The following is a 72,089-nucleotide window of genomic DNA, read 5'->3' on the forward strand; positions in this document are numbered from 1 at the left end:
GTCCATTTGACTTTTATCTTTGGGGGTTTCTTTACTTCAATATCCTCCTCTGAGGATGAATCCCAGTCATCTCTATTCTTTTAATAGATTTCTATGGTTGAATTCTTTCTCCTTTGCCTATGCATTTTTTTGTGGTAATAGCTTGATTTTTGCAATTGCCTCTAGCTCTGGGGTATGGGAAATGATGCCTCTTGCCCCAGATCTTCAGCTCTCCCCACTACACTGGAACCAAAGCCAAACCTCCAACCTCCTGTAAGTGTCCACAACCCGAGGCTTTCTGTCCTACTGCTTCTGCACTCACCGACTGTGTGCTGGTTCCTTGTTGCCCCCACTGCTCTTTGCAGCACAGCTGGGTTTGGCATTCCTCATCAGCAGATGTTCCCTCAGTCTTCCTGGGCTCAAACACCCAATTCCCCCTCACTATCTAGGGGTGAAAAATTCCAACTAACCAACTAATTCCTGGACTTGCTGCTTGTTTTTAAAATGGAACCTAGCCTGGAGGTGTTTACTCTTCACAGGGACCAAATCTCATCCTGGGATTTTACTTCAGATCTTCTCAAACTGCCCCAGGAAGATCCTGGTTGTGCCCTTATTCTTCTTTGTCTCCACTCACACTTTGTTTGCCCTAAGGTGCTATTTTGACTCTTTTTGTGGGGGAAAATCTTGAGAGCTTGGAATTTTCCGACCTACTCCTCCATCTTCCCAGAATCCTCTCCTCCCATCACAGAGTTTCTAAAGAATCTTAAGTCTTTAAATGACTGAGTGGGATGGTGTATTTTAACTCTCTTTAATGGAGAGAATCCTTACCTTGAGGGGGGAATTAATGAATTGATTAGGCATGGGAGTGGTATAGACTAATATATAGACTAAATTTCAGGGGATCTGTGAATTTGGATGTGAAAAATTACATCCTTATTTTCATTAACCTTTAATTGAGATTTAGTATTTCCTTCATTTATGAATATAGTCAATAAACTACAACTATTTTAGCAGCAACTGAGACTGCATCAGTAGATATCATAGATATTTTGTGATACTTTATATTGTTGGTAATTTGAAATATCCTTATTCTGTGGACAGGAGCTGATCTGTCCTTGGGGCTTTGTAGAAGTGGGTCCTAGGAGTGCTTGGGAGAAAACTCAAAACTTTCGCAGAGAAAGTGATTGGTCATAGAATCTCAACCTTAATTGTCTAACCCATACCTGACCAGAAATCCTCTTACATCATCTTTGTCATATGAGCACTTTGTCATATGGTTATCTAGTCTTCAATTGATCATTAGTATCACTGATGAAGAAATCATGAAATAATGGAATATAGCTCATTCCACTTTGGGCCATTTATAATAATTTTTTGCTTGTATTGAGTTCTCTCCAGGACTTAGCAAAGCAAATACATTCCCTCTTTCACACAATAGCCTTTTCAATATTCAAGATAACTTTTCAAATATTAATGTTTCCTTCTAAGTCTTTTCTTCTCCAAGCTAAACTACTTCAACTAATCCTTACAGAGTAGCATTTTAAGTTCTTTAAGTCTTCTGGGTACTGTTACTTGATGATGATTCAATGTGTCAAAATCCTTCCTAAAATATAATATCTAGAACTAAAAATAGTAGGCCAGATGTGGCATGACTGGGACAGTGTACAGAGACTATCACTTCTCTTATTCTTGATGCTATGCTTATGTTAGAATTAATAATAGGCAGCAATTATAGAATCCTTTTAGATCCCAAGTCTTCATTCAATTTCATTAGCTTTCCTTTCTAATTTTACATCATTTAAAAACTTGATAAGCATGACATATATGTTTTCAGTCATTTATGTTTGTCATTCATAAAACTACTGCATTAAACTGGGCCAGAGACAGATTCTTGATACATTCCTCTAGAGATCTTTCCCTCAGATTAACTTAGAATCTTTAATTACCACTTTTTGAGTCTAAGCATTTAACCTGTTCCGAAATCCCCCAAACGTACTATTATGCAGATTCCATTCTCTTCATCTTGTTATTAGAGATATCATGAAAGACTTGGCCAAATGCCTCACAGAAATCTAGTTATGCTATATCTATCATATTCCTCTAATGTATCTAAAAACCCTATCTAAAAAGCAATAAGGCTGATCTGGCATGATTTGTTCTTTTAAAGAATTTTAAGTAAGTTTTTATTGATCTTTTGTTTTTTCACATCATCATGGTTTTCCCCAGTATTCCTTCCCCTTCCTCTCCCAGAGAATTATCCCACATAACAAACAGTATTTTTTTAAACATTAAAAAAAGACAACAGGGAGGAAGGAAAGGGAATAAGTATTTAAATAGCGCCTGCTACATGCCAGATACTGGGATAAGCTGTTTATAAATATCTCATTTGATCCTCATGACAACTCTATGAAGTAGGTGCTTTTATTATGCCCATTTTAGAGATGAAAAAACTGAGACAGGTATATGGTTAAATAACTTACCTCAGGTCACAAAACTAATAAATTGTCTTAGGCCACATTTGAACTCAGATCAAAAGAAGAGGAAAAACCATCATATTAGATCAATACATTGAAAAAAATCTGAAAATGTGAGGACCTTCCATCTCTACAAAGGAATAGGTTGGGAAAGTTCTCTTATAGTACTTCTTTTGATCCATGCTTGTTTTCTCCTCAATTTCACAACATTTACTTTGGATTTTTTGTGCTTATGTGATTGTCCTTTCCATTTATATTTCATAGTTGTTGTGTATATTATTTTCTTGTCCCTGTTTACCTTGTTCTGCATCAGTTAAGGTATATCTTTCCATGTTTCTTTGTATGCATCACTCTTGTAATTTCTTAGAGCACAATAATATTCTATTATATCCATTCAATCCAATTCAATTAATATTTATTAAGCACCTACTACATGCCAGGGGGTGTAGGGTGTGTTTAGGCAAGACTAGTACCTCTGCGTGTAGTGTGAGGGTGTGCCGAGGGTGTGAAGGCTGCTGAGCATTTTCAGTACTGCTTTCCACCTTTGGTGCCCACCTGATGCACCTAATTCTCACCTGTGGCTCCAAGAAGCTGAAGCATGCACAGTGGCCATACCCTGGTGAACTGTTTTGGTAGATGTGCTAAATCAGGTTGAAGGTAACTGAGGGATCTCTCATCCATTGATGAGTTAGAGAGGTGTTTACCCCAAGCATGTGAAGACTTCCCCTGGCAGAATAGGAGAATGAGAACAATTTGTTCTATTGGCCATGAAGGCAGCTAAGCAGGTGCTATGGAGCACTTAGATCTTGGTTAGACATTGAAGATGCCAAGGTCATCCATTACATCTTGAACCATCACCCGTCATCTTGGTTTCATCCTGTCACTGGACTGTAATGATTCCGGAAGAGAGAGTGAAGCTGATGACTTCATGCAACTCTGCCTCACTTAAGTCCAATTTATACGTGAATCAAAAGACATCACCCATTACCATTTTACCATTTTTACCTATCTCAAAGTCCTGTGGTGACAGGCAATGTTGAAGCAGCAGATGCTGATACACTAAGAACTGTAGTCACAACTCTGCACACAGGTGGCCTAGGCCACAGGGTCCTCTTCTCATAGGAAGCATCAGTGGGATTTGGCAGCCCTCTGGGTGTCCAAATAACCATTTAAGGATAACACTGCTCACTTCCTGTTGTGAAGAAGGGGCTAGAAAAGGTGCCCTAAAAATTGTCTGCTTAAGTAACCCTGGCCTGATTATCGCAGCAGGTGGGAATTCCATCCTGCGGCTGAAATACAGAAAATAAATGTACAGAAACTTCTGTACAGATGATTCCACTCACTATTGGTACATGGAATGTGCACACACATATAAACAACACAAAATCCAGTAGACCTGAAAGACAAATAGCTCTTGTGAGAGAACTCAGCAGGTATTGCATCTAAATAGCAGCCTTGAGTGAAACAAAGTTGGCAAATGAAGGTCAGTTTACTGAAGTAGGAATTGGATACATATTTTCTGGAGTAGCTGCAGTGAAAGAGACTGCCATGAAGTTGGTTTTGAAATCAGAACTAATATAGTCAACAAGTTTGTATGCCTATCAAAAAGAGTGAACGACAGATTCATGGCAATGCAATTGCCACTTGCTGGAAAATGTCACTATAATCAGTGCCTATGCTCCCACCATAATGAACCCTGATGAGGTCAAAAAAAATTTTATAAAGATCTGGAGACTCTTATCATCAATGCACCAAAAGAAGAAGAACTTATAATTCTGGGAGACTTTAATGCTAGAGTAGGTTCAGACTTCCAGACATGGCAGGGAGTCCTTGAGTGGAATGGAATTGGAAACTCTTGAACACTTACTACTGAAGACTTGTGGATCTCATGACCTTCTGATCACCAACGCTGTCTCCCATTTACCTAAACTCAATCAAACTTCATGGATGCACCCTCACAACAAACATTGGTGTTTAATAGACTATGTGACTGTAAAGAGAAGAGACAGAAAGGATGTGAGAGTAACAAGGGCAATGTGTGGTGCAGAGTGCTGGACTGATCATAGACTTATCCTATCCAAGCTAAATATTAACATTCAACAAAAGTGGCAGACCCAAGGCAAAATGACTTACAGAAGAGCAAAATTTAACAGATTAAAGTGCTTCTCTGAGTGGGAGCAGTGTGTTGCTAACTTGGAGGGAAAGTTGAGCCAATACACAGTTGACAACGGTGGAGCAGAAAATCAGCGGGCAGCTCTCAGAGATTTGGTGTAAAGCACTACATTTGCTCATCTAGGTCAGAACGCTTGCAAACATCAAGACTGGTTTGACAAAAATAATGAAGAAATTTGGAAGCTGCTAAATAAAAGCAAGAAGTCTACAGGGTTTACCAGTAGAATAGTTCACCCATCTCCAAGAAGGAAGCATTTAATTCTGTCAAAAGTTAAGTTACATGCAAATCTTAGAGAGATGCAGGATTCTTGGCTCAATGAGAAAGAAGATGAAATTCAGTTTTATGCTGATAGTAACAATCCAAAGCACTTTTATGATGCCCTGAAGACTATGGGCCAAAGACCTAAGGTGTACCTCAACTCCTCAGTACTGAGGGAACCACATTGATTAGAGATAAGGACATGATCCTAGAGAGATGGGCTGAAGACTTTGATAGTGTTCTTAACAGACCATCATCAATCAATGTTGAAGCCATTGACTGTTCACCTCAGGTTGAAGTTAATCCCTTCCTAGCTGAATTTCCAACTGAAGAAGTTATGAATGCTATTAGGCTCCTTTTGTGTGGCAAATCACCTGGTGCTGACTCTATTCCAGTTGAGAGTCACAAGGTGAGGAGTCCATTGCTCATAGAAAAGTTGACTGAAACGTTCTAGGTTATACGGCAAGAGGAAATTATCTCCAGGAATTCAGAGATGCCTCCTCCCTTGTCCATCTCAGTAAAGGAAATCAATTGTCCTGTGACAATCACAGGGAGGTCTCCCTCTTAGTCAATTCCTTCCAGAGTCCTCCTTAATAGGCTGACATGGAAGATGGTCATCTACCTGAGAGCCAGTATGGCTTCAGAAAAGGCCAAAGAATGGTCGATATGGTGCTTGCTGTGTGACAGCTCCAGGAGAAATGATAAGAGCAGAACAGAGGTCTGTACACAGCATTTGTAGATCTGACCAAGGCCTTTGATACAGTCAGTCATGAGAGCTTATAGAAGTTATATAAAAATTTGTTTGCCTAGAGAAGTTCTTCAGTGTTGTCTGTCAATTTTATGATGGAATGCTTTCCTGGGTTCTGGATAAGGGACAATGCTCTTGTGCTTTCACAGTCACCAATGGAGTGAAACAAGGCTGTGTACTTGCTCCTGTGCTTTTTAGCATGATATTTTCAGCCATGTTGTTATATGATTTCAATGAGGATGAATGTGGCATCAAAGCCAGTTACCGCATTAATGGTAAATTCTTCAACTTGAAAAGGCTGCAAGCCAAAACAAAACTGGAGGGAGTGTTCATGCATGATTTTCTTATCAGCAGATGATTGTGCATTCAATGTGGCCTCTGAAGCTGAGAAGCAATAAAGTGTGGATCGATTCTCTACTGCTTGTCCTAATTTTGACCTAACCAAGAAAACACAGGTACTCCATCAGCCAGCACCACATCAGCCAGGATTCCACATCCATCTGTGGAATCGTTAGTATAGCAAATGGAGAAGTTTTGAATGCTGTGGATCAGTTCACTTGTCTTGGCAGTATACTTTCCAGGGATGTACACATGGATAACAAGGTTGGTGCACACATTGCCAGAGCTAACTCAGTGTTTGGGAGGCTCCGATGTAAAGTGTGGGAAAGAAGAGATATTAGACGGACTACCAAACTGAAGGTCTACAGAACTGTTGCACTGACCTCAATGTTCTATGCCTGTGAAACCTGGACAGTCTACCAGCACCATGCCAGGAAATTAAATCACTTCCATTTGAATTGTCTTAAGAAGATTCTGAAGATCACCTGGTAGGATAAGGTACCAGGCACTGAGGTCCTTTCTCTAACTAAACTACCAAGCACTCAGACTGTACTGCAGAGAGTGCAATTACAATGGGATAGCCATGTTGTTCAAATGCCAAACGTATGCTTGCCTAATTTTATGGAGAACTTATACATGGCAAGTGCTCATGTGGTAGTCCAAAGAAGTGGTACAAGGACACTCTCAAGGTTTCTCTTAAGAACCTTGGAAATGATTGTGTGATGTGGGAGACACTGGCACAGGACTGTCCAGTATGGCATGCCTTTATCAGAAAAGGTGCTGTGCTCTATGAGCAAAGCAGAATTGAAGTAGCTCAAAAGAAACTCAAGATGCACAAATTTAGAGAATCCACCCCAAATGTTCACATGGACTATTTGTACCTAACTTGTGGTAGAGCATTCTGAGCTCATATTGATCTGAGCAGCCACAGCTGGATGCATTGTAACTTGACTCTAACATTGTGATGTCACTTTGGTCCTCTTTGAGAATGAAGGAACTATGTGCCAGGCACTGTGCTAAGTACTGGGGATATAACTAATAAAAACAAAGATTGTCCCTGTCCTCAAGGAGTTTACAATCTAATGCAAAAGGAGACAGAAAAATGTGAGGGGGATGAAAGGGATACCTGGCACAGAGGAATCTTGTTCCATGAGGTTGAAAACAAGCACGGCACTAGATATAGTGTATTACAATGTACCACATGTTACCACAATTTCTTTAGCTATTCCCCAATTGATAAACATCTAATTTATTTCCAGTTCTTTGCTATCACAAAAAATGTTGCTCTGAATATTTTGGTATATATGGAAATGTTATCAATGGCTTTCTTTAGTAACTTTATTAACATCATTCCAAATTGTTTACCAAAATGGTCATACCCATTCACAACTTGACCAGCGATGCACTAGCATGTCTATTTTTCCACAACCCCTCTAACGCTGACTATTGGCAGCATAATTTTTTTCTTTATGGAAGCATACAGGGTGGTAGTGAGTGCTGCTTGCCTTAAAGCTCTTAAAATGTCCTTTTATTAAAAACCCTAAAATTTCCTCAGAAAAGGCTGTTAAGCTCACTGTTCTATAGTCTGTCCTATAATTTCAGTCTTTTAAAAATCATTTACCTATCTTTAGGCTTGTAATATCTTTCTTGTTCTCTCTTTCCCCAAAAGTCATTGAATTGCCACAAAAGTAGGGCAAAAGTACCTAGAAACTACTTTAAAATACCAACAAACACTTGATCCCTTTTCCAGGCAGAGATACATGACAGACAAGGCAGCATGGGGTTTGGATATCAATTAGCAAAATCTCACGGGGGGAAAATGACAGAAAAATTTGAGCAGTATCTGCTCATAAAACAGTAAGAAGCTATGAAGGGAAAAATAAGTTTACAGAACGCTTGGTGTGAAACTCAATTAAGCCTGATCATCTTGAGAGCATTTAAGCACAAAACTGGGAGGACCAATACAAACAGATGAAAAATTCAAAAGATATGTCATGATTCCTATAACAATTTTTCTCTATCAATGACAGTTCATCACATCTAAACCCTTAATATCATAGCTCTAGGTGTGTGGTATGAAGAAGTTGAAATGGCACAAAAATAGTAAAGATATGAAGAGCAGTTGGACTAGATCACACATAGACAAGAGAGGTCCAACATGGTTTTGAGGAGGCCAAATGATCAAGTCTCAAGATGTCCAATAGAGTAGAAAATACTGAATGCTTATAAAAAAATCATAAACATTATTACTTTAAGAAATTAAGAGAATAACCTGTACTTGTATCAAGAACAACCTTTATGAAAATACCAGTAGGAACCAGGCAGGTCTATTTTTTCCAAATCATGCTCTAAGTAGAACACTTCTTCATGTTCATGCAATTGACTGAAAGGTGCAGGGAATATAATATTCTGCTGTACTTATTATCTGTTGACAATAAAAAAATGATTGAATTCCAGAGAGCAAAATGTCACCTGTGTTCAGTTATCTCCAATTATGTAGCACTGATCTAATCAGGTATGGGTTCATACTTAGTCTGGGGAGGGGTGTGGCTAAGATGTGTCCACTTGAGGCTCTTAGAGTTATATTTTAAAACAACATTTATTACAAGGTTACAGATCATTACGGAGATGATCATATCAACTGTTCAGTCACCATGGGTCCTGAGATTCCTGATTTTAGAAGAATAATAGGATAGTATTAACTGTGAGCTTTTAGCATCGCTCAGGGCAATAATCCAGAGCTGATGAACCTATACTCTCCTACACTCTCCCATACTCTCCCAATAACTAAAAATTTTTTCAACATTAAGAGAAGTACTAGATCTCTCTATCTTGTGGAGTTGGTATAATTGGTCTAAATAGTCAAACTTTACTGTGAAGGAACTTTCTAGAAATGGATCGAGAACTCAGGGTCTGTCATGAGCCTGTTACACTGGTAGGTATAGAGTCACTACAGTCTACTTTTCTCTCATTGTACTCCCCTCCTACTCCCTAACTCTCTTGTCACTGCCACTATAACTGGATTCCTACATTAAGTGCTCATTTTCCAGACCATAAGAATGGGTTTTATAGGATATATTTAAAAGGGAGAAGAGGCCATAGAAATTCAGCAATAATATGCCAGACTAAAGTAATTAAACATGTGGATAAAAGGATGCTATTTAGTTCCAGATTTGATGATACTTGACTAACTTCTCAACTATTATATTAAGCCACAATTTCCAGGCTGTAGCTTGCCTAATGATTCTATACAGTGATAAACTACCAAGGTCCTTTCTTGCTCCCAAAGAGAATCTACCCCAGAACATATCCATGACAATTTGGGATTTGCCCATCTGCGTGCTTCGGGTAGACCTCATGATTATATTACAGGTTCCCATTCCAATCCCAGGTTCACTTTCAGCCAATCAGGCAACCTTGTAATTCCATGGTATATTTGTGGGTTTTTCTACTAACAGTAGTATTCTTCCTTCAGTCCCCCTTTTCTTTCTTCATCCTAGGGAATAAAACAAAGAAACAGAATGCATACAATGTTCTAATCATATAAAAATTGAATATACAACCCTTCGAAAGTACAAAGGGACAAACATATCTGTGATAAGCCCTGGCTTTGGAATCATGATAAAGAAAACCAATTTCTGTACACCTAAGTTTAGTGAACATCATCTACGTCATGACTAATAGTAATGTGAGGCTAGCAATTATACAATGCTTTAAGAACTGAAAAGTGCTATACATATGTCACCTCTTTTGATCTTAAGTCTATGATCTTATCCTATAAAAACTGATAGATCCAGACTCAGATCTAGGAGAGGCTTCTGCCTGAAATGAAACTTAATTAAATTGTAATCAAAAGATATGCAAATGACTATTATTGTTTTTATTCTTTAATTATTTTTATACTGAACTTAGCAAAAACCAAATAAAACGGGCATTTCCATTGCTGGACTTTGCCAATGTGGGCAATCACACTTAATAAGGTATCCAATTAAAGGCCTTAGCCTCTACATTGTCCTTCAAGTTCAACCATTTATGGTACATAGTCAAAGGAAGCCATAGCTAGAATATAGGGTTTGAGGGCTCACGCTTTGTACTCTAGTCTACCTGAGCTATTCTTTATTCCTGGAATATATTGCTTGTTCTCATCAGTCTGTGTCTTTACTCATGCCATTCCCTTCTCAACTTGCTATTTCCAAATCTCAAAATTCTATTCACCCACCAGGGCCTAATTCACATGTTCAACATACTTGTTGAGCTGCTATCTAATGTAGAGGCTAAGGCCTTTAATTGGAAACCTTGTTAGTCTGCCCTCCCTCCCTACGCATGATTCCTTGCCCTAATTATATCTCTACCTTCTGAATTGAGATATTGCTCTCCTTGTACCTCTAGTGCTTATATCTTCTTGCTTTGTATTACAATTATCTGTGCTCTTATCCCTCTAAATACTGACACTGCATTTTCCTCGGGTGTTTATTATACATCACACAGTAGGTGTTCTCCAAACATTTGTTGAATGGAATCATACCAATTTTGCTTACAAAAATAAAGTGGGTCAGAAAATTCAGATATAACATCATTGTTAATGCAATGATGGGAAATAACAAGCAATTGCCTGATAAATGGCAGATGTTTAAACAGCAGGATACCAAACTGGTATCTTAGCAGGGGTGTCATTATCTGGAGGCCATTAAAAGTTTGTTTTCTTATTATTTCATTTTTATTGACTTAGGCTTAAAAAAGGAAGAAAAAGAAAATCTCCAACTAAAAGTTTTTTTAAGTTTTTTTTTTAACAAGAAATGCTACTTTGTAAGTGAACACAATGCTTTTCAGTTTTCATTCATATTTTGATGGACCCATGACCTCATAGATGCAGGTGTTCTTTCATTAACACAGATTTTAATCTATGCCAGGCTAAAGTAATTAAACATGTGGATAAAAGGATACCATGTAGTTCCAGATTTAATGGTACCAGAATAACGCATAAATATCCTGTATTCTTTCTGCAAGACTGGTCCTCCTTTACTGGGGATACACACACACACACACACACATAGGTATAAATACATATATATATATGTACATATATATATATATATATTTATACTTGTGTGTATGTATACACACATATAATATGTATATATACCTATATGTGTGTATATATACATATATATGTATAATCGTTTACATCGCCTCACTCCATTACCCTTTGGGTGACCTGTCGCTTTTTATTTTTTAAGGAGATTTTTGTTTTTTTATGATTCACACTCATATAGAATTAATGGAGAATGTTCATTATGAAGACAAAACAAAACAAAAACAAATGACCTTTTCTTATCAGGGAATGTCTTGGGATGACTATGTCACTGTGTAGTTCCCAAAATAAAATTTAATCTTCTCTTTTATTTGGTTCTATATCCAGCACATGGTCCCTCTGTGATATTAGGCTAAGAGATCTGTACTGATGTCATAAACTGTGCAATAGGCATTCTTCATTTCACTTATTTTTCCTGTGTGGATTGTTTGGCATATCTCTTTTGAATGACCCTGGATAAAATCAAGGAGGTCCTGTAATATTCTGAATCATAATGTATTCAGCACAGTGCTATTCACAAATGTATAGAACATATATCATCTTATTATTTCATCTGATTAATCTTCCTAAAATGATAACCTCAAATTTGCTATTATTAGTATTTACATGTGCCCTGACACTTTCATTAATGAATTCTCTGGAAACAATCCTTTATAACAAAGCTTACTGTTTTAAAACAAACAAACAAACAAAAAAAAAAAAACAACTCTTCATGAATCACCAAGCAATGTTTTCCCCACTTTGGGCATGAGCTGGTTCTTGGAAAACAACAGATTTTATAGACAATTTTCATTTGTCCACATTTAATTTAAGAGAAATGGGTCTAACTATGGACAAGATTGTCATGTCTCATTTTGGTATTTCTTGGCTTAATTTTCTATTTTTTCCCCTTTCAAGTATCTCTTCTTTACTCTTTCGTGCCCCACTTTATCTTTGAAATCATCCTTTTTTTAAACTTCTATCCCTTTTCATGTCTCCTTTTCCACTCCTTTTTATATTTTCACTTCTAGCCCATTTGTTGACAACAGTTCTTCAATGACCAGTAGATATCAAACCAGAAGACATGGGTTTAAATCATGGCTTTTCAAGGTGACAAAGATAGTAATTATTGGAGCAGAAACTGAACACAGGTCTTCTGACATCAATCCAATGCTATTTCCACAATTCTACATGTAAGAAATGATAAACTTTTTAGGAAATGTGGGTCCTGTCAAACTTTAAAATCAAGTCATATTTATTTTTGAGGGATTTTTCTAGACTTAAACCCTTGGATTTTCATCTAATTTTGAACTCTTAATTGGTAAACATGGTGTCTCAAATTTCTTATGTGTTCCCTGTGGAGCCTAGCAGAGAGCTGAGGACACAGTAGGCACATGGAAATTATCTAAGGAACCCTAACAGTAGTGCAGTACGTTTCTGCATCCTGTCCTCTTGACATATACCACTGCTGAACTATAGTGTCTCCTTATGGAGTTTAAATTTTAATTTCCTCTTAGCTCTGTTTTCCTCTTATAGCTTTGCAGGAGACACCAAACCTCTGCCTAGAGCTGCAGTGGAGAAAAACCTCCATATTTGTTTCTGCTGGCAGGGAGAAGATGAACTCTCTTCATTCTCTATGTAAATGTCACTTTGGCTGCTGATTCATTGGTTAGAGAATAGGACTGCCTACTGTCTACATTCTTAGGTCTTTTGGTAAAAATAAATAAGCATTGAAAATTCTATCAGGTAATATATTCATGAATAATTGGATGGATATAAAAACCAATTAAAAGAATATGTTCTCCATGTCTGGAATGATCAATGTGCACATTTAGAGAATAGTGGACTAGGTGACCTCTCAGATGCAATTCTTAAATTAGCAAAGACTTCCAAAGTGTAGCTCTGACAATGCTGTTCCCCTGCTCAGGACAAACATAAATTCCCCTATTTGTCTTGTAAAACCCTTCACAACCCAGTTCCAATCTACTTTTCTAGCCTTGTGATACATAACTACCTTTCCTATTCTTATCCCCATTTTACAGATTAAGAAACTGAGTCTGAAGGAGGTTGCTTAGAGTGACTTCCTGAGGGTCACACAGCTAATAAATGATGGAAGCAGGATTTGATCACAGGTCTTATTAACTCGAAGTCGAACTCTATTCACTATTACTCTTGGATGGATGTTGATCGGGAACAATATGAGAAACAATATGAGAACAAAGGAACAATATGAGAAAGAGTGGACTTTCTGGCCCAGCTAAGATCCCCTTGTTGTTTTGCTCACATGATGCTTCATATCCTACCTTCATACTTTTTTGTATGAGCTCTCCCTCATGACTGGAATGCTCTTCACCCAACCCCCTCAGCACTGACTCTTAAAATCCCTTGTTTGATTGAGACTCTAAGCATCAATCCTTTCCTGATCCCCTAGATGCTAGCATTTTTGCCTCACCCCTGCCAAATTTATCTTATTTTATTTTGAATACATTTATTCATGTACCTGTTTTCTCCCTCAGAGAATGTAAGGTCTTTGAGGGCAGGTACTGCTTCATTTTTTTGTCTTTGTATCTTATTACCTGACACTTAATACAGACTTGGTGGACAAGTAGGAGATGAAGATTTCTCTTATGCTCCTTCTAATAATTTTAATTTAAATAAATAAATTTAAATAAACAATTTAAGGTAGATAAACTTCAGCTGGGAGGAAAGAATACAGTGTAAAGGGAATTGGAGTCAAAAGAACTAGATTCTAATCTTGGCTCTTCCATGTAAGGCCTGGTGTTATTCACTTCACATTTCTAGGTCTCAGTTTCCTCACCTGCAAGATGAAAGGTATGGGCTTATTTATCCTCAATGTCCCTTCCACCTCTGACTCTATTATCTTATTGGAGCTTAAGTACAGTTGGGGTTAGTGTGTTATTTGGTTGAAAGTGAAAACAAAAGGGAAGGGTGTTACTGGCCTTGTCCTGACGTTCCCGTTCTCTTCCAGAAAGTACTCACTAGTGACCACCCTCAACTCTGGGCCTAAAGAGGGATTTTCTTAAGCAAGCTTGAGAAGAGACTGCAACAACAATAGAGAAGGCAGCAAAATACTGTAGAGTTCAGCCTTCTAACAAATAACAGTGATGACTGACTCACTTTTGCTTGAGGGCAACAATCTCCAGATCTAGCTTTATCCATTCAAAGATTTATAGCAAAATAAATAGATTGCCATCACTCTTTCTCATATTGCTCCCGAGTCCCAAGGTAGTACTCCCTAATGATTCATTCATCTAGGTGGCTTGGAGTCAGGAAGACCTGAGTTTAAATCCTGCCTTAGACGTTTACTTAGCTATGTGTTGTTGAGCAAGTCACTTAATCTTTCTCAGCCTCAGTTTCTTCATCTATAAAAAGGTGGATAAGAATGGCACCTTTTTCACAGGGTTTTTGTGAAGATTAAATGAGATGACATACTGATGCAACACACTTTCCAAACTTTAGAATGCTTGCTTTTATTATTGTGATTCACTTTTACCTGCATACTAAGACTAATTACTCTTCTACTTTGAAACATTTGAACAAAAAAAAATTACGAGGCTTCATATTCTTATTTAAACTGGTAATTAAAGTACCAATTAAATCAGGAATTATGGACAAATTTAAAGTGCAGAAAACTTTGGATTAAATGTCTGTCAATTTGGGCAGAGAAAAATAAAGACCGGAGAGGTATTATCACTGTCCTTTATTAGATCTCCTGAAGAGAAAAATTCCTCAGAGCATTAGACTTTTCTAGACATACCCTTCCTAGGGATCCTGACAGGTAGAAGCAGCCTTTAATAGCTAGCCAACTCTATGACATTCCTTGTGTCTCTGACCCATTATAGTCTCTCAACTCACCTTCCCAACTCCCCTCCCCCACATAAAAAGAACCGTTCTCTTCACTGTCACTCAGTGCTCAGTTAAAAACTTGTACTTGCACTTCCTTTCTCATCCCTTCTCCCCTTCTTGAGATGTTTCTCTTCCACCATTAAGAGAAAATAAAACCAACATTATCTTTTTAAGAATCATAGCCCCTTTTCCATCCATAGATCATATCAAGGATGCTGCTACTACCATCTAGACTTTATTCCGTAGTGTACATTTCTCTGTGTCTGAATGGCACCATGATTGTTACACAATTATTTATGAACCTTTTATCATGCCAGATTTTTGAAATCATGCTATATATATTTTGTATAGAAAATTTAAGTATTTGAAATTTCTCATTGGGAGATCTGTAGGATTCCAGGGTGGTTGAGTCTGTCAGGACAGTTTGTGAATCATAGAAAATGGATATGCCATTGAAACCAAAGATTTACTTTCTTCATGGCATAATGAAGTCAATGAATTATGGTACCTCCATTACCCTTTTACAAGCAGCTAAAGAATAGCTGAAGAGGAGTGGTCTCCATCTCTTATTTAGGGTTTTAAAGAAGCTGACTTCTGCTAATCTCTTCTCTTTCAAGATCCATTTCCAGCAGGAGAATCTATAGGCTGATGTTGCAGTTTACCTGCTTGGGCATTCTTTCTGGTCCATATCTAAACAGGTTCTAAGCAAGGACATTCGTAAGGACTTTTAAAAAAAATCGATAATTCAACAATCATGAATTAAGTGTTTATTGTGCTCAAAAGTTTGTTGGGCTCTGGGTACCTTGCTTTACCCTGTGCTCATGGAACTTACAATCAGTATTGGAATTTGATATTTGTCTCTTCAGCATCAAATCATTCTGGTTATAGATTCCCTGTGTCTGTGGTGACAGCATGTTGTGATAGAAAGATAAGTGGATTTGGAGTCAAACAACTTGGCTTTTAAAGCTCAGCTCAACTACTTACTATCTTTATGATCTCAGGTAAGTCATAACTTCTCTCAGCCTGATTTTCCTCATCTGTAAAATGAAGGGGTTGGACTAGGATTGAGGGGTAATGTACTTCAAAAAATATTTTGATAACTAAATTTTTTCTCTTTGAGAAAAGCATACAGAAATATAATTTATTTCCTTTGTAACATTATGTATTTTATTGTAGACATAAAAAACCCCAAAACAAAACCCCAATCCATTATTCTGAGAAGAGGTTCAAAGGCTTTAACAGATCTCCCAAGGAGTCCATAACACACTCAAAAAAGGTCAAGGATCTGTGGTGATGTCCAATTCAAGGTCCATTTTGATGCCAGAGCAAATTATTCTCTTAGATTCTTTTTTCTGTTTCCTGTCACATTAGTTCTTTTGTCCTCGGGTCTCTCTCCTTATGTTCTATCAGCCTGATTTCTGATCTCAGAGGTTTTATCTTTGAGACTTTGCCCTACCTTGACTAATTAGAGCCTGACACCTTTGTGCTCCTTTATGCCTGGATCCTGTACTATAACTTCAAATAAATGTGTGGGACTTAACCTGTCTTTTGCTAATCCATATGAACTCTCTACTATGGACCTTTGGTGGTGGCAGATCCTTGATTATCAGACTACTCTGTTCTAGTTAGATTCCCAGTCCTGGTGTACCATATTCCTACTGCTGATTGTCCTGACCTTAGAAGGAGGGCAGGATTATTTTTCTATTATAAGCTTTCTATAAGGAAATCATTATTCCAAATATTCTACTTATTGCAAGTGGTATATTATGCTTAGCTTATAAACTCCAAGTATAATTTCCCTCCTTCACCCCGATTCTTGTTTCTAAATTGCTTAGGAAATTTCTAGTCAAATTTCTAATAGCAATTGACATGAGAGTGACTTAAAGGAACCTATGATGAATAAACTATTTGTGTGTTTTATCTATGTACACATGCTTATGTTGAATTTGATTGAGATTTTGCATTTTTAGCGAATTTTAAGATTTTTTTACTTGGAAAAAAAATACTTCTTTTACTTTTTAAAAAAGAGGGGGGAAAAGAAGCAAAAATGTAGGAAGGGGAAAAAGCCATAGGTTCAGACCTGGAAGGCCTCTTAGAAGTCATTGAGTCCAAGACCCTTTATTTTAGATATGAAGAAACTGAGGCACAGAGAAATTAGTTAACTTACCTGTGTCTTATGACTAAGTTTCTGAAGCAGGATTTGAACTAGGTCTTCCTGACATTCAATCCAATTCTATAAAGGAACCTAATAGTGTTGCACAATCAGAGCCAATTTAAAATATTGTTTAAAGTTAATGATTGTTTATTAGCATAGAAAACTAACTCTAGATTTCTTAATTGTCTTACTTAAAATGCTGTTCATCTTCAGAGTTCCATGTGGTGGCAGTTGTTCACAGAGGGCTGGTCAAAGGTGAAATGTGTATTTAAAACTTTGGCTGCTTATTTAGTGATTCAGTGTCTAAATAAAGAAAACTTATACTTTTCTCTTGTGGTTTCCTCTCTCAAAACCAGTAAAATAAAGTTAATTCAAGAGCCTTTTCTAAACTATTCACTGAGATCAAGTATAGAAAAAATGTTACATGAAATGAAGTTTTAAGATTGTAATGGAGATAAAAATAAAAAAAAATCCCAATGATTATGAGTAAATGAAGTGATATTTTGGTTTCAATAGATGGCTGATGACCATATTTTTTTGAAATTGCCTGAAATCTTCTAAAAGAATCTCTTACGTTCTGAATTATACTTCTATCTCTGCTGCTATGATTTCTCCTATTTTTTTGGTGGGGGGAAGGGAAGGAGTGGGAAGAGAAGAAAAAGATCTCTACTTCCTGCTCTTCTTAAGCTGAAATTAGAAGAAATTCTTCCTTTTGCAAAATTGTTTCTTTTCTCTCTGACCTCACCTAGTTTAAAATGATTGTGAATATTTCACTCTGACTTGCCATGGCTTTTATTCCACCTCCAGCTATGCTCATGGGCAAAAGGATGGAACACAAGACTTGTAGTCAGGGAGATGGGGATCAAATGCTGCCTATGATTTTTACCAGTTGTGTGATGCTAGGCAAGTCTCTTAAAATCTCTATGTGACTTGGAAAACTCCCTAGAACTTATCTATACAGTTACATATAGGTTGAACTTTTTAGTATAGAAAGTTTGTTTTGCTGAAGAAATCATAGATTTTTCATAGATTCTGGTGTTTTCCCTCATGACTTCAGTGAATTGTGATTTCATTGGTGTGAAGCTTATAACTCTTCCATACCTTTTATTCTAAGGAACTTTTGTTTGTTTCCTTTTGTTAGGAGGACAAGAGTCTGAGTTATATTGGCTAGAATGTAGGTCAGAGGACAGACAAAAGACATCAACTCTTCCCTACTCCTCCAATGTTGCTAAGCAGATCCTTCAAGCTTATAGAATTATTGAGGTAATTTGCATGACTCTGGTGCTAGCTGCCCGGGCATTACTCTTCCCAGCATGCCAATCAGTAAAGTCTGAGGACTTCATGTTGAAGGGGATTAAATGAGGTTAAAAAAATCTAGATAGCCAGCTCCCCAAGGGTCGCCTTGGTGTGCCAACCTCACATGACTATGGATTTAAAGGAAGGAAAGGATAAAAAATGTGCTGGTTAGTCTCAGGCATGGTGGCAGTCTTACAAAAGAATGATAATACTCCCTTTGAAGAAGAAAATACCCCACAGGCATACAAATGCATATGCCAGCAGCATCTTGTGGAGGAGGTAAATGACAACTTTATAGAAAGAAAGGAACTGCAGCTTTGGAGACAGAATGGACCATCAGGGAGACTCAGTTGGTATCTGAGAGATTGAGTCAGTGGGGACACCCCTCTAAGAGTATGAGTTGCCTGGGAAGCATTTAATCTCCTACCAGATGTATGAGAATCTGGGGAGTAAAGAATGATATGACTTAAATTTCCTTTGATAATTATTTTTCTAATTAAAAATTTGAATATGATTAATAGCTACTTGTCTGTAGTCAAGATAAAGACTCGAACTATATTTACATAATTGCTCACCCCACACCCACTAACTGAACCGTAGGAAGTGAGTGATTTCTAGATTTCTATGTGGGAATCGATTCAATACCTCTAAAGAGATTTATTCAATGAGCTGGAGGCCTTCTTCCAACAAAGCAACTGGGTGGTGCAATGGATACAACATTGGACTTAGAATCAAGATATTCCCGAGTTCAAATTTGAGTGCAGACATTTTCTTCTTTTGTGTCCGTGGGCAAGTGACTCAATTTATGGGGATAATAATAACACCTACATCTCAGAGTTGTTGTGGGTTAAAATAAGATAATATGTACAAAGTGTCTGAAGTGCTATATGAATGCAAGCTATGGTTATTATTTGAGTTTTTATGGTTATTATTTGAGTTTTTGAGTTATTATTGGAGTTCTTATATTTTATGGATACCATGTACATTGTTCATCTATTAGCCTTCGTGATCACTACATGGTTGGCCCACCGCATTTTTCAATCCAACTTAACTTTTTTAAATAAGTAAATTCCCCCATTTCTTTTTGTCCTTCACAAGTAATTTTTAAAATTGTCTGGCTTCTGGTTTTTTTCAGTTAAACTAAGGTCTCAATAAGTCTCTTTCTATCTCCTCATTCAGAATACCCTGAAAGAAGATACATTTCCCCTAAATCTTCCTCATTTCATTCTCTCCTGCCATCAGTATCTGTTTCCTCTGGCATATCTCTAATTCCTTGACAAGCTCTCTAGATACAAAAAAAAAATCCATTTCTTGCAGATTCCTGGCATATGCAGGGACCAACAAACTAGTCTATTAAAGGCCACAGAATTATAATGGTGGAGAAGTTCTTCTGCGAAGGGTTTCAGAGAAGGACTTTCTTTAATGTACATCCTCTAAGAGATCACAGGATCATAGGTTTATAGCTGGAAAGGATCTCAGGGAAGAAAGAGTCCTACTCTTTCACTTTACACATGAGGTAAATTAAGTCCAGAGAAGTTATTTACTCAAGACCGCACAGATAGTAGAACAAAATAAAACAAAGCAAAAAGAAAAATAAAAATCCCCAAACAAGCAACAACAATAATGACAGTATTTTAAAAATTTATATAGACTAGGTACATAAGACCCAGAATCAATCTAACAAAGCCAAAGAGTGGCTAGTAAAGTCCAGCACACAAACTACTTCAGGAAAGGAATCAGTTCTGAAAAAGCTCCTAGGAAAACTAGATGACAGAGGAAAATAAAACAGGTTTAGGCTAGCGTCTTTTATCAGGTACCACAATAAAGTGCAAATGAGTCCGTAACCTATATACAAAAAGTCATGTCACAAAAATATACGGAAAGACTCACCTTTGACGATGGTGGCTAGGAGGGGATATTTCTGGCCAGCCTCCAAATTCAGTGCTTTTCAAACACAAATGTGAAAATGAATTTTAGGTCATAATTGACTCAAAAATAAAATACAGTTGATTTTGGGCATACCCATTTTGTTAGGGAAAAATGGACAGGAATATCTTGAGGGAAATCTGAGTATCTTTGGAGCTTTCTCAATTGAAGTAGTCTTGCTTTCCATGTAGGCCAGAAATAGGAGGTCCCATTCTCATTTTCTTTCATGTTATGAAAAAAAGTTAGTCCCCACGTCAAAAAAGAATCTTCTCATCCTACTCCACAGTTAAGAGTGTAAGCTGAAGTTAGATGAAAATATTTGCACTTGTTCTCTAGTTTCTCTTTAATGGTAACATTTCAGATACAGAGCTCTACCTTCCTGATTTCAATTATTCCCTATTTCCTACAGTTTTTGAAGAGGTCCATGACATCAGGGAAATGATGACATGACTGGCAGTTGACTTTGATTTGAGTGAGAGAAGGCTGTGCAAGGTCACCAGCCTCACTTTCTGGCTAGATTTCTTCCTTCCTTCCTTCCTTCCTTCCTTCCTTCCTTCCTTCCTTCCTTCCTTCCTTCCTTCCTCTTTTCTTTTCTTTCTTTCTTTCTTTCTTTTCTTTCTTTCTTTCTTTCTTTCTTTCTTTCTTTCTTTCTTTCTTTCTTTCTTTCTTTCTTTCTTCTTTCTTTCTTTCTTTCTTTCTTCTTTCTTTCTTTCTTTCTTCTTTCTTTCTTTCTTCTTCTTTCTTTCTTTCCTTTCTTTCTTTCTTCCTTTCTTTCTTCTTTTCTTTCTTTCTTTGTTTCTTCTTGTTTCTTTCTTCCTTCCTTCTTTCCTTTCTTTCTTTCTTCCTCCCTTTCTTTCTTTCATTCCTTCTTTCTTTCTTTTCTTTGTTTCTTTGTTTCTTTTTTTCTTTCTTTCTTTCTTCCTTCTTTCCTTTCCTTTCTTTCCTTTCTATCTCTCCTTTCTCTCTCTCTCTCTCCTTTCTTTCTTCCTTCCTTTCTTTCTTCCTTCCTTTCTTTCTTTCTTTCTTTTTTTCTTTCTTTCTTTCTTTCTTTCTTCCTTCCTTCTTTCCTTTCTTTCTTCCTCCCTTTCTTTCTTTCATTCTTTCTTTCTTTCTTCCTCCCTTTCTTTCTTTCATTCCTTCTTTCTTTTCTTTCTTTCTTTCTTTCTTTCTTTCTTTCTTTCTTTCTTTCTTTCTTTCTTTCTTTCCTTTCATAGATTGGACCACAATAGGTCCATGCCCAAGCTCCACTTAATGGAGCTGTACTTTGGGCCGTCCTGCCTTAGAATGAATGTCAATGGTAACTGTTTCTCTTTGGAACTGCAACCCTGAAGGTCTTCCCCTCCCAGCTTAAAATCTTTTTTTCTAATTAAAGGGGCCATCCCTTGACTGACTTCTTAAAGAGGCCTATTCACTGAATTGGCTTACTTCACTCCAAGTGAGTACATGAAAAGGCCTTAGCCTAAAAGGGCCAGGGTCGCACATTGCATCCTGGGACATCTCTAGTCATTCTGATGAATATCTGGTCACTGGATCCAGATGGCTCTGGAGGAGAAAGTGAGGCTGGTGACCTTGCACATCCCTCCCTCACTCAAATCAAAGTTAACTGCAAGTCAGGTCATCATTTCCCTGATGTCCAAAAATGAAGGAGAAACACAATTTCCTACAGTTATTATTCAGGCTCAGAGAATATTTTCTTTTTGAAGTCAACTTTCTTGTCAGTTTCATGTTTGTCTTCTTAACTTACATGGCACCAAGTTGGAGAAGAACTAATTATGCTCCTTTCCTATATGGAGAAAATCTTTACTAGCTCTCCCTCTTTCTCCCCACCTCCCCTTTTCTGTCCCTGTCTCTATCTCTCTCTGTCTTTCTCTGTTTCTGTGTCTTTATCTCTGTCTCTGCCTCTGTCCGTCTATCTATCTTCTCTTTCTGTCTTTCTCAAAAATTATTAAGCTGTTATTGAAATTGTTATATCCACTTTACAGCTGAAGCTTAAGAAGCTATGTGACTTATCCAATGTCACACAGTTAATATGCATCTGAGGTGGGATTTGAACTCAGATCAGGCACTATGTATACTGTGCCACCTAGTGCTAGTTTTCTTAATGGTTTTTATTTTTATACAATAATCATTTCCTGATATATATACTCCCCTCAATAAACTCTCCCTACATATGTATGTATATGTATATACATATATATATACATATATATGTATGTATGTATGTATGTATATACTAACAGTTAATACTAGCAGACAAAGTGACCATGCCATATTTTACATCCCATCTGTCCCCCCAGGACAGTTAGGACAGTTAATCAGAATTTGGCTGCCTTTTAGTGTTATTTTCATTCATGAGATCATTGACACTGCATTAATTCATGTAAATATGCTTGTTTCTCTGAATTCTTCATGGCCATTTTGCTACATTAATATAACAACCATGTGTTCAGCTATTTCCCAATTGACAGGAACCCCCTTTTATTTCCACGTTGTTGTTGTTGCTGTTACCACAAGAAGTAGTGCTACGATTATATTGATTTACATGGGACTTTTCTCACTCTCTTTGACCACCTTGGAGTACTGACCCCTTTTTATCAGAGATATTTGATGCAGCTATTTCCCCCTTACTCTTCATATATTCTTCTTATGCTTGGTTGTATTGATTTTATGTAAAAGTTTTATGATTGTATGTAAATGTATGTATGTAATTGAAATATCCCCTTCTAGTCATAGTTGTCAAAGGTGAGTCTTTCCATATATTTTTGTGACATGACTTTTTGTATATAGGTTATAGACTCATTTGCACTTTATTGTGATATCTGATATAAGATGCTAGCCTAAACCTGTTTTATTTTCCTCTGTCATCTAGTTTTCCTAGGAGCTTTTTTAGAACTGATTCCTTTCCTGAAGTAGTTTGTGTACTGGAGTTTACTAGCCACTCTTCTGCTGTGTTAGATTGATTCTGGGTCTTATGTACCTAGTCTATATAGATTTAAAAAAAATTGTTGCTGTTTTTGTTGTTCAGTTGTTTCAATCATATCTGACTCTTCAAGACTCCATTTGGGGTTTTCTCAACAAAGTTACTGGAGTGTTTGCCATTTCCTTCTCTTGCTCAGTTTACAGAAGAGGAAGCTGATGCAAACAGGGTTAAGTGACTTGCCAAGAGTCACATAGCTAGTAAATGTCTGAGATGAGATTTGAACTCAGGAAGAATAGTCTTCCTTACTTCAGGCCTGGTGCTCTATCCACTGTACCACTTACCTACAAATTTTAATTAGTACCAATTAGTTTAAATGATTACTGTCTAATAATATAGTTTAAGATCTGGTAATATTGTGGCCACTTCATTCTTATCTCCCTCTCCCATCATTTTCCTTGAGATTTTAAATCTTTTATTACTCAAAATGAATTTGGTTGTTATTTTTGCTTAGCTTTATAATTCCTTGGCAATTTGATTTAAATAGCAAGTCAGTATTACTATTCTTATATTGCTGTTTTACTGAGTCTACAGTCTCAATTATGTCTTTATTGTCACCCCTTCATATGGAGATGTTTCAGCATCCCTCTGCTATTCCTTCAGATAGAATCAGCTAGATTTGATTTTAAGCTCTGCCTCTGACTCATCTCAGCTACGTAATGCTGTCACTTAACCTTTCAATGCTCCTGGCAGCTAACTCTCTAAGAGTGTAAGTTGCAGAGAAGATTCTGGTCTGTATTACTGGGGGCAGTTTCTTCACAAGTGGACCCCTACTAAAATCACAGATATGATCTTCCTTCAAAAAAAGTTATCTTCCATGTAATTGAATATGAAGGAGTGAGATAAGCCACAACTTTCAATGATCCTTGGTGGTTTTCTGCCACAAAGACCATATTTTAAAAAAATTAATATTCCTAAGTGATGCTATTAGGCTACAAATCATGGAGTATCAATATCTTTGAAGAATCCCAATGGTGGATATTCCAAAGGTCAGGGACCTTTTGCCTAATTGGTGTAAGTAGCTTTTCAGCGTGTTCTCAATAATGACTTACGAGAAGCGGTATAAAAATATTGTCAAGGACATACATGTCTGGAAAGGAATGGGCTGATCATGTAGTGAAATGAGATCAGGTGGGCAACAAGAATGTGGAATGGCTACCCTCCAAATAACAAACGAATCAAAGGAAGTCCTCTGTTTTGTTGGGGCATCCTTTATGTCAGACATAAAGAAATACAATGAGGCAAGGTTTATACAAGATGAGACAACATTAAATTCTGATCTGCACCAGCAGAAAGCAGAGCCGTCATCATAGGAGCTATGATTTAGAAAATGTTATTTTTGAAGTCTTTTGTTTTGTGGCTAGTTAGAATATGGTTAAGAAGGCTCAGTTTGTGGAGTTAATTTTTGTAGGGGCCAATTAGATTCATCTTTGCCTACATCATGCAGCTGGATAGCAAAGTGGATAGAGAGCTGTTGCAACAATTTGGCTACCAACTGCTGTGGGGGTGAAAAACCAACAACAACCAGCCCACAAAACGCTGCAAGCCCAGGTTCTTTCGATCTGCTTTACTAAGGAAAGCAACATCAAGGAGTTAACAATCTTAACTTAATCCAGCATAGAAATATCATTCACTTAGTTCAGGGGAAAAAGTCAGCACCCTGAACTTCAGAGCAAATACAAACAAATTACAAACATCAACATACAGGCCAAATACAATTCATAGTTACCAACATCTGAGCTCAGCTGCGGAGCTCATAACAATGGCTGGCCCAGAGCTACACCCGCCACCACTACTGTGGGTCAGAGCTCCAAAAAAAGAAAGCCAACCCTTGATTTTATATATTTTTTCAGGGTCAAGGGTGAGTCACACATGCGACTCACCCACGTGACCCATGTGGTCTAAAAGCTTCTGACGTCACAAACATGTCACTCAAACCCATGTAAACTAGACTTTCCCCTGAGGCAAGGAGGTCGTCAAGGACTCCTAATTTAATCAAGGAAATAAAGGCCAAACTCTTCAAGGGCATTTGGTTGAATTAAGTGCTAAGAGCCCATTTTGATCGCTAATACAAGAGCTGGGCCTGGAGTCAGGAAGATCCTAGTTCAAATTTGGCCTCAGAAACTTTGTAACCATGTGATGCTGGGCAAGTCACTTAACCTCTTAAGCCCCATTTCCACCCAACTGTAATATGGATATAATAACTGCACCTATTTCCTAGGGTTGTTGTAAAGATTGAGTGAGATAATATTTGTAAAGTATTTAGCATAATTCCTTGCACATGTGGATATATTAAATAACATTTTTTTAACAAAAAGGAAAACTTTTATTTAAAAACTTTTAAAGAAATTCATTATAAAAATTGATACCTAACTAATATTTGAAAAACAAAATAATTAGAGCTTAGTACTGTTTTAGAAATCTATTTATGGCACTGATGGAGGTGCTGTTAGCTGATTGGCAAATAATGAAGAAAAAACAGTAGTCTTACATAAGCAATCAAGTGAAACGTCTTTGTAGAAAAGCAGAACAAATATTGCTCATTGCTGCTCATATCTAATTTCTTCAAAGTAATTGAACAGTCTTTCCAGTCAGTGTCAAGAAGTTATCATCAACCAAAGCACATAGAGCTTCTTCAAACGTTTTAGGAATACTATGTTAGATTGTCCCCAAATATCTTCAAAGAGTTGCTGGCAGTTTAGAGCTGGTGTTTTTCTCTTTGATTGAATAAGATTCTTCAGAGGCTTAGCTAATTCTTCTTTTCTTTTGCTAGATGTGCACTCATTTCTGTACTGAGAATAGATATATCCACAATGCCAATCTTTTTGGGTTAGGAGTAGGCTTATAATGGAGGTCTTTTGCTTCTTCAACATCAACTGCTTCAACTTTGCTTGAAAATTGCTCTTTGGCATGAGCTTCTGACAAATGTTCCAATGATTCCAGCTGTTGGGGATAAGCAATAACCCATTCCTATGTCATTTACCATCTTCGTCATGTCTACATAAACCTCAATTAAAGCCTGGCTTTCTTCTTTGCTTAGTCTAGGAGTAACAGAGTTGTGAGAATGTACAATAGAGTCCTTCAGGACTGCCATATCCACTAACTCCTCTTCTGTTTGCTCTTCACCCTGGTAATATAGTGCAACCAAATGGTGGGCAAGACACCTGTCATAGGTGTCATCTTGAGGGTACAGCTTGAAGAAAATCAAATCAAATCTTGACAAAAATATAAGGAGAAGCTGGATAATTTCAATGGTAGTTTTCTTAGGATTCTATTGGGACTCTAAAGGATTAACTGGTATTAGGTCAAGCATTCAGCTAATAAACAATTTCAGACTTGGCAGTTGAGAGTCTGTTGTTTCCTTACTTCATGAAGTGCCAATCTTGTGCTTTCATTCATCTTATCAAATTCATCAATACAGCAGATACCACTGTCACTCAAGAACAGAACACCTGTCTGTAAGATCAATTATCTTGTTGCTGGGTCTTTTATTATATATGCAGTAACACCAACTGTCTTAGAGCCTTTTCCAGATGTGTACTTTTCTCGGGGAATAAGATTGTAGACATATTTGTAGCAGATGGGATTTTCTGGTCCCAGGATCCCCGTGCAGAAAGATATTGATCTCAGCAGAGATTTTGCCTCTTCCAGAATGACTAAAAGCCTTTCTTGTTCCTCTAAACAGGTGAAGCAAAATACCCTTTTTGATATCTTCATGTTCATAAATACTTGGAGCGAAAGCTGAATAAAGTCTCTCATAAAAGTCTGGTTTCATGGAAAGCTCTTTAAGCATTTCCATTTGATTCTCTAAAAAGTTTCTGTTCAGCTTTTTCATCATGAAAATGCAGATGCTTGGCAATTGGACTTACTATAGTGAATGACATCAAAGTGGGTCTTATAGAGAGATTTGGTATTGCTCATCCTTGGATTGATTTGAACAGGAGCAATGCTATAGATCTCTATAATGTTCACTCTATCACCTGGCTAAATCTTATCAATGAGGTCATTGTAAGTAAAGAGAATGACAGTGTAAAGAGTCTGTCCTGTGGGCATATCCTTAGGAAACTCCTGCAATTTGATCACGTTTGTTAGAAAACATGGAGTGATTGTGAATCAGTGCCATGCTGTTCTGTATTTCAGTATCCGCATATGGACAACAATTTGACTACAATCAATTTTGACTCTTGTGGTAAAAGCTCAAAACTGACACTGAAAAAAATGCTTCCTACATCTCTGGTATTAACTGCAATGATTGGATTACCATGCCACTGAGGGTAATTAGTTAATTAATATCTTCTGGGTTTAGATTTCTCATATTCCTAGTCTTTCTAGCATTGAATGCTGATACTTGCATCTGATATTCTAATATTGAATCAGGATAATGATCAAAGATCTTGTTGAGAGCCACATCACATGTTGAGATAACTTCTGGTGGGGGAGAGATAAGTTGTCTACACAAATTTTTGTCAAGTGATTTGTAGACATTCACAATTTACACTTAAAAATGGTTCTTCAATGATGTTGATTGCCACAAGTCACTTTTATTGTGCTTTGCTCTATTGTGTTCTACAGACACTGCTTTTTTTTTAAAACAAATTGAAGATTTGTGGCAATCCTGAGTCAAGAAATTCTATCAGTGTCATATTTTTCCAACAGCATATGCTCACATCATGCCTCTGTGTTCCATTTTGGTAATTCTCACAAAATTTCAAACTTTTAATTATTTTTATAGCTGTTATGATGACCTATGATCAGTAATCTTTGATATTACTATTAGAATTATTTTGGGGCACCTGATTGCTCCACCAACCTGCTGTCCTGTCTCTCTCCCTCTTTTCTAGCCTCCCTTTTCCCTGAGACACAGCAATATTGAAATTAGGCCAATTAATAACCTTACATGGCCTCTAAGTGTCCAAGAGAAGAGTCAATCGATGTGGCAAATTTCATTGTTGTCTTACTTTAGCAAATTGCCACAGCCACCTCAATTTCCAGTAGCCACCACCCTGATCAGCCAGCAGTGATCAACATCAAGGCAGGACCCTCCACCAGCAAAAAGATTACACAATTCTCTAAATATTCAGATAACAGTTGACATGTTTTTTGAGCAATAAAATATTTTTGATTAAGGTTTGTACATTTGTAAAGACATAATCCTGTTGCACACTTAATAGACTCCAGTATAGTGCAAACACAACTTGTATGTGCACTGGAAAATTAAAAAAAATTGTGATTTGCTTTATTGCAATATTTGCTTATTGTGTTTGTCTGGAACTGAACCTGCAATATGTCTGAGGTATGCCTATATAAAAGCTCAGTGAGATCTATGCCGATATTCTCTTTTTCTTTGGCCAAGGACTCAATAAAATGTTGAAGAAATTGCTGAAAATTTTCTTTGCATGTAGTTACATTTACGTCTATTCCCCAAATCACATGTTTTTGTCCAAGAGACTGTTCACTTGCCACTGTATCTTCTGCAGCTGGCCTGTCGAAGTGCAGATTTACTTCATGACTTATGAGCAGATCTAAGATTAGTCTCTGAATCACTGATATTTCCTGAACACCATTCCTTGGAGTTACCTCTGCTTGTTAACTTGGAGTACCACATGTCAAAGATGAATTGAGATAAAGTAAATAATAATTGTTGGTATTTTTTGAGTTTAAATCATTATTTATTTGTTTAATATTTTTAGTTTTCAGCATTAATTTTCATGAGAGTTTGAATTACAAATTTTCTCCCCATTTCTACCCTCCCCCACTGCAAGATGGCATATATTCTGATTGCCCCATTCCCCAGTCAGCCTTCCCTTCTGTCACCCCACTCCCCCCATTCCATTTTCCCTTACTTTCTTGTACGGCAAGATAGAAGTTTATGTCCCATTGCCTGTATATCTTCTTTCCTAGTTGCATGCAAAACCTTGTTTTGAACATCTTCTTTTAAAGCTTTAAATTCCAAATTATCTCCCCTTTTACCTCCCCACCCACCCTCCCTAAGAAGGCAAGAAATTCAACATAGGCCACATGTGTATCATTATGCAAAACCCTTCCACAATACTTACGTTGTGAAAGACTAACCATAATTTGCTCCTTCCTATCCTATCCCCCTTTATCCAATTTTCTCCCTTGACCCTGTCCCTTTTCAAAGGTGTTTGCTTTTGATTACCTCCTCCCCCTATCTGCCCTCCCTTCTAACATCCCCCCTTTTTATCTCCTTCCTCCTTCTTTCATGTGGGGTAATATACTCAATTGAGTGTGTGGATTATTCCCTCCTCAAGTCAAATCCAATGAGAGCAAGATTCACTCATTCCCTTTTACCTGCCCCCTCTTCTCTCCCAACAGAACTGCTTTTTCTTGCCACTTTTATGTGAGATAATTTACCCCATTCTATCTCTCCCTTTCTCCCTCTCTCAATATATTCCTCTCTCATCTGTTAATTTCATTTTCTTTTTTTAGATATCATCCCTTCATCTTCAACTCACCCTGTGCCCGCTCTCTCTCTCTATATATATATACACATACATATATACATACATACACATTCACTTATACATGTATATACATAAACATATATATATATGTGTGTATATATATACACACACACACACACACACATATATATATATATGCATATTCCCTTCAGCTACTCTAATATTGAGGTCTCATGAATCATACACGTCATCTTTCCATGTAGGAATGTAAACAAAACAGTTCAACTTTAGTAAGTCCCTTGCAATTTCTTTTTCTTGTTCTTTTTCTTGATTACCTTTTCATGCTTCTCTTGATTCTTGTGTTTGAAAATCAAATTTTCTATTCAGCTCTGGTCTTTTCACTGAGAAAGCTTGAAAGTCCTCTATTTCATTGAAAATTCATATTTTGCCTTGGAGCGTGATACACAGTTTTGCTGGATAGGTGATTCTTGGTTTTAATCCTAGCTCCACTGACCTCCAGAATATTGTATTCCAAGCCCTTCAATCCCTTAATGTAGAAGCTGCTAGATCTTGTGTTCTCCTGATTGTGTTTCCACAATACTCAAATTATTTCTTTCTGGCTGCTTGCAGTATTTTCTCCTTGATCTGGGAGCTCTGGAATTTGGTGACAATATTCCTAGGAGTTTTCTTTTTGGTATCTTTTTGAGGAGGCAATTGGTGGATTCTTTCAATTTCTATTTTGCCCTCTGGCTCTAGAGTATCAGGGCAGTTTTCCTTGATAATTTCTTGAAAGATGATATCTAGGCTCTTTTTTGATTCATGGTTTTCAGGTAGTCCAATAATTTTTAAATTATCTCTCCTGGATCTATTTTCCAGGTCAGTGGTTTTTCCAATGAGATATTTCACATTGTCTTCCATTTTTTCATTCCTTTGGTTCTGTTTTATAATATCCTGATTTCTCATAAAGTGACTAGCTTCCACTTGCTCCAATCTAATTTTTAAGGTAGTATTTTCTTCAGTCGTCCTTTGGACCTCTTTTTCCATTTGGCTAATTCTGCCTTTCAAGGCATTCTTCTCCTCATTGGCTTTTTGGAGCTCTTTTGCCATTTGAGTTAGTCTATATTCTAAGGTGTTATTTTCTTTGGTATTTTTTTGGGTCTCCTTTGGCAAGTCATTGACTTGTTTTTCATGATTTTCTTGCATTACTCTCATTTCTCTTCCCAAGTTTTACTCTACTTCTCTTACTTACCTTTCCAATTCTTTTTTGAGCTCTTCCATGGCCTGAGACCAATTCATATTTTTCTTGGAGGCTTTTGATGTAGGCTCTTTGATGTTGTTGACTTCTTCTGGCTGTATGTTTTGATATTCTCTGTCACAAAAAAAGATTCTAGAGTCTGAATCTGAGTCTGTTTTCGCTGCTTAGCCATGTTCCCAGCCAACTACTTGACCCTTGAGCTTTTCGTCGGGGTATGACTGCTTGTAGAGTAGAGGGTACTTTGTTCCAAGCTTGAGGGAATGCACTGTTGTTTTCAGAGCTATTTCTCACAGCAAGCTCTGCCACACCAGTGCTCCTCCACCCCCAAGAACTTCAAACCCGGACATGACTGAGATCTTAAGCAGGCTCTGCACTCCCGCTCTGATCCACCACCTAATTCCTCCCACCAGGTAGGCCTGGGGCCAGAAGCAACTGCAGCTGTAGTTCTGTAGCTGCACCACCTCCGCTGCCTCTGGGGCGGTGGCCGAACGTGAACTCCTTTCACTCTGTCCCCGCAGCTTTTCCCATTAACCTTCTCTGTTGCCTTTGGTGGGTTGAGAAGTCTGGTAACTGCCACAGCTCACTGATTCAGGGTTCTAGGGCCTGTTCCACTTGCCTCCTAGTCTGGTTGGTCTGGGCACAGCCCACGCTGGGCTCTGCTCCACTCTGATCCCAGCTCTGCGCGTGATAGACCTTACCCAGCGACCACTCAGGCTGTGCTGGACTTGCTTCCCTCTGCTATTTTGTGGGTTCTGCAGTTCTAGAATTTGTTCAGAGCCACTTTTTATCGGTTTTTGGAGGGTCCTGGGGGAGAGCCCTAGGCAAGTCCCTGCTTTCCAGCCACAATCTTGTCTCTGCCCCTGCCCCATTGTTGTTGTTTGTATTTCATTCTCAAAGAGCACCATGACATCACGAAGGTGATGCTATGACATGCAAGTGAATTAGATTCAAGTGATGGAAGGCTGTGCAAAATCATCAGCCTCACTTTTTCCTCCAGAGCTATCTAGGTTCAGTGACCAGATATAGATTACAATGACTAGAGATGGCCCTGGACGCAGTGGGAGACCTTGGCCTTTTTAAGCTCAGTTTGGTCTCAGTTTGACTCAGGCAACACCCATTCAGTGATTAAAGCTAGTTAAGAAAGGAGGCAGAGAATGGCTTCTTTTACCTAGTCAAAAAAAATCAATCTGGGAGATTCTGGGTCAGTGCTGCCACCTGTTGAGTTCCTTCTCTAGGAGCCATGGCCTCTGCCTTCCTTTGTGCCCTGTAGCTAAAGAAGAATAACTGAAGAACGAAATGGTGGTGGGTGAAGAGTAGCCACATACAGAATGGGATTCACCTGGCTTGTGAGGACCCCAATGCACCTAAATAAAATAATATTTGCAAAGTACTTAGCACATAGGCACACATTGTGCTTAATAAATGCTTATTTCCTTTCTAGACTGCACCTCTAAGTCTAGATTTTTTTTTGTCTCACAAATGCATTCACTTAAGTCATATATATCAAATGAATATGTGGATGGATGAATACAAATCCAATCCTAGAGAAGTAAAAATAATGGATATAAAAGACAGTATTACTAAAAAGATAAAAATTTGTTTTAATAATGCTGTCTTGATTTTTTTTTTGGCATGGTCTAAGCTAGCACATAGAATAGGACATGGGAAATCCTCAAGGTACATTTACATTGTTTTCATTTCTGCAGTATTGTACTATGTAGTTATGACTTCCTCTATGCTAGAAGAAAGGTTTTTAAGCAAGACGATTTCTTTCTGACTTTCCTAGAGTTGATAAATGTGGATTGGTTATTATACTTTTGCTGTCAGTAATCCTCGGTTCTAAGTAAATTGAATTCTCTGTACCATAATTCTTTCCTTGTCTCAGCACCTTCTGTCTGACAGGAGTTAAGTAGTATTTATTTTCCTGTAATTGGACAGTATACCCTTGTCAGAATGCTCATTTAAGCCGTTTAAATGATTTTCTGGCAATTAGATTTTGCCAGAGAGGATACCAATAGGCTTTCAACAGTCATTTCACCAACCTCATCTATGATAGTGATGGATGTGGATGTTAGGGGAACCTGTGGCTTAGAGCCCATTTTCATGGGAGTCCTCATGGTAGAGTTGATTAATAAATGCTCAGTGTCTGCATAAGGGATAAAGTTGGTGAGAGCTTGAAAGAAGAGATATCTTGGTCTTCTGGATCCCAGCTTTGAGAAAGAAGATAAATGGTTGCAGATTCTCCTAAAGTCTCTGAAGAGAAAAAAAGACTGGGAAAAAGTCAATGTGGAGATAAGCCAACACTTCCATCATGTCCCTATTTTCAACTTACATTAGAGACTTTAGGGAATTTCTCCTAGAGTGAGGTCTGAGACTCTCTTTAGGTTGAGCTTGCTCCCAATGAGGGAGTTCATTTGTGCTGTATTGTCTTGTGTGTATTATCATCTGTATACCTCCAAGTCTCCCTTGGAGAAATATGGGTGGCAGAGACTGTAGAGATATTTATATCTCTTTGTGAGTCACATCTAGGCAACACACACTACTCCTTACATTAGTGGAGATGTAGGTTAGTAATGCATAGGAGGAGGGTTCTAAATAGGGGTAACATAACTCAGATAAAAAGGCACCAACATTTTTTAAGGGGGGAACAAAAGATGCTAAATTGTTGCTACTAATGTCATTTTTAAGAAATACTAAAAAAGAAGAGAGATTCCCAACCATGTACAGATCAACATGACTTCCCCAGATTTTGCTCTTCCACCAAATCATTGCAGTTTTCTGGGACCCAGTTTTTGTAAATCTGTTAAAGAAAAGGACATTGTACTATTTAATCTCTAAGTTCCCTCCCCATGAAGTAGAATGAATGTTAGATTCAGAGTCAGAAGACTTGGGTTCCAGTCTTAAATCTGCCATGTAATATTGCTGTGGCAAATTGCATAACTTCTCTGAGCCTCAGTTTCCTTACTTGTAAAATAAGAGTTTTGGACTTATAGCTTTGAATCTGTGGTGGCTTCTAATTCACATTTTAAACCTCATTTTATGTCTTCTAGACTTATAATTCACTTTATGTTTATTTCTTTTTTAAAAATCTTTTTTAATTCTGAATTGAACTGTTATCAATAAACATGATAATTTTACTACACAAAGAACAAAAAGAGGATTTTATAGGAAATAATGAATTAAATATGGTTGTTTTTTAAAAAGTATATATTAAATTTTAAATAGTATTGATGAAATTGCCCTGTTTGTGCTTTATTCTGGACTTTTCCCCATGCATTTTAATGTTTTATTCATGTTTTTTCTTTCTTTTCCAATCTTTATCAATATTCACTATCTCCCCTCTCTCTCCAGCTGCCTTTCTTCACTTATTTTAGATGTGATCATGTCTCCACTTTTCACAAATCTGACCAGTAACAGATGACTCTGGAAAGGGAACTACTTAATGCATAAACAACTATCTACACATTAAATTTATACAGTGTGTTAATATATGTGTTGTATTCCAAAAGTTCATTTAAAAATAGTTAAACTACCCTTCCCTGTGGGCTATATTTCTAAATCTTTTTTTTCAGTTTGAGACATGCCTAGGGAAAGTTATTTGGGGTTTAAGGTACTCTGTATCTTAAAAAAAACTCAGTTCCCAAGACCCAACTGATTTGGTCACCTTTAAATACCAATCAGTTGACCCAATAAGCTCAAAGCAAACTCATTTACTGAAACAGCATAGCATGAAGAGTAGTAGCAAAACATTTCTCCCATAAACCTGGGATAAACTCTCACCAAAACATAGGTAGCATATATTAGTAGAAAGGCACATATGAAGAAAGTAACACACACACACAGCCAAGAAAAGTCACCCTTCAGGGCCTGTTGTTTTTTTCTTTCCCTTGGTCCCATTATCACTACCAGGAAGATTACTCATCTAGCTTCTTGGGGTTCCAACATCTTTGCAGATAAGCTGTGATTCTCTTTTGACTTCCTGGGTACCAGAAATATGGTTTATCCTTTAATAAGCCAATATCTAGCCACCCCATAATTCCCTCCAATTTTATTGGTAAACTTTTCCATATAGCCTAAAAGAGCAAAGAATTTTATAAGCCGTGAATATAACTGGTTATTGGTTGCTGTTATGTGGGGGTCAAAATTGATCAGAGTTCCCCTATTCCCCATGTCAGGAATTTGAAGCATGCCTTCTTATTGAAATTGGTGACTGGCTGGTTTTCAGGCTTCTCAAGTGCTAGCTGATATTTTGAAGTATCTAAATAATATGAGAAAAAGTAATCCATATGTGCAATAATATCTGCTTGAAAAAATAGCTTTCGATTTCAAGATTAGGACAACAATGAATCAATTTTCTCTTGGAACAGTGATCAGCAACGGCTAACTAGTGGAAAAAAGGTGGTGGGGGGGAGCAATGAGAAAAGGATCAATCCTAAAAGTTGCTCCTTTACCCCCAACTCCTAAATCCCACTGTTTGGATCTCCTAGCCCCGACCCAAGTCTTGTCAGTGACTCCCTCCTACTGCCAGCGTATCTCCTTATCATTCACATAAAGATCTATCACATCCTGCTTTGAGCTGCATCCCTACTCCAGTTCCTAGAAACTAATGTCTAAGACAAATTAAGTCTATTTTTCTTCGAAAACATAGATGATACTTTCTTTAGTCTTTTGTGTACAAAGACTCACCAGTTAGCACCTATATGTATCTTTTTCTTTGACACAGTTACATGCAAAAAAGAGAATAAGAGATAGGGCCATATAAAGGATACATTTTATTGACTTTTTGTGACTTATTATTTTAGTAGTAGTGCTTTCTGAAGGTAGAAAACCTTGAAACAGCTTTTATGGAACTGTGTTCTCTTGTGCAGTGGGCCATGGAAGGAGCAGATGGCCTCAATGGAAAAGGTAGCAGATAATTAGTTGAGGAAGAAATGAATGGAAGGAGATAATTGTTGGAGTCTGACCAGTAATAAATAGAGCTGAGAATCAAGGACTAGTGTGCTCAAAGGGATGGGCAAGGGGAAAAGAATAGAGTAGCCCAAGATAATAGATAAGATAAAGGGAAAATAAGGGAAGGGAAAATATGAAAAATAATTAATGCAGTATGAGATGAAGAGACAATCCTATACTTCTATGAATCTTGTCTTTCCCTGGGTGGCCATTCATATGTAAGAGATAGAATTAACTCTTGTATACATAAATCATGTATTACCTACATTAGTGAACATTTTTTATTATTTTAAAATATTTTGTTGATGCTCTTTTGATATCTCACTCATTTTCCAATAAATACCCGTCACCTTCCCATAAAAAGTCCAATGACCAAAGTCATCTACTATAGTTATTGTGACTGAAAGTTCATGTGACTTCCTATTTTGGTAATTTCCTGTTTATTAACAGAAAGGAAACATGTGTGTTTTGGCCTTGGCCTTTTGGTACCACATTCCATTTCTCTAAGGTCTTCATATTTGTTATTCTTTATAGCACAATAATTTTTTATGACATTCACATCACAATTTGTTTAGGTATTCCTCAATTGCTGGTCACACAATATGTTTCTAGCTCTTTTCTGCAAACCCAGAATAGCCATTCTGTGGAGGACCTAGACAAAAGGTTGGAGTTCTTCTTTGGTGCTGTATGTGGAAGACAAAATTCGAGCCAGCCCCAAGAAATTAAGCAACCTGTTCAAGATCAGAGGTACTAAGGGATTTCTGACTCACAAGCTTCTCTGCTCCCCTTATTCCTACCATACAATGCTGTCTTTCTATAACACTAGCCAAATGTCAGTGATTAAATACTGATTTCATAATAGTTAATAATGAATGTAGCAGGCATTTTAAAACTTTCAATTTTTTAAAAAGTAGCTTATACCCTTTTTAATAATACTTTTGGTATCTTACTGAACAAAACCTAAAATGTGCCTATCATTAAGAAAATGAAGCAGAGCCAAAGCTACACCTATTTTAAAGTCAGTAGGAGGTCCACACTAGGGTCATTACCTCTAGGTGAGGATCAATGCAAGGAGAGAGTATAAGCATTTAATTAATAGCTCGATAATGTCACACAAATTCTTTGTGTCTGCTTTAGTTTTTCTTCAGTGTTAAACATAACTGGAAAAAAACAGTGGGAATAATTAAACTCAGTCATAAGGTTTAAATTGTATTTTTATGACTCAGATCAGTGAAGAAACAATAGCTTGCTGCAAGTTTTACTTATGTCTGTTTGCATCTTATTTATGACTGTTGGTGTAGGTTCAGGTATGAAGTGAATATTGAGTAGACCTCATTTCCTGCTATAAGTTGGAAACCACTTTTAGCTTTATCCTATCTTGGCTTCAAAATGTGAAGAAGTCCCTGAAAGACATTTCTTAGCAAAGACTAATTGTTATAGATGTAGTAAATCCCATTTGGTAATTGTATAGGGAAAGTTACAGAAAAGATTGGTTCCTGATTTGACAGTATAACCTCATAACCTCAGCATTATCCTTGACTCATTACCTTCACCTCACATATCTAATCAGCTGCCAGATCATGTTTAATCTTCACAACATCTGTTACAAACAACCCCCTTCTCTCTACTCACACAATTACCACCTTAGTCCAAGATCTCATCTCTTCTCACCTAAATCGTTGCAGCAGCATCTTAAGTCTCCAATACTTTGAGGCTTTCCCTATTCCAGTCCACACTGCTGCCAAAGTGATTTTCCTTAAGTGAAGATTTGACCACGGGATTCTTCTAGCAACTCTAGGAGCTCCCTATAACAATAGATTAATAAGATAAATCTGTTTAGCTTTTAAAGCCTTTCGCAAAGTGGTCCCAACCTTTATTTCCAACTATATTTGACATTATTCTCATTTGAACTCTGCAATCCAGCCAAACTAGTCTTCTCTCTGTTCCTCATAGACAATTCTCCACCTCCCCTTCTGTCCCTTTGCACTGGCTGTCCTGCATTCCAGGAAGGTATTGGCTCCCTCTTTTTTCTCAAGAATCTGCTCGAGTACTACCTTCTACTGGAAAACTTTTCCCCAATTGCTAGTGCCTAACTGCCTAAACTACAATGTATTTAATTTAAATTTAACTACTTCAACTACTTAATGCTATTGTATTTGTTTATATTTATTCTATACTGTCCCTTTAGAATTCAGAACACAAACTCCTTGTGATTAGGACTTGCTTCATTCACTACATCATACATACATACATACATACATGCATACATATACACTAATGCATGGGATATATGAGTTATTCAGGCAGGACTAGCATCTCTAGTGTGAGGGCTTGCCAAGCTCTTTTCAGGGCTGTTCATCCACTTCTGGTGCCCACCTGTCATCCAACCTGTGGTTCTAAGAAGCTATAGCATGGGCAGTGGCCGCACCCTGGTAGACCAGTTAAACCAGGTTGAAGGTAACTGACAGGCTTCAAACTTACTGGTGAGGTAGGTGGATGTTTATCCCAACCATGTGAAAACTACCGCTGGTGGAATGGGAGGATGAGAACAATTTGTTCCAAAGGTCATGAAGGCTGATGAAGCAGGCATTGTAGAGTGCTTAGAGTTTGGTCAGACATTGAAGACTCCAAAATCATCCACTGCATCCCAGGACATTATCAGTCATCTTGACTTTTTTCTTACTGCTGGACTTCAATGACTCAGGAAGAGAGAGTGAGACTGATGACTGGGCAATTCTGTTTCACTTAAATCCAATTCATGCACAAATCAAGACATCACCCTATAATGTCATTGGTTCTCTTCAAAAATGAAGAAAAACCAGTAGCAAATATTCACTCATATGTGTGTGTATACAAACATGCCTATATATACGCATGTCTATATATGTATGTGTGTATACATATATATAAAGACATACATGCATACACACACACACATATATGTATATCTCTATATTGCTACCCCTGGCTTGGAGCCTGACACAAAGTAGTCACTTAACAAATGCTTAGTGACTGATTGGTTGTTGAATGACCATTCTATCTATGAATGGGATGGCTATGTAGGGAAAGAAGTGGGCCCATATCTTTGTGGGACTCCTGTGTTTATTTAATAAAACTCATTTATTTAGAGCAGGGAAAATTTTTGTATTTGTATCCCCATAGCCTCGCACAATGTCTGACATATATCAGGTGCTTAAAAAATGTTCCTTAAATTGAATTGAAACAGACCTTTAAAGGTCTGTTATTTCACTGCTGAGAGATACTTATTTTTAAAATTATTCTTTATTTATTTTTAACATTCTTTTTCCCCTTAAATTTTGAGTTCTCTCCCTCCCTTCCTCCCTCCAGTCTTTTCCCCAGCCATGGAGAAGGCAAGCAATATATCAATTATACATGGTGAAGTCATGCAAAATATATTTCCCTACTAGCCATTTTACAAAAAAGCAAGAAAAATAAAGAAAGTTAAAATTTGCTCTCAGAACTCGTCAGATCTCTTTCTGGAGGTGGATGGCATTTTTCACTGTATATCCTTAGAAATCATCTTGGATTATACTATTGATCAGAGTGGCTAAGTTGATCATTGTTTTAATGCTATTGCTGTGCATAATGGTCTCTTGGTTCTGCTCAGTTCAGTCTACATCAATTCATATAGATCTTTCCAGGTTTTTCTGATACCACCCCCTCCTCCTCATTTCTTATGGCACAATTGTATTCCATCACAATCATATACTACCACTTGTTCAGTCATTCCCCAGTTGATGGGCATACACTCACTTTCCAATTGGAAAATTCCAATTTCAGCATCACAAAAAGAACTGTTATAAAAATTTTTATACATATAGGTCCTTTTCCTTTTCCTTTTATCTCTTTGGGATACAAAAGTGGCATTGCTGGGTCAAAGGGTATGTATAGTTTTATAGCCCTTTGAGTATAGTTCCAAGTTGTCCTCCAATTCACAACTCCATCGATAATTTATTACTGTCCTTGCTTTTCCGTATTCCATTTATCATTGTCTTTTTCTCGCATGTTAGCCATTTTTAGAGGTATGAGGTAGTACCTCTTTTTTTAAATTTGCGTTTCTCTAATCAATAGTGATTTTTATGTGACTATAGTTAGCTTTGATTTCTTCTTCTGAAAACTGTCTGTATTCTTGACCATTTATCAATTGGGAAATGGTTGTTATATTTATAAATTTGACTCAGTTCCCCTACATATTTGGAAATGAGGTCTTTATCAGAGAAACTTGTAAACATTTTTGGATTGTCTATGGTATCTTTGTCTATGGTATCTTTCAGCAAAATACAGTTTTACTCATTATTTCGTTTACATAGTCATAGGCCTATTTGTACTTTTGCTGTGTCTGAGATTCTTATTGCTATCCTGCCTTTTTAAATGTCAGTTGAAGCATCTGTTGATTCTGCTCCAACCTCTTATTTTAATTCTATGCATGTCTTTCTGTTTCAAATGTATTTCTTATAAACAATATATTGTTGGATTCTGGTTTCTAATCCATTCTCCTATCTGCTTTTGTTTTATGTGTGTTTGTCCTTCTTTCTCTCTCTTTTTACCTTCTTCATCTTCAAAAATCTTTGTTTCTGACTATTGACTCCTTTAATTTGCTCTGCCTTTTATTGCCTCTCCACTTTTACTCATTTCCTTTCCCTCCTACTACCCTATTGGGTAAGATAGATTTCTGAGTGTGCATATATATATTCTTCCATCTTTGAACCAATTTAGATGAGAGTGAGGTTCAATGTTGCCTTCCACCTCCCTCATTTCCCCTTTCACTATAAAAGCTCTTCTTTGTGTTCTTCTTTTGTGTGACATAATTTCTCCTATTCTTTCTTTTTCCCTTCCCCCTTCTCCCAGTGCATCTTTCTTTATCACTCCATTTTTTGGAGATCATCCCAACAAAATCAACACACTCATGCCCTCTGTGTAGACTCTTTCTAACTGCCCTAATAATGATAAAGTTCTTAGAAATTACATGTATTATCATTCCATGTAGTAAACAGTTCTCTTTCATGTTTACCTTTCTATGCTTTACTTGAATCTTGTGTTTGAATGTCAAATTTTCTATTCAGCTCTTGTTTTTCATCAGGAATATTTGAAAGTCCTCTGTTTCATTAAATATCCATCTTTCCCTTGAAGAATGATACTCAGTTTTGCTGGGAGGTCATTTATGTTTATAATTCTTGCTCCTTTGTCTTCTGCAATATCATATCCCAAGCCCTTCATTCTTTTGCTAAATTATATATGATCCTAACTATGACTCCACAATATTTGAATGGCTTCTTTCTTGGTGCTTGCAATATTCTCCTTAATAGTGGAGCTCTGGAATTTGGCTATAGTATTTCTGAGAGTTTTTATTTTAGAATCTCTTCCAGGAAGTGATTGGTGGACTTTTTCGATTTCTATTTTACCCTTCAGATCTAAGCTATTGAGTCAGTTTTCCTTGATAATTACTTGAATAATGATATCTAGGTAATATTTTTTTGATCATGGCTTTCAGATAATTCAGTAAAATAAATTATCTCTCCTAGATCTAGTTCCCTTCAATAAGATATTTCACATTTTCTTTATATTTTTTCACTCTTCTGACTTTGCTTTTATTATTTCTTGATGTCTCATGTTGTCATTAGCGTCTAGTTGCCCAATTCTAATTTGTAAGGAATATTCTTCAGTGAATTTTAATGTCTCTTTTAGGATTTGGCCAATTTTGAGTTTTTTAAAGTGTCATTTTTATGCCTCTTTTTACTATTTTGTGAGTTCTCTTTCCAAGAGTGTTATTTTCTTTGGTATTTTTGTGCCTCTTTTACCAAGCTGTTATTTTTTTTCATAATTTTCTTGTGTCACTCTCACTTCTTTTCCCAATTTCCCCCCTGCTACTCATATCTTTCTTTTTCAGGGGGATTAACTTACTTTGACAGTGTATCTTTCAGGGATGTACACATAGATGAGGTTGATGCACTAACTATAAGAGTTAACTCATTATTTAGGATGTTCCAAAGGATGGTGTGGGATAAAAGAGGTATTAGTTTCCCTAAAAAACTGAAGGTCTACAGAGCTCTTGTGCTGACCTCACTGTTATATGTTTGTTAAATCTGGACAGTCTTATCAGTGCCATGCTAGGAATCTGAATTGCTCACATTTGAATTGCCTAACTGAAAATTGCCTGGCAGGATAAGATACCAGACCCTGAGGTCCTTTCTTGAACTGAACTGCCAAACATTTAAACTCTACTGCAGAGGGTGCAATTCTGATTGACTGGCTATGTTGTTTGAATGACAAATGTACATTTGCCCTGCTCCCTTGTGATTGACCACAAGTGCCCCAAATGTGTCCTAATAGAACTTAACAGAGCTTGCACTATATATTGATATATACTTTGAATATTCAAGATCATGTCCATACCATGAAAAGTCTTTGTATTAAAACATTAATGGAAGAATAGGACTTCCTGCAAGGAAATGTATACATTTTCTCTGCCTTCAGGGAAGGGCCCTTGAATTAGGGGAAAAATCACAAAGCCTGGAGAGGACACATATACATAAAAAAGTTGGGAATCCGAAGCAAGGCATCAAGATCAAATATCCATCCTCAGTAATTCTAAAAGTGTGGTTTGGGGACTCACTGGGGCCTCAAGATTATTTTTGGAGGTCTGAGAGGTGAAAACTATTTTTATGATAATATGAAGATGTTTAAATTTTGAATGTGGTAAGTACCAGTGGATATCATGCACTGATAAATGTTTAATAACTAGTTCTCTGGGGGAAAATGTACCCACAAGACACTTTTAAGTTTAGTTTGCATTATTAACATTTTCTTCCTCACTTTCTTTAGTCTAGAAACAAACAAAATAACAAATCAAATCCTGATTTTGCAGCATTTGCAGATTTCTTAGGCTTAAATGCTCATGCTGAAAATTAATAATTAGCTGGCTATAGTCAACTCTTCAACATAACGCATACGAACAAAAGTTCTTTGGGAGGTCCTCAGTAATTTTTAAGATTGTTAAAGGTCCAGAGACCAAAAAGTTTGAGGACCACTTTTCTGCTACATGGATTCTTAAACTTTTTTGAGTCATGGACCCCTCTGACAGTCTAGTGAAACCTATAGATCCCTTCTCAAAAAATGTTTATGAATGCATAAAATGAAATGCAAAGAATTACAAAGTCAACCCATCATATTGAAGCAAAGATGTATTTTTTCCCTGTCCAAGTTTATAGACCCCCCCCCCCCATGAAATGTATGAGGTATGTGGAGCCCAGCTTAAGAACTCCTGATGTAAGAGTTTTCTTCTTTTGCTCTTGCCTTTGTAATTTTTTATATCAATAAATAAACATGAATTTATTAGTTACCAGCTGGTACTGGGTACCAGGAATACAAAGGCCAAAGTTAAGCAGTCCCTCAAGGATCTAATGGAGGCAGATGACATACACACACACACACACACACACACACATATGTATATGTATGTATATATACATATATGTGCACATACATATATACATCCACACATACAGATATGCACACATATATATGTATATACACACATATATGTATACATACACATACATACACATATGTATGTATATACATAATGTGCATAAAATGAATACCAGGTAGTTTTGGGTGGGAGTGCAATAGATGGAGGGGGAAGCAGGAAGGCTACATGGAGATAAAAGTGCTTGAACTGAGCTTTGAAAGGAGCCAGAGGTTTCAAAAGTTAGAGGTGAGGACAAAGTACATTCTAAGGATGGAAAACAGTCAGTACAAAGGTCCAGAGATGGGAGATGGAGAATTCTGGGTGGAGGCCAATCTAGATATATTGTGGAATTCTAGCAGTTAAGCAGTTAGTCAACACAGATTAAGTGCTTACTATGTGCTAAGCTTTGTGTTAAGTACTGGGGTTACAAGGGAAAGTAAAGATAATCTTTATCTTCAAAAACATGCATTTTAATGTAGGCAACACATAAATAAGTATGGACATATAAAATATATGCAGAATATTTTAAAGTAATCTGAAAAGGGAAGGGAGTGATTTGTTAGGAGACTAGCAAGGCAGGAAGGAGTTAGTCTGTAAAGATTTTAAGGTCAAACAGAAGTTTATATTTGGTTATACAGCCAAAAGGGAGTCACTGGGATTTATTGAGAAGAAGAGCAATATGATCAGAACTGTGCTTTAGGAAAATAATTTTGGGAACCTAGCAATGGCGATAATGGGTGGGAGGAAGTCTCGGTTTCCTACCCATACAATCCCTGGAGGTTTATTGAAAGGGAAGTATTTTTCCAGATAGTTAGAGCTTAAGCCTCTAACTTCTAAAATCTGAGAAATGGCAGAGGTCCCCTCTTATGGGGGTAAGTAAAACTTTGATAATTCTATCTGAATTTGGAATCCAGAATATTGTCACAGAGAGAAATTCTACAGTGTTGTACATCAGAGCAGCAGGGAGAAATGCCCAATAGAAACCATACGCCATATCTTCCTGTAACACCAATGCTACTTGCAGCCACTAGCACATAGGAGGGCTGCTAGGACAAGTTCTTTGATTTGCTTTTCCAAGGAAAGCAGCTTTAAGGGGTTTACAATCTCACTTTAATTAAACATACATATATCATTCACTTAGTTCATGGGAAAAAGTCAGCAACCCGAACTTCAGAGAAAACACAAATTACAAAAACAGAGCAAATAACACAAATCAACAGACAGGGCTTCTGTCTGTCCTTAGCAACACATACATAAGTACCAGGGAGAGAAGCACCAACATCTGTGTTTTCAAAGCCGGAGTTCTCCTTAATGGCTATCCAGAGTCTCCTCGGGCAAAATCACAGGAATGCTCTTCCAACGAGTGAGCCCCAAAGCAAAATGCTAGCCTCTGAGTATATATATGCTTCTTCAGAATCAGAAGGCATCACAACCATGTGACTCAAACTCATGTGACTTAGGCTTTCTTGTGACTTAAGCAGGTCATCAAAGAGTCTTGATTCAATCAAAGGCACTTGATTGCCTTAGTGCTGAGAATCACTCCAAAAGAAAAAAAAACCAGCAAAAAGTCCCACTTTGCTTGCCACTACACTTCTCACCAGCAGATAATGTGGTAGGCAAAGAATGCATTCCATGCCAGACCAGCAGTTAGCAGGTGATGACATCAACAGACTACATCTATGGTCCTGAAAAATTAAAAAAATGAGTTGTCCTTACAAACAATTGATCTGGTTATTTTGTCTCTATGTGTGTATCCTTTCATGTGTCTATCCTGGCACCCCAGATTCTCTTGATGTATGCTGCTCAAACTATGTGCCCTATTTATATATTTTCTTGATATGTCTCTACTTTTTCCATTGATGGCGTGTATTATAATAGGAGAGAGTACTACCAGGTTTATTGGGAAATATTCTATTGCTACTTTCCTTACTTTGCTATGTCATTAAATACCCTTATTTGAAACTAATTGTGCTCTCTGGATGATTAGTAAAAGAAAATGCATTGGTGTGGGCTCATAAGTTTTCTTTAAAGTTTATTTGAACTCATAGAACACCTTGAACTCAAGGTAATTTGTCTAGGATACTTATTTATGGGTAGGGAGAGGATGTCACCAGGTAATACTACATGTCTTAGCCCCATTACTTTGACTTTCTTTTCTGTGTATATGAGTTCTTGTTATTGAGAGGCAACTTGAGATGGTGGATAGGTCACTGGACTAATAGGAATCAAAATCCTATCTCAGACACTTGCTAGCTGTGTGTGATCCAGGGCAAATTAACCTCTTTGAAGATAATTTTCCTCATTTATAAAATGAGAATAATAATGGCATTAGGGTTATCATGAAGATCAAATGAGATAATATATGCAAAGGATTTTGCAAACCTTAAAGTGCTCTATAATGTGAACTTTTATTATTATTTTTTCATTATTTTATTCTTTCCTTTTAGTTTATCCGCAACTGCCTGATCTGTTGGGAAGAGCCTTGTCTATTTTCTTCCTTCCACACAGATGCATAATGGTATACTAATGACATTGTTTTATGTGCTTATCTTGTGTTATCCCTGTTATATTGTTGTGTAAAGTTCTGTTGACACCAGTTATCCCAAAACTCCCATTGCCCTGTGTAATGAATAAGAAAGATCTTGGGGCCAAATTTAATAGCAATTTAGATCTGAAGAGCTTCCCCATCCATTAATAGGCCATGTGACCTGCCAACATCACAGGAGGCCTAAGTCATATGTAGTGGGAGGAGCTTACTGAGAGGAAAAGGAAGTTGTGTCACAGAAAACGCTGAGAGGGCCCTTATGGCTGTTATGACTGTTAGAGCTGAGGTAAAGAGAGTTGACCTCTGATAGTTGAGCAAACTGTGGTGGCTGTCAGTGAGTGAGTTTTTGGGAAGGCCTCAGAAGGGGGTCAGAGAGGTTTTGGGATGGCGAGGATCCATGCTGTGATGTAGTGTTTTAAGTTCCTTGCTGTTATGATAAAGTAGGCTCACTGGTTGTGGGAGCTGGTGGCTTGGTTTTGGTATCTGGTTATCTGGTGTCTGAATAAATGTTTTACTTCTTCTACCTTCTATATGGAGAGTCTTTCATACTTTGTGATACAGAGCTACATAGACATATTCACGATTATCATTGATGTTGTGTTTATTGCCTTACTGGTCTGGTCTGATACTGTAACATTTTGTGCTTCAGCTTCTGATGTATTATTCTCTCTAGATTCTCTCCCTCTGTCACCATGGTAACCAGACTGGCTACTAGACTTGACCTGGGCTGAACTGAAATGCACTCTTGACCTCCTTGACTCTCTCTGCCTTCTAGCTGAATTTACAACAAAATCAGTAGATTCCTGTTGTTCTACCACCTGAGATTCCCCATCTTGCTGTGGTATAGAAAACATATTCTCATTTGGGTTAGATGTTTGGGTAACTGTCTAAGTTCTGTCCCGTAATAGTCTGTCCCTGCTTTCATATATAATACTATAGGCTGTGAGTAAAATTCAACCTTGTCTAGAGATTGCTGTTGGAATTTCTCTTCCTGGGTTAACTGTAACTTCTTTCAGATAGCTTTCCAAATCTTTAGGTTCTCCCCTCTGTAGCTTCTGTTTCCAGTCCTCACACAAACTGGTGCCTTTAGACCCTTTCTTCTTTTAAAGCCCTTCTACCTCCAAATAAAGATCTTATACCTTGTGATCCCATCCTATCTGTTGCCAAATAATGTATCAGTAAGGCAATAAACACAACATCGACAATAATCGTGAATATGCCTATGTTCTGCATCACAAAGTATGAAAGACTCTCCACATAGAAAGTAGAAGAAGTAAAACATTTATTCAGACACCAGATAACCAGACCCCATAACGAAGTCACCAGCTCCCACTACCAATAAACCCACTTTATCATAATAGCAAGGAACTTAAAACACAACATCACAGCATGGAGCCTTGTATAGCATTAAGACAAAGTTCATGACCTCGAATAATATCATGAGCATGCCTGAATGGTTTGGAATCACAGGATATAAGGAATTCTCTAAGTAGAAGGCAGAGGAATTAAAGCATTTGTTCAAGCTCCAAAGTACCAGACCCAAAGACCAATACCCCCAATTCGATATTGTGGTCAAAACCTTCCGGATCCAATAAGCCAGCCTCACAATAGTAACCAGGAGGTTACAGAAAAATATCATGACAGCAAGCCAAACCATACTTGTGCTTCCCCCCAACGCTAGGGCCCTCCTCTAAGAAGATCACTCACGGGTCCCAAGCCCCTGCTCAGCACTCTCCAGCCTCTGCCGCTGCTTCAGCTTCTTCTGCTCCTCAGCTTTGCTCCTCCAGCTTCTACTGCTCTGGCTTCTGCTGGTTCTGTTTCCACTGCTCCTGCTTCTCCTGCTTCTCTTTCTCCTGCTTCTACCACGTCTGCCTCTCCAAGCTCTGTTCTCTCTTTTTCTGTAGTCCTTAGTCCCGATCGACTAGAACGTCAGCTGATTGACCAGAACTTAGGCTTTGGTCTTAGCAGCTCCCCTTGGGGCCCCAGGCACTTCATGCCCACATTGGCTTAGCACCTAGTAATTAGGGGTTTGGGGCCTACTTAGATGCAAACATCTAATCAGACCTCCTTTTGTTGGCCCCACCTGGAGCCCCACCTGAAGCCTATTCAAATGGGTGGGTGGGGGGGTGGGAATCTCACTTACTGATTACCTTTACACCTTGCCATCCCAAAACCTCTCTGACCCCCTGCTGAGGCCTTCCCAAAAACTCACTCACTGACACCACCACAGTCTGCTCAGCTCTCACTGGTCAACTCTTTACCTCAGCTCTAACAGTCATAACAGCCATAATGGCCCTCTCAGCATTTTCTGTGACACAACTTCCTTTTCCTCTCAGTAAGCTCCTCCCACTACATGTGACTTAGGCTTCCTGTGATATAAGCAGGTCACACGGCCTATTGATGGGTGGGAAAGATCTTCAGACCTAAATTGTGATTACATATACCTAGGAATATGTGAGCCCTAGAGTCCACACATTTCAGGGTGGGGTGAGATGCTCCATTCCTTATCCCTTAACTACTATACCACAGAAGGAAAGAGACAATACCATAGAGGGAAAAAGGAAGTTAGTGTTTCAAGGAAGCACAATTGGATGAAACAATATTATCCAACAATAGCATTGATCCTTGGTTCAAAAAGCACTGTCTCGTAGGGAAGGTTATATTAGACAAAATTATTCTGTTTATTTCCCTCTTTCTAATAATGATTAACATAATTACTCAGCATTTATATGGTTTCATTCAATGTTCTTTGTCTGTATGGTTTGATTGCAACAGCAGACACATCGAGTCTGTTTTACTTTAAAAAAGAGTTTTTAAAAGTGCCTCTTTCACTATTTACATAGTTTGAAATCCATTGTTTGCAAAACAATTGATTTTATGAAGTTTTGCTTTGAATGAAATATTTATGTAACTATGGCAACAGGAACTTGTTGGATGTCTATGAGCTCTGGGGTAGCTTGTTTTATATTCTCTAACGTCTGTTTGTGTTATTCTTGCATTTACTCTCCTTATTCTAAGTGGGAGTTAATGCAAACATTCACAAACACCTTCAGAAAACCCAAATAAGCAAATTAACAAACAAAAAAGCGTTCTAAATCTGCACATTTCTAATGGTAATTTAAATTTGAAGGTCTTTCCCACTCATTAATAGGCTCATGTGACCTGATTATGTTAGAAGAAACCTAAGTCACATGTGGTGGGAGGAGCTTGCTGAACTAGAGGAACAGGAAAGGGTGGAGCAGGAAATACTCAGAGAGGTTAGAGCTGAGGGAGAAAGCAGTTGTATGCTAGCTGTGCTGTGAGTGATTGTGGGTGTCAAGGCCCCAGCAGGGGGCGGGAATGGTTATGGGATGGCTTGGCTCCCTGCTGTGATGCTGTGTATTAATTTCTTCGTTGCTATGATGGATTGGACTTGTTGGTTTTGGGATCTGGTTCTTTGGTGTCTGAATAAATGGTTTACTTCTTCTATCTTCTATACAGAAAGTCTCTTATATTTTGCAATACAGAACTACATAGGCATATTTACAGTTATTGTCTGTATTGTGATTATTGACTTGCTAATACATTTGATGAGTTGGAGGATGACATTGCAAGGTATAAAATCTCTATTTGGAGGTAGAAGGGCTTTAGAGGAAGAAATGGTTATCCCAGGATGGGATGATGTACCTTATTCCTACCTAGGAAGGAAATGATCTATTGGAGCAGGGCTCTGTGAAGACTGGAAGCAGAGGCTACAGAGGGGAGAACCTAGAGATTTGGAAAGATGTTTGGAAGAAATTAAAGTTAAACCAGGGAGAGAATTGCCAACAGCACTCTTGGGGAGGCTGGATATTGTTATCAGCTTATCGTCTGATTTATGAAAGAATGGACAGATTGTTAAAAGAGAAAATTAAAATGGAAAGAGAATTAGCTAGCGTGAATGGGAAGATTTCTATAACAGAGCTAGATGAGGAATCTCAGGTGGTAGAAGAACTGATTATTGTTCAAGAATTTTGCTGTTAATTTGGCTAGAAAAAAGAGGAAGCCAAGGAGGTCAAAAGTGTATTTGAGTTTGCCAGTCTTGTTGCCATGGTGACAGAGGAAGAGAGTCAAGAGAGAATGATACAATATTAGGAGCTGAGGTACAAAATACTTTGTGGCATGATGCTCTTGAGCCAGAAAATGATACATTAGACCAGGATCCTCAGACAGAAGTTTGCCCCATACTGTAAAGGAGGCAAGAGACCCTAGAAAATAATACAGTGTTTTGAAAAGTGTTGGAAGATTTTACACAGCAGGAAATCACAGATATCTTGAGTAGGTTTATCCAAGGAATGGGAGAATCATTAATATCTTGGATTGTGAGAAATAGTGATGAAGGGGTTGCAAGGAGTATCTGTGGACAGTGTGGACTGTATAAAATTCATAAGTATTAGTAAGAATCATTTTGTACAGAAAATTTTAGGGATTATCATCTGCAAAGGGGTAACAGGATGATTAGTCTGTTAGCTTTAGCAGCAGAGGTATGTAACTGAGAGTATCCCATTGATTCTGTGTGGCCCAGGTGTTTCAATAATGCGGCTAGCAGCTGCTGTGGGGGTGTAAAACCAACAACAACCAGCTCACAGAATGCTGCAAGCCCAGGTTCTTTTGATCTGCTTTACTAAGGAAAGCAATGCTAAGGGGTTAACAATCTTACTTTAATCCAGCATACAAATATTATTCACTTAGTTCAGGGGGAAAAGCCAGCACCGTGAACTTCACAACAAATACAAACAAATTACAAACAGACCAAATACAATTCATAGTTACCAAGAAAACCATCAACATCTGAGTTCAGCTGGAAGACCCTTAGAAGGGCTGCCGAGAGTCCCGCACCTTCAGGAGTGAGAGCCTGAAGCAAATAACTCTTGTTCTCTCTTTTTGTACAGTTTCAGACATCATCAAATGTCATCTGTGGGACAAGAACTTAGGCTCTTACTATTGGCTCTGCAGTTAGCACCTCCCTTCATTGGCCCCACCTGGAGCCCCACCTTAGTTACCAATTCACACCCACATAGGCTTAGCCCCTAATAGATAGGGGTTCGGGCCTGGGGCTTAGCACCCAGTAAGACTCAATCAAAGACACTTAATTAATCATTTTAAAACAGTAAGAAAGTCCCAACTTAATTGATATTATGCCAGTGCAGATAGACCCTGGTATTCACTTAGGAACTGTATGAGAAAGTTAAAGGAGGAGGTAATGAAGACTGCTATTATGATGGTATATGCAGATGCATACTATGATACTCCCTTGGGATTCTCTCATAGAAATATGATAGCTAAGACAGCTCTTCCTGCTTATAAACACCTAATTATGACTCTGCTAATTGAGGAAGTAGGGCACTCTCTTTCAGAGGTGCTAGATAAGATTTCACAATTAAGTAACTTAGGAGACTGAGGAAAAGATAAATTTCTTCAAGAGAAGAGTGAATAACCAGCAGATTCAATGTCAGAATAGAGTGACAAGAAAAGAAATGTTTACTACTCTTGAGAGCAGGGGTAGATTTTGGAAGAATAGATGGTATTCCAACTAATGAGCTAGACAAAATGTACTGAGATAAGGGGCTTAATAGCATATGGAATAGAGAAGTAGGAACTGCCCCTACATATCCTACAGACCTTGAACCCTTGTATCCAAATGAGCCATACCTTCAGGGAGACTAGGAAATAGGCTGAGCTCCAGCTCAGATTAAAGAAACACACAGACAGGATTACAGACCCCATATTAATCTGATTATATATTGGAAAAATGGATCAAACTAGGGCACTGGGGCAGAGGCCACCTTGATATATGGAAACCCTGACAAATTTAAGCATTACCATCATAGGACTAGGAGGGACCGAAATATAAGCCAGACAAGTAAAACTGATGATGAAAATTGGACAATTGACTAAGAAAGAATATACTGTGGTGTTTCAACAATTTGGCTAGCAGCTGCTGTGGGGGTGTAAAACCAGCAACAACCAGCTCACAGAATGCTGCAAACCCAGGTTCTTTCGATCTGCTTTACTAAGGAAAGCAATGTTAAGGGGTTAACAATCTTACTTTAATCCAACATACAAATATCATTCACTTAGTTCAGGGGAAAAAGCTGAACTTCACAGCAAATACAAACAAATTACAAACAGACTAAATACAATTCATAGCTACCAAAAAGTATCAACATCTGAGTTCAGCTGGAGGGCTCTTAATGACAGCTGACCAGAGTCTCCACATCAGCACACTGCCAAGAGTGAGAGCCCTAAGGAAATAGCTCTGTCTTCCCTTTCTATGCACTATTTAGCTGTCATCAAACATGATCTGAGCAACCAGAACTTTAGCTGTTACTATTGGCCCTGGTCTTAGCACCTTCCTTCATTGGCCCCACCTGGAGCCCCACCTTAGTTACCAATGCACTTAGCACCTACTAGATAGGGATTTGGGCCTGGGGCTTAGCACCTAATAATACTCAATCAAAGACTCTGAATTAATCAAAGGAAACAAAGGCCAAACTCTTCAAGGGCACTTGGTTGAATAAGTGCTAACATCTCTATCCCCAATACATGTGTTTATTGTACCCATTCCTGAATACATCATTGGAATAGATGTGTTGAAAGGTATTTACCTGAGGGGAGATATCAATGTACGTAAGGAAGATAGGAATTAATACAGTTTTAGTGGGAAAAATTAAAATGGACCCAATCACTTTGAACCTTCTAAAGTGATTACTTTGAGGCAGTATCACATGCCAGGTTGGCAAGATGAAATTGGCAATACTATAAAGGAATATGTGGAAGCAGGAGTGTTAGTACCTACAACCACTCACTGGAATAATCCTGTATGGCCACTATAAAGGTCAGATGGAAAGCAGAGAATGACAGTGGATTATAGACAATTGAATAAAGTCATTCCTCCCTTGTATGCTGCTGTTCCAGATATGGTTACTTGTAATAGAAAGGATCCAGAAATATGATGAGACTTGGCATGCAGTTATTGATTTAGCCAATGCTTTCTTTACAATCCCAATAGACTCTAAACAATGGGACCAGTTTGCTTTCACGTGGCAGAGCCAACAATATACTTTTACCCAACTGCCGCAAGGATATCTACATAGCCCAACTATTTGTCATTGGAGTGTGGCTGAACATTTGGAAGAATTAAAGTTACCTGGTGTACAATTTACCTACTACATTGATGATATTATGATACAGGGAGAAAATGTAAAAGAAGTGGAGAAGAGTTTGATACCCCAAAATTTCACAGTTTGAGCTGGCTCTTGAATCCTTGCAGGGTTAATTTCCCATCTTTTGCTTTTCATATGCTCAATTAAAAGTATTCCCTTCAAGTCTCAGCTGAAATTTCTCCTTTAATAGGAAGTCTTCCCTAATTTCCTTAATTCTAGTGCTTACTTTCCATTGATTATTTCTAATTTATCTTGTACATAGCTTGTTTATACCTAATTGTTTACATGTTGCTCTCCTACTAGATTGTAAGCTCCTTGAGGGTAGGGGCTGTTTTTTACCTCTTGGCCCACTGATATAGGTAGCCCCTGAAGAAAGCTTCAAACTCAGGACTTCCTTAGTCTGAGTCCAGTGCCCTCTCCACTGTGTCACCTAGTTGCCTCTACTGGGCCAGCTATTGGCCATCTATTGTTTCTCCACTGTTTGGTCTTCAGCTCCACAGCTATTTTCAAGGCCATCCTGAATACTTTGTCCATCAATCCACAGTCATGCAGCTAGTAAATGTTGAATGATATGACTTGAACTCAGGTCTTCCTGGTTCCAAATCCTGTGTGCTATCCCCTAAGTTGCATAGCTTCTGCTGCCTTGCAATGGTCAACTTTGTAATCATTGTCAAATTCTGTCTCGCAGACCCTAGTAAGATTCACTGCTGTTCTCTGTCAGCCCACTTAGGTTTCCAGTCATTTCTGCTTTAGCCATCCATGCTGTCTCCTTACTTTCCCACCTGATACACCATTCACCTATTTCAAGTGATTCAATTCTCTCTCCTTCTCAGTTTTTTTCTTTTTTCTTTTTTTCCACTTAATAGTATTTTTTTTCTAATTACATGTAAAGATAGTTTTCAACATTCATTTTTGTAAGGTTTTGAATTCCAGATTTTTCTCCCTCCCTGCATTCCCTTTCCCCTTCCCAAGACAGCAAGCAATCTGATATAGGTTATACATGTATAATCATGTTAAACATATTCCCACATTAGTTATTCTGTGAAAGAAGAATCAGGACAAAAGGGGAAAATCATGAGAAAGAAAAAAAAGGTGAAAATAATATGTTTTGATCTGTATTCAGACTCCATAGTTCTTTCTCTGGATGTGGATAACTTTCCATCATGAATTACTGTATACAGTGTTCCCCTGGTTCTGCTCATTTCACTCAGAATCAATTGGTGTAAGTATTTCTAGATTTTTCTGAAATCCACTTGCTCATCATTTCTTATAGAACAATAGTATTCCATTGCATTCATATACCACACCTTGTTCAGCCATTCCCTGATTGATGGGCACCCCCTCAGTTCCTGATTCTTTGCCACCACAAAAAGAGCTGCTCTAAGTATTTTTGTACATGTAGATCCTTTCCCCCCCTTTTATGATCTTTTTGAAATATAGACAGTAGTGGTATTGCTGGATCAAAGAGTATACACAGTTATATAGCCCTTTGGGCATAGTTCCAAGTTGCTTTCCAGAATGTTTGGTTCAGTTCACAACTCTATCAAAAATATATTAGTCTTTCAATTTTTCTACATCTTCTTCAAAATTTATCATTTTCCTTTTTTGTCATATTAGCCAATCAGGTGTGAGGTGGTACTGCAGAGTTGACTTAATTTGCATTTCTCTAGTCCATAATGATTTAATGTATTTTTTCCTAGAACTATAGGTACCTTTAATTTCTTCATCTAAAAACTGCCTGTTCATATCTTTAGAATATTTATTAATTGGGAAAGGACATATATTATAAATTTGACTCAGTGCTCTATTTTAAAAATAAGACTTTTATCTGAAACACTGGCAGTAAAAATTTTTTCCCAACTTTCTGCTTCACTTCCAATCATTTTGCCTGTGTTGCTTGCACAAAACCTTTCTTTGCTTGTGGAAAACTTTTTAAATATAATATAATCAAAATTATTCATTTTGCATTTTATAATATCCTCTATTTCTTTTTTTTATCATAAATTCTTCCTTTCTCCATAGATTTGACAGGTAAATTATTCCCTGCTCTCCTAATTTGCTTATGGTATCACCCTTTATGTTTAAATCATGTACTCGTTTCAACTTTATCTTAGTATAGGGTGTGAGATGTTTATCTATGCCTAGTTTCTGCCTTACTATTTTCCAGTTTTCCCACCAGTATTTGTCCAACAATGAGTGCTTTATCCCAGAAGCTGGAATCTTTCGGTTTATCAACTCTAGATGATCATAGTCATTGACTACTGTGTCTTGTGTACCTAAACTATTCTACTGATCCACCATTTTATTTCTTAGCCAGTAACAAATAGTTTTGATAATTGCCTCTTTATAATATAGGCTTACATCTGGTATAGCTAGGCCACCTTACTTTGCATTTTTTTCATCCTTGATATTCCTGACCATTTGTTCTTCCAGATGAATTTTGTTATTATTTTTTCTAGCTTTATAAAATAATTTTTGGCAGTTTGATTGGTATGGCACTGAATATGTAAATCAGCTTAGGTAGAAATATCATTTTTTATTTTATTAGCCCAGCCTATCAGGAATTGATATTTTTTGAGTTGTTTAGATCTGACTTCATTTGTGTAAAAAGTGCTTTATAATTGCATTTATATTTTCTGCCTTTATCTTGGCAGGTAGACTCCAAAATGTTTCACATCATCTACAGTTATTTTAAATGGAATTCCTCTTTTTATCTCTTGCTTATGGGCTTTGTTGGTAATGTATAGAAAAACTGATGACTTATGGTGGTTTATTTTATATCCTACAACTTTGGAAAGTTGTTAATTGTTTCAAGTAGTTTTTTAGTTAATTCATTAAGATTCTCTAAGTTTACCATCATATCATCTGCAAAATTTTGTTTCCTCATTGCCTATTCTAATTCCTTCAATTTTCTTTTCTTCTCTTATTGGTAAAACTAATATTGCTAGTACAATATTGAGTAATAGCGGTGATAATGGGTATTGTTGTTTCACCCCTGATCTTAACGGGGATGCTTCTAACTTATCCCCATTTCAGATAATGCTTGCTGGTGGTCTTAGATAGATACTGCTTATCATTTTAAGGAAAACTCCATTTATTCCTATGATCTCTAGTGTTTTTAATAGGAATGGGTGTTGTATTTTGTCAAAAGCTTTTTCTGCATCTATTGAGATAATCATATGATTTCTGTTTTCTTAATGATATGGTCAGTTGAGTTGATAGTTTTCCTAATATTGAACTAACCCTGAATTCTTGATATAAATCCCATCTGGTCATAGTCTATTATCCTCATAATAAATTTCCATAATTGCTTTCCTAATATTTTGTTTAAAATCTTTGCCTCAATACTCATTAGGGAAATTGGTCTATAATTTTATTTCTCTGTTTTAGCTCTTGCTGGTTTATGTATCAGCACCTAATGTGTCACAAAAGGAATTTGATAGGACTCCTACTTTGCCTATTTTAATTTTTATATTTATACAAACTATTTATAAACCTATTTATATAAACTAAAGTAGTTTATATAGTATTGGAACTAATGGTTCTTTGAATGTTTGGTAGAATTCATTTGTAAATCCCTCTGGCCCTGGAGATTTTTTTCTTAGGGGGTTCATTGATGGCTTGTTCAATTTCTGTTTCTGAAATGGGCTTATTTAAGCATTTTATTTCCTGTTTGGTTAATCTGGGCAATTTATATTTTCATTTATATATTCATCAATTTCAGTTAGATTGTCAGATTTATTGGCAAACAGTTGGGCAAAATAGCTCCTAATTATTGTTTTAATTTCCTCTTCATTGGTGGTGAATTCACACTTTTCAATTTTGATACTAGTGATTTCATTTTCTTTTTTCTTTTTCTAAAAATCAAATTGACCAAATGATTATCTATTTCATTTTTTTCAGAAAACTAGCTCTTAGTTTTATATATTAGTTCAATAGTTTTCTTAATTTCAATTTTATTAATCTGTACTCTGATTTTTAGAATTTCTAATTTAGTATTTAATTGGGGATTTTTAAATTGTTCTTTTCTAGCTTTTTTAGTTGCATTCCAAATTCATTGAGCTTGTCTTTCTCTATTTTATTTATGTAAGCACTAAGAGATATAAAATTTCCCTGAAGAACTGCTTTGGCTATGTCCCATAAGTTTTGATATGTTGTCTCATTATTATCATTCTCTTTGATGAAATTATTAATTTTTTATGATTTGTTTTTTTCACTCATTCTTTAGGATTAAATTATTTAATTTCCAATTAATTTTTAGTCTATCTTTCCATGGTCTTTTATTACAAGTAATCTTTATTGCATCATGATCTGAAAAGAATGCACTCAATATTTTTGCCTTTCTGAATTTGATTGTGAGATTTTCATGCTGTAATACATGGTCAAGTTTTGTATAGGTGCCATGTACTGATGAGAAAAAAAGGTATATTCCTTTCTGTCCCCATTCAATTTTCTCCATAGGTCTGTTGTATCTAACTTTTCTAAAATTCTATTCACCTCCTTAACTTCTTTCTTGTTTATTTTGTGGTTAAATTTATTTATTTCTGAGAGGAGGAGATTGAAGTCCCCCACTAGTACAATTTTGCTATCTATTTCTTCCTGTAACTCACTTAGCTTTTCTATTAAGAATTTGGATGGTATACCATTTGTTGCAAATTGGTTTAATATTGATATTACTTCATTGTGTATGGTATCTTTTAACAAGATGTAGTTTTCTTCCTTATCTCTTTTAATTATTTTTGCTTTTGCTCTGTCTGAGCTCAGGATTGCTACCCCTGCTTTCTTAAAATTTCAGCTGAACTATAATATATTCTGCTCCAGCCTTTTGCCTTTATTCTGTGTGTAACCTCTCTATTTCAAATTTGTTTCTTGTAAACAACATATTGTAGCATTCTGGTATTTAATCCACTCCACTATCCACTTCCATTTTTTTAATATTTAATTTATTTATTTTTAGTTTTCAACATTCATTTCCGTAAGTTTTACACCTTCTCTCCCTTTTCCCCCTCTCACTCTCCAAGTCAGCATGCAATCAGATACTGGCTCTACACATACATTCCTATTAAACACATTTTCTCATTAGTTATGCTGCAAAGAAGAATTTTAATGAATGGGAGAAACCATGAGAAAGAAAACAAAACAAAAGAGAAAAGAGTCTGCTTCACTCTGCATTCTGACTTCTTTCTCTGGATGTGGATGGTATTTTCCATCATGAGTTGTCTGGAAAAGTTTTAGGTCCTTGCATTGCTGAGAATGCCTAAGTCTATCAAAAGATTTTGATTTTGTCCTCTAACACTGTGGCTGTTACTGTGTACAATGTTTTCCTGGTTCTGCTCACTTCACTAGCATTAGTTCATATATGTCTTTCCACATTTTCCTGAAGTCTGTCTGCTCATCATTTCTTATATCACAATAGTATTCCATTACATTCATATACCACAGCTTATTCAATCATTTCCCAGTTGATGGGCACCCTCTCAATTTCCAGTTCTTGGCCACCACAAAAAGAGCTTCTATAAATATTTTTGTACATTTGGGTCCTTTTCCTGTTTTTATGATCTCTTTGTATCCACCTCTCTTTTATGGGTTCATCCCATTTACATTCACAGTTATGATTATTAACTGTGTATTTCCCTCCATCCTTCCCCTTTTTACTTTTCTCTCTCCTTTCACCCTGTCCCTCCTCACCAGCTTTTGACCACTACCTCCCTCAACCTGCCTTCCCTTCTATCAGCCCCTCTCCCTTTTCTTTCCTCTTTCCACTCATACTTCCCTATCAGGTAAGATGAATTTATATATCCAACTGAGTCTGCATGTCATTCCCTCTTTCAGCCAAATCCAATGAGATTAAGGTTCAAACATTACTCGCCCCTTCCCTTCTTTCCCTCTGGTATAATTGGTCTTTTGTGTTTCTTTGTGTGATGTAATTTGCCCTATTCTGCTTCTCCCTTTCCTGTTCTCCCAGTACAATCCTTTTTTCCACCCCTTAATTTTTTTATGCCATCCCATCAAAATCAACTTCTACCTATACCCTCTGTCATGTATGCTCCTTCTACCTGCCCTATTAGAGAGATAGAACTCTCAAGAGTTACAAGTATCATCTTCCTGTGTAGGGATTTTATATAAATCATTTAATCTTATTAAATAGTGTTTTTTCTTTCCCGTTTACTTTTTTATACTTCTTCTGAGTCTTTTATTTGAAGATCAAATTTTCTGTTCAGCTCTGGTTTTTTCATCAGGAAAGTCTGAAGGTTTGGAAGTTCAATTTTGTTGGGTAGCTGATTCTTGGTTGTAATCCAAGCTCCTTTGCCTCCTGGAATATCATATTCCAAGCCCTCTGGTCCTTTAGTGTAGAAGCTGCCAAGTCTTGTACCATCCTGACTGTGGCTCCTAGATATGTTGAATCATTTTTTTCTGGCTGCCTAAAGTATTTTCTCCTTGACCTGATAGTTTTGAAATTTGGTTACAATATTCCTTGGTGTTTTCAATTTGGCATCTCTTTCAGGTGTATCCTTTGGATGACTAATTTACCCTCTGGTTCTAGAATATCAGGGAAGTTTTCCTTGATAATTTCTTGGAAGATGGTTCTTTTTTTGATCATGGCTTTCAGGTGGCCTAATAATTCTTAAATTATCTCTCCTGGATCCATTTTCTAGGTCAGTTGCTTTTCCAATGAGACATTTTACATTTCCTTCTATTTATTTATTCTTTTGATTTTGTTTGAGTGATTCTTGATGTCTCATAGAGTCATTAGTTTCCACTTGTCCATTTCTAATTTTTAAGGTATTATTTTCTTCAATTAGCTTTTGTATTTTCTTTTCCATTTGGCCAATTTTTATTTTAAAGGGCTTGTTTTCTTTAGTGGATTTTTTTCCATTTAGCCAATTCTATGTTTTAAGGAAATATTTTCTTCAGTCAGTTTTTGTGCTTCCTTTTCCAAGCTATTGACTCTTTTTTCATAATCCTTCTGCACAACTCTCATTTCTTTTCCCAATTTTTCTTCTACCTCTCTTACTTGGTTTTAAAAATCCTTTTTCAGCTCTTCTAAGAGGACTTTTTGGGCTTGTGACCAATTCACATACCTCTTTGAGGCTTCACATGTTAGGCATTTTGACTTTGTTGTCCTCTTCTGAGTTTGTGTTTTGATCTTCCCTGTCACCATTTCTATGGTCAAATCTCTTTTTGTTTTTTGTTTTGTTTTGCTTTTCTTGCTCATTTTTTAAAAAGTTGACCTCTGCTCTTGGGGCACAGAAGGCACTGTCCCAAGATTCTTGTGCTGAGGGCTAGAGGCCTGGTCACTGGCTTTACTCACTGGGGTCTTAGGTGCTTGCAGCTTGCCCTCCATGCAGGGTTAGCCCGGCCTACTTGGGCCTATTGTGCTGGGGATCCAAGGCTGGCAATTTGTCTTCTGCACTGGGGCTGGTAGCCTCATAGCTGGCCTACTGTGTCACTAGTCTGCTGAGCCAGGACTTAGGGGCCTTGTTTGCTGACCTGTGCTGTGGCTAAGAGTCTCTCATTGACTTGCTCCTTTTATCCAAAAGAGAAAGACCTTTCTTGAAGACCTTCTAAGCAGTCTTAAGCTGGGAAAAATTGTATCACTCCATCTTTTTGCTAGTTCTGTCACTCCGGAATCTGTTTAGAAGTTTGATCTAACATTATTTGTGAAGGAAATTTGGGGAGAGCTCAGGTAACTTCTTGGCTTCTCTCTGCCATCTTGGCTCAGCCTTCATTGATGTTTTAACTACAAATACAAAACTTAAAACTGGTCATATCTTGGGTACAACTGAAAACTGCAAAGCAAGGATTTACCTCTTTGTGATTTATAAAGTTTAGTTGCTGATCCCTGAAATAGAATTTTCTCCCCTACTTTATGGGAATTTAACATTGCTGTGATTCCCAATTCTAAGGGTACTTGTTTTGGGAGGAGAGGGGCTGGGTTTTTATGCCAGCTCTCATATTAACTAATAATCTGAAGTATTCACCACCCCCTCCTCCTGGCTTCCTTCAAGTCTCAGCTGAAGAAGTCTTTCTCAATCTTAGTGCCTTCTCTTTGATACTATTGACAATTTTGCCAGTGTATTATATTATTTGTACATAGTTGTTTGCACATTGCCTCTTCATTAGACTGTGAGCTCCTGAGACTAGGAACTGTCTTTTGCTTTTCCTTTTATCCCAAGTGCTTAGTACAATGTCTGAAATATACTAGGTGCTTAATAAATACTTGTTGATTGACTGATTTACTCTCTTCTTTTGGCTTTGGTGTCTATGTGATACTACTGATTTGGTTTGTTTCCTAATAATAATTGTTATTGTCTCTCCTATGGGGACTGATTCATTTTTTTTTCTTGATTTCCAACACCTAGCACAGTGCCTGCATGTAGTAGGTGCTTAATAAATGTTGAGTTAAAGTTTTCAAAGCATTTTATATACATTGTCTCATTAGAGACTCACAATAACTCTGTGAAACAAATATTGTAGTTATTATTACTCTGGTGAAGACTCTCACACCTGGACTTTTGCAATAGCCTGATGGTTGTCTGCCTGCTACAAATCTCTTCCTGTTCTGGTCCATTTTCTTCATTCAGCTGCCTGGTCTTCAGGGACCACAGGTATATTGTAGAGGTAATATAATGGAGAAAGAGGAGGACCTTAGTTTTGTTGAGGGATGAGGGAGACGAGGTCCAGGAACCCCAAGACTGCAGTTCCCAGATGGGATCATTAAGAGGGAGTGCCTCTCAAAGACCTAAGTACTGGAGAGGGTTGGGGCCATCTGGGATGAATTCACGGTCTCTAACATTCTGTAAATCAAGGAGGCAAAGATTTATTACACTTTACAGTGGCGAGAGTTCTTAGGGAACCTGCAACCTTACAAGGGCACAGGAAAAGTTTAAATCCAAGATTTGGGGGTGAAACATGTCAATTAGGTGTTTTGAGGTGGGATTAGGGAGTATTTAAGGGGTGGTCAGTTCTTAAAGGAACATGCACTTTTTGTATACACTGTTCAGGTATCTTACCAAGAGTTCATTGGGAAATAGCCCAAGGTGGGGCTACCTGGGGGTGTGGTTTTGACTGTGAAATGTCACTAAGTCAACTAGCAGTCATGGCTGACTGGGAATATCCAGGTTTCTTCCATCAAATGTCTTGTTAGACAAGATGAATGTAATGAAGTATACATTTGACTGTGTCTATGATACATATCAGGAAGGTCAGTAAGTAGTAAATATTGTTATGTCCCAGTGCACTGCCAATTAACAATGCACAGGGAGCCCAAACTAATAAATTCTATAAGTACAGCTGGCTGCAGTATCAGGAGGAGAGATAAGTGCCTTGCTAAGGCATGCTGCCCTTGAACTGGAGAGAGACTGCTAGGGTCAATGCTATGAAGAGATGTAATTTTAGAACTGGAGTTCAGGCACAGGCACCCAAGCAGAGGCTAAGGAGAAATGTCAGAATTAGGGCCCAAGCACAAGCACCCAACACCTCATCAGTTTCAAATCTTGCTTCTGCTGCACCACTAATATGACTTAGGGCAGATCATCTAGCTTTTTTGGGCTCAAATTCCCTCATCTGTAAAATGAAGAGTTGGATTAAATGCCCTGCAGGCCCCTTCTAGCTTTAGACCAGGTGTTCTTAACCAAAGTCCATGAACTTTTGTTTTTTATTGTTGTTCATTTGTTCTAGTTGTGTCTATCTCTTTGTGACCCAATTGTAGTTTTATTGGCAAAAAATATTAAAGTGGTTGGCCATTTCCTTCTCCAGCTCATTTTACATATGAGGAAACTGAGGCAAGCAGGATCAAATGACTTGCCCAAGACTACACAGCTAGTAAGTGTCTGAGGCCAGATTTGAATTCAGGTTCTGAACTCTGACTCTGGGCATGGCATTCTATCCACTGTGCCACCTAGCTGCCCTTGAACTTGTTTTAGATAACTATATTTCAGGAGAGTTCTTTGGCTTTTTCCTTTTTACAGACATTCTTATTGTTCTTTTTCTTATGGATATCTGAATCAGTCTCATCATGTTTTCAAGCCTGTAAGGAATTTTAGTCCTTTATCAGCCTTGGTTCTCAGTCCAGCTCCAAGTATGGGAGCCCTGTTTGATGAAGGCAGTCACTTCCCTATCTGTCCCCCAGTGATTCCATCCCTGGGTTTCTTTAAATTTCTGACCAGTTTCTCAGTCATCTCCCTTGCCTTTCATGGAGGTTTTGATAGTTTTAGTCTGTATAAATTCAGTCCTATCCTTATTCCATTTCCAAATTCACCAACCACTTAAAGGCAATTCTCCGGATGGTTAAACTCAATTCTTTCCCTCTTTTGTTCTTGGCCCATATCTTGTGGCCCATATGGCTGATTTTACTATTCACTAGAACAGGTTTGCATATTCTAATAGTTCCCTCTGACATAGTACAAAAAAGTTGTCTTTTATTTTCTCTTTTAAATCTTTCTGCTCTTTAAATCTCCCAGTAGTTTCTTCTTTCCTGTTCACTAAGTGCCTACTTTTTTCTCTAGCTCTTATCTCCTTTGTGAATCTGAGGTGGCTGATTTAAGTAAATGATCCTATCTTTCCAAGCTCAGGTACCAGCTCAGCCGAAAAGAGGGTTGAATTTGGAATAAAAAGACATAGGTTAAAATCGTGACTCTGCTACTAATTACCTGTGTGACCTTGGGAAAGTCACTTTATAGCCCTCTGGGCTTTAGTTTCTTCATATGCAAAATTAAGGTCTCAAAAGTCACTCCCAGCTGTGTTTCTGTGATCTAGCATCCTTTGACTGACTCCTCACATACACACTTACTTCATTGTACCTTTCCCTAGATTTCAGGGGGAATTGCCTCATATTCAATGATCACAATTTTAGCAAAGGGTAAAAACTTGCTTAAATCAAAAGTAAGTTGCAGTCCACTTAAGAGAACTAATTGTTAAACTTTCAGTGTGAGCATTTGTACCTCAGATATTGGCAAATGCTGCAAATCAGTGCTTGCTTTATGGCTTGTTGATTGTCTAGAGTAGACCAAAGTGATGGAACAAATTTTAATAATGTCAATTAAATGTAAAAGTGTGTGTGCATATTTTTTCAGAGAGTTGATTATTAAACATTTACCAGCATACCCTGCTTACAGTAATAATGGCTATAATTTTCACCAAGAATTGAGTTTTTCTTTCATGCAAAGCCCAGAAATGGTCCCAAACTATGCCCCCACATGAACTCTGTCCTCTACCTAAGTTGGCCTGCTCATTGTATTCTAAACATCAAATTGTAAATTTAGAGCTACATTGTGGAGTACAACTTCTTCATTTTACAGAGGAAACAGACTCAGGGAGAAGTTAAGTGACTTGCTTAACGTCACACAGGTAATTAGTGCAAAACTAGGAACTGAAAACCATGATCTTCTGGATCTAGATTAATTCAACTCAATAAATGTTTATTAAGCCAGTCATTGTGCAAAGTAGTGGGGATACATATAAGGAAAAGACAGTCCTTGCCCTCAAGGAGCCTAAAATCTAATGGCAGAAGACAATACACAGATGGAACCTGAAAAAGGGGGAGTGCTAAGGGGTTGCTAGGTGGCACCATGGATAGAATGTCAGGAGTCAGAAAGACTCATCTTCCTGAATTCAAATCTGGCATCATACACTAACTGTGTGACCCTTGGCAAGTCATTACCCCTGTTTGCCTCAGTTTCTTCAACTGTAAAGTGAGCTGGAGAAGGAAATGACAAACCACTCCAGTATTTTTGCCAAGAAAACCCTAAATGGGGTGACAAAGAGTTGGACATTACTGAAATTACTGAACAACAACAACAACAAACCGGGGAACATCTGAACTGAGGCGATGTTCTATGGAGCTGAAATCAAGCAGAACCACTAATGGAAACTGTAGTTCCCTGGAAAGTTCTGAACCCTTGGGAAAGGAAGGATTTGGGAAGAATTTATTGCTCTACCCTCCAATCTTCTAATCAGAGAGGGGAGGCAAGAGAGAGAGCCGAGAAGATGTTGAGTAGCAAAAGATGAGTTGATATGCATGATGATGAGAATTTAGGTGGTCAGTTGGATGGTCAGTGGAGCCAAGAGCCCCTGATGGAAAATAGTGAGTTCCCTGGAAACTTCTGAGCCCTCTATGAAGGGTCAAGCACTATTTCTACTATGCTAAACATAGCTTTTGCTATCTTGTCTATGTGTCCGTGTTCATTCCGTTTCCTTCATCTAGTTAACATCCTTTAAAAAAGGGCCATTTTCCATCTATCAAAATGCTCCCCATCCTTCAAAGCTCACCTCAATCCTACCTTTACCATGGAGACTTTTCTTAACTTCCCCTGCTACCTAATCAGATATGAGCTTCCAGTTCTGAACTGCTCTGGAGGAGTTCAGAAATAGAGACTATTTCTACCATTTATATGAGATGAATCATGTACTTTGTATTAAAGTTATTAGTATACATGAATGTACTAGTTTTTTATCTAGACTCTAAGCTTGGAAGGCAAGGGATATTTATTCTTTTTATCCTTTTTCTTTTTATGTGCCCATGGTGCTTAGGATAATGTGTCACATCTAGTAGGAGCTCAATAAGTATTTACTGAATGGACAAACTAGAAGCTCTGTAAAACAATAGAAACAAATGAAGAGCCCATTTTGTTAAAAAAAAACAAAATTAATGTGTATTTATTTTATTTCTGAGAGCAGGGATTATTCCTCTAATATTTTATGTGTGGGTAAATTAATTCAGGGTTTGGGTCCATATAACTGTGAATGTCATGAATTTTCAATATTATCACTGCTAGTAAAGTCAGGAGAGGCAGCATATTTTGGTGGATAAAAATATAGGTGTCAAAATAATGAAAATGTAGACTTAAATTCACCTCTTGCACATGTTGAGTGAGCCTGGAGAAGTCATTTAATATCTCAGTGCCCCAGTGAACTTTCTAAAGATTATAACAGCGAAAGTTATGATCTGCAGTGAAGGAGGGAGTTTCCTCACTGGGAGCTCTTTACACCAATGAAATTGTAGCTTCTCCCTGTTCCACCTCTTAAAAATAAACAAAACCCAGTAAATTTCTATCTGCTGTTTAGATGTGTCTGACTTTTCATGATCCTGTAGATCATAGCATGCCAATATTGTCCATGAGGTTTTCTTGGCAATGATACTGGAGTGGTTTGCCATTTCCTTCTCCAGCTCATTATATAGATGAGGAAACTGAGGCAAAGAAGGTTAAGTGACTTGCTCAGGGTAACAATAGTAAGTGTCTGAGGCTGACTTTGAACTCAAGTCTTCTTGACACCAGGCCCAGTGTTCTGTCCACTCTATCCCAGCTCCACATATGCATAACAAAAACAGCCTACATGAGTGAAGTAGCCTGACTGACGTTGTCTCCTGAGGTTAACCAACGGTAACTAGGCAAGAGAAAATCTAGCAAGTATTCCAGAGTGTCAGAATCCTATTAGGCAACCTATCTAAAATTGAAGAATTTAATTTCTCCCAGGAAAGGGGTAAAAAAGGAAAGACAATCTTAGCCTGGGAGCACTTTGCTTGGCTTGTATTGCTAGGGTGAGGCAGTTATCACTAAAGAGCCCAATCTACCCTCATCAGGGAGAGGTTTCTAGACATTCTACTCTAGCAGACTAAAGCTGAGATGATTTAACTGGTTCTGAAGAGAGGACTCCCCAAAGGCAGTAATAGGAGTAATATGAGGAGAAAAGAAGCTGTGACCATCAGGGAACAGCTCCCATGAGACCTGCAACATGGGTGGTATGGAGTTGCTCCTACACATGTATTCCCCACATGTAGATTCCTCATACATGTTCCATATGCAAATTCACATCACTAGTGGTGCATATATTTGTTGGAGCATATGCCTTAGGTTTATGGGGGAAATGTCATATTACAAATCTTCTTACAGTACTATTTCATTAAATGTCTTTGCTTTGAAGTAATTGTATCCTCTGGTTGACTAGAGAAAAAGTACACATATATGTTGGAGCTTATGTGTTATCATTTTGAGTGGATGTTGACCTAGATAGTACCTTTAACAGAGTATAGGTATTTTGGGGATCCCATGTAAAAGAGAGGTTTTACAAGTGCTGTACCATAAAATTCATTCCTTATTTTCTCTTTCCTTTTACATAAAACTGATTCTCTATTTTGTTTCCAACTTTTTTCTCCTTTTAAGAAATGATATGTTCTTAATAGTTAATCACCCTCAGGCAGCTATAGGGGAAATTGGTGCCTTATGGCTAACTTAATCAATTTGGTGCTTATGGTATTCCTGTGATTTATGAATGTTTATAACTCAAGTATAAATACAAATGAGCATTGTCACAAGTGCTATCTTCTTTTTCTTCAGTTCACTGTGGTGCCTTACCATCCATGAATGAAACCAAATAGACAAAAATCTATAATTACGAAGCCAGACACTCCTTCTCTAGTAGAAAAATAACCTCTTGACAGATGGCTCTATGCAGCCTTAGGTAAACTAGTATACCACAATTGCACAGATGACTTTGAACTCTGTACCAGAAATAAAAATCAATAAGACATTTAGACATTCTCATTATGTATATATCTAGTATTGGGATATATGTTATTAAGCTACTGTCTCCATGGTTTAAATTTTCGAGGCAGAAATTTGGGAAAAGGCTCCTTAGGAGAGGGAGGAAATGTGAACATCCTCATATGCTGAAGTTGTCACATTTGCTAATCAGCTAGCTGATATTATTAGCTGATGCATTCCTATCAATGCTGCAGCTTGGAGGCACCCAGAGAAGGATGCTAATCTCAACATAGTTTATAAAACCGTCAAGCATTGACGAGAATATGTAAAAGCAATGAAGGACTTTGATGTATTAAAAAGCTTCTTGGGCAGTGATGCATATACTATACCTGGGCATTTAATGAGGAAAGGCATTTGGAAATACCAGTCATTGCATCTAATCCATTATTTTAGCAGTCAGTCTCTGAGCTGAATAAACAATGACTATATATAAAGACAGAAATATAGTATGACAAATTCAGCTTTACATTAAATCAAGTATTTCTCCCTAGGGCAAAACTGAATGTATTTCATCTACACTGGGAATTAATAAGTTCTTAACTTTCAATCTTCCCTTCAGAAGGGGACTAGTTTTTTTTAATGAAAGAAACAAGTAATTGGATCATTGGAATGGGCAATATTAAATGCCCATGTCTATTGACAAAAAACAAGTTTATATGGGATTATTCTCTTCTTAAAACAATTACTTTAGTTTTACTGACTATATACTTAACAGCTTCATTAACAGTCTACTCAAACATCATTCAACGGATCATAGATATGCAGCTGTCTAGAGGCCATTGGGTCCAACACTTTCATTTCAGATGAAGAAACTAAGGCTTAGAAAGGGTAAGTGACTTGACCAGGGTCACATAGCTTGTAAATATCTGCGATGGTCCATATTTGGAACTCAAAGTTTTAAAAACAGATGTTCAAAAACAAACAAAAAAATGTTTCTGCATGCAACTAAGAAATAAGGTACACAGGCAATGGGGCATAGAAATTTATCTTGCCCTACAAGAGAAGAAAGGAAAGGGGGATGGGAGGGGAGTGGAGTGATAGAAAGGAGGGCTGACTGGGGAACAGGGCAACCAGAATATACACCATCTTGGAGTGGGGGAGAGGGTAGAAAGGGGGAGAAAATTTGTAGTTCAAACTCTTGTGAAAATCAATGCTGAAAACTAAATATATTAAATAAATTAAAAAAAATTTTATCTAAAATATTTATGTCTTACTATCTTATCGTTGTTGTTTTAAGCAGAAAGGAAACAACTCTTGTTCATTTGTGTTTCCCTCCCATACTGCCAAACACCATGCCTGGCTTATGGTTCATCAGAACTTCAAAAGATCTGTGATTTCATCAGAATGGGTCTTGCTTCCCCCAATACAGATCATGGCCCCTCTGCTGCTTAAGAGATGATTTTCATGAACCCATAAGGTAATAATCATAGGTTTTGAGCTGGAGTGTTTTTAGTGTGCTTATAATACAACTACAGATTTTATAGATGAGGAAATTGTGGACCACAGCAGTTAAATGACTTTTCATGATAACACAGCTTAGCAAACAAAGATGGCAACAAGATATATACACAATTATCTGGTAGCCAAATTTTTGAATAGCTTGTTCTGTGCTCAAGAGATATTTATTGAATTATTACTTAGCAGTTAGCATCTTTTCTCTTTATATTACATTGAATATGAGATAGGGAGTCTACCTTTGGGACGCAAGATGGCAGAGTAAGCAGTAAATCATTGTGGCTCACCCATATTTACTGCCAAACAACAGTAAAATAGTGTCCCAGAACAAATCCTGGAAGAGTGGAGCCAGCAGAAAGATGGGCTGGAGTGGTGGAGACTTGGAGGATTGGCAAGAAAGGTCTATCTCACTCAGGTAAAAGGAGAGCATTTTCCAGGCCCGGGACCACCCCAGGAAGCCAGCAGCAAGCTCCACCTCAGCAAACTAGGGGGAGGTCCTGAGCCCCAGTGTGGTGGAACAAACAGACACCAACATCAGGACAACTCAGGTACATTAGCATAGCCAGGGGACCTGACAGACTCCAGCTCTGAGAACTACCATATGCGTCAGTGTAGCCCAGGGCAAACAGGGATCCTCCAGTGACCAGACTTCTCCATGCTTCACTGTAGCCCCAGGGAAATGCAGAAACAGCCCACTGGGCCTCAGCACATGGCAGACACTACCAATAGGCCCCTAGCTCAGCATTAGATAAACTGCCAGACCCTTATGGTCTACAGCAGTGCCAGGCACACCCCAGCTGACCCCCTCCACACAGCACCAGACCTGAGGGCCCCCATGGAACCCAGGACAACATCAGTGTAGCACCAGATAAACCACCAGGGCCTGGAGTCACTGGCACAAGAATCCCTTCCATGCTGGGAGCAGTGATCAAATTTAAAAGAAAGGAAAAAGGCCAAAAAAAAAAAAGATGAGCAAAAAACAACAACAAAGATTCTAACAAAGAAAGTTATTACAGTGAAAGGGAGAGAAAGACACAAACTCACAAGAGGACAACAGTGTCAAAACACCTCTGGGAAAATCCCCACCAAAAAATGGGAAGTTGTCTCAAGCCCAGAAAGCTCAAAAAGGAGTTTAAAAATCATATAAGAGAGGCAGAAGAAAAATTGGGAAATGAAATGATAGTGATTCAAGAAAATTATGAAAAAAAGAGTCAACAGCTTGAAAACTGCTTAAAAAGGAGAACTGGCCAAATAAAAATAAAAAATAAAAACAAAAATCCACTTAAGAAAGCAACTCCTTAAAGAGTAGAATTGGCCAAATGAAAAAGAAAGTACAAAAGCTAATTGAATAAAACAACACCTTATGAGAATTGGCAAGTGGAAGCTAATGACATCAAGAATCAATCAAACAAAATCAAAAGAATGAAAAAATGGAAGAAAATGTAAAATACCTCATGGGGAAAACAACTGACCTGGAAAATAGATTCAGAGAGAAAGTATCAAAATCATTGGACTACCTGAAAGCCATAATCAAATGGAGCACCTGGACAGCATCTTTCAAGAAATTATCAAGGAAAACTGCCCTGACATCCTGGAACCAGAGGGCAAAATAGGCATTCAAAGAATCCACCTATCCCCTCAGGAAAGATATCCTAAAAATAAAAAACTCCAAGGAATGTAATAGCCAAATTTCAGAGCTATGAGGTTAAGGAAAAAATACCACAAGTGGCCAGAGAGAAACAATTCGAATATCGGGGAGTCACAATTAGCATTACACAGGACTTTGCCATTGCAACATTAAAGAACCAGAAGTCATGGAACCTTATATTCTGGAAAGTAAAGAAGCTAGGATTACAACCAAAAATGACTTACCTGGCAAAATTAAGTACAATACATCAAGAGAGAAAATGGTCATGCAATGAAATAGAGGGATTTCAAGCTTTCATAAGAAGACTAGAACTAAAACAAAATTTGACCTCCAATATCAAGACTCAAGAGAAGCATAAACAGGTAAAAATGTAAAAGAAAACATAAGGGATTCAATAGAGCTAAAACATAACCTTTCATGGGAAGATGATGCTTGTAATGCTTAAAAATTGCATCATTAATAGTATAGGTAGAAGGAATATATATAGAAGGTACAGGTATAAGGCTAATTTGAGGGAACGACAAAAAATTTAAGGGCTGAAAAAGAGGAGGACGATGGGTATAGAAGGAAGGGAGAGGGGGAATGGAGTAAATTAGTTCATATAAAGAGTCATGAAAGACCTATTGCAATGGAGGGGAAAATGGGAGGGTAGGCAATGATCATCACTTGAAATTTACTCTCAGTATTCACTTAAAGAGGGAATAATATACCAAATATGGAAATCTATCTTATCAGATAAGGAAGTAGGAGGGGAAGAGATCAATTAAGGGTGGGGTGGGGACTAACAGAAGGGAAGGCGGACTGGGGGATGTGGAAGACAAAAGCAAAACACTGGCCAGGAGGGAAAGGGTGAAAGGAAATAGAGGACAAACAGGAGGAGTGTAGGATGGAAGGAAATACACAGTAATCATATCTATGAATGTAAATGGGATGAACTCTCCCATAAAACAGAAGTGAATAGCAGAATAGATCAAAAACTACAATCCTACAATATGTTGTTTAAAAGAAACATACCTGAAGCAGAGAGACTGTTTCAACAATCTGGTAGCAGCTGCTGTGGGGGGTGTAAAATCAACAACAACCAGCATACAGAATGCTGCAAAAGCCCAGGTTCTTTTAATCTGCTTTACTAAGGAAAGCAACTCAGCATACAAGTACCATTCACTAAATTCAGGGGGAAAAACCAGCACCCTGAACTTCAGAGCAAATACAAACAAATTACAATCATCGACAGACAGGCCAAATACAATTCATAGTTACAAACATCTAAGTTCAGTCCGGGAGCTCATATCAAGGGTTGGCCCAGAGTCACGCGAGCCACCATGGGTCAGA

The 72,089-nt window shown here is 37.6% G+C and overlaps 1 pseudogene; it reads right to left on the bottom strand.

The window, feature by feature from the left end:
• Positions 1–25,828: 25,828 nt before the first annotated feature.
• Positions 25,829–31,045, bottom strand: LOC118855392 (annotated as a pseudogene).
• Positions 31,046–72,089: the final 41,044 nt, after the last annotated feature.

Source organism: Trichosurus vulpecula, chromosome 6 (assembly GCF_011100635.1).
Source record: "Trichosurus vulpecula isolate mTriVul1 chromosome 6, mTriVul1.pri, whole genome shotgun sequence".
Lineage (NCBI taxonomy): Eukaryota > Metazoa > Chordata > Mammalia > Diprotodontia > Phalangeridae > Trichosurus > Trichosurus vulpecula.